Source organism: Notechis scutatus, chromosome 9, assembly GCF_049901735.1.
Source record: "Notechis scutatus isolate UNSWTSFEM ecotype Mainland chromosome 9, rNotScu1.2, whole genome shotgun sequence".
NCBI lineage: Eukaryota > Metazoa > Chordata > Lepidosauria > Squamata > Elapidae > Notechis > Notechis scutatus.
In genome coordinates this window covers 16,378,941-16,449,531 of record NC_142017.1, presented here as the reverse complement: position 1 = coordinate 16,449,531, position 70,591 = coordinate 16,378,941, and the positions used below count along the sequence as shown (strand labels likewise).

The following is a 70,591-nucleotide window of genomic DNA, read 5'->3' as shown; positions in this document are numbered from 1 at the left end:
CGGACGGCAGGCGGGATTATGGGGTGAGTGCGGGGAGGCAGGCGGGCGGGCGGGCGAGCGAGCGGGCTCCTGAGCGGGTGCAGAGGACCAGCAGCCCCAGCTTCCCTGCCTAGTCTGGCTCCCGGAGCTCGGAGGCTCCAGAACCCGGGCCGCCAAGGTAACGGTCATCCCGGCCGCGCGCGGAGCTCCTTCCACGGAAAGGAGCCCGGGACGAGATGCTCCTGAGCAGGGGAAGAGTGCCGCCAAGGGGACAGCGGCGGCCCTGACTCTGCCCGGCATGGCTTCAGGGGAAAGCCGAGACGAAAAGCTGCCGGAAGCTCCTGAGCAGGTGCAGAGGGCCTTTCCTACAGCAGGGGGAAGTTAAAGAGCAACAGAGCGGTCAAGGCCTGGAACTCACTCCCTGACTCTGTTGTCACATCCTCAAACAACCCCCCCCACCACCAAAAAAAATCAAACCTTTAACCTTAAACTGTTTACCTCTCTCCATTCCTAAAAGGTCTGTAAGGGGGCATAAGCACACCAGCCTGTCTACTATCCATCTCCTACTGTTCCCATTTATTTGTTATGCATATACTTATACCTGTTTATACTTACATGGTTATATGTTATGTTCATACTTGTTTTCTCATACATGCTTGACAAAGTAAAGTAAAAAATAAAGTAAAAAGTAAAGTAAAAAGTAAAGTAAAAAGTAAAGTAAAAAGTAAAGTAAAAAGTAAAGTAAAGTAAAACTAAAACTAAACTAGAGGCCCAGAGTTCAAAGGCAAGGGTCTGGCCACCTATGGCAAAAATGAAAGAGGGGGTTGTAGCCCTCCATATTTTCTGCCCCTGGTGCTCTCAAGCTTCAGTGGACCTCTGTAGGCTTCCCCAGTGCAAACTAGCAGGACCATAAATTCAAGGAGTTGCCATTTGTACCCAACATCCTATAAGGTATATAGGATGTTGAAGCAAGGTAGATATTTGGAGGGTCAAAGAGGGACTGAGCCCCTTACCTCCATAAAGGCCCCGTTGAACTGAGAGGGCAAAAGAGAGAGCCAGTTGGGTCAGGTGATTAAAGCTAGAAAGCTGGAGAGTTACTTGTAAAAAATAAATAAAAATAAAGAATAGAGTAACAGAGTTGGAAGGCACCACTTCAGACTATCTTGTTTTTAAAACTTCCCGTGTTGGAGCATTCACAACTTCTGGAGGCAGGTTGTTCCACTGGTTAATGGTTCTCCCTGTCAGGAAATTCCTCCTTAGTTCTAGGTTGCTTCTCTCCTTCATTAGTTTCCACCCATTTGCTTCTTGTCCTGCCCTCAGGTGCTTTGGAGAATAGCTTGGCTCCCTCTTCTTTGGGGCAGCCCCTGAGATATTGGAACACTGCATTCATGTCACCCCAATAAAGACGGAATACAAAGAAAGAAAGAAAGCAAGCAAACACTGGGAAGAATGCTAAGCTAGCAGGAAAAATGAGGAAGGAGAAACAAAACAAGAAATTGAACTAGATCCAACCACTTCAAAGCTTTGGGCTTGTGTGAATATCCTTGTTGTCTCTTGAGAATCAATCCACATTCACATCCACACTGAAAGGGGGTGTGGAAGATTTGACTTTTTATCATATTCAGTGTGTGTGTGTGTGTGTGTGTGTGTGTGTGTGTGTATGAAGAGTGTGAATAGAATAGAATTCTTTATTGGCCAAGTGTAATTGCACACACGAGGAATTTGTCTTCGGTGCATAAGCTCTCTGTACATAAAATATATAAGTGATAAATCATGATCATAGTCACCATAAATACATTCATCATGAATCATGAGATACAACACTTAGTGATAGTCATAGGATACTAAATAAGCAATCAACATAAATCATACTAGGAAAATGATATAAATTGTAAAGATACAAGCAACAAAGTTATTATAGTCATAAATAGAATGTCAGGATTCTGGCAGTTACCCCAATTAAATTATGAGTCTCGAGCCAATCTTCCAAAACTTCAAAGGGAGTTAACATTGGGAGTTAACATGTCCGGCATTGCCTGGGTGTAGCCGACGCTGAGACACATCATTCATTGACCCTGGTTTTCCCCTGGGTGTATCATAATTCATTTTCTCCAATGAGACACATCCATAGCCAAAAGTCATCAAATATGTTCTCCAGTTAGATTTTTGCATGGCAGAAACTTCAGTCACCTAGTTACTATCTCTGAAAAACTATGTATGGAATGCACTTTTGATTTCCAAACTGCCACACTGCTCTTTCAAACCCCTTTCCCCCCTGCCTTCGGTTGGCAACTCTAAAAAGACCATAGAAATATTTTATGAGTTGACATAGAAAAGGAAATAGATAATAGGAAGGATGAGAAGAATAATAGTAACGTAGTCTTAGTAAATAGTTTGACAGTGTTGTGGGAATGAGTTGTTTAGCAGAGTGATGGCATAGGGGAAAACACTATCCTTGTGTCTAGTTGTTCTGGCGTGCAATGCCCTATTAAAGTCCCTTTGAGAGTAGTAGCTGAAACAATTTATGTCCAGGATGTGAGGGGTCTGTAGTTATTTTCACACCCCTCTATAAAGATAAACTCTACTAAGTGCATTTTTCTTGAGATGAAACACAAGAGTAGCAGCCTGTGTTAAATAAACACTATTTAACACAGGAATGAGCTTATAAGGCTATTAAGTTGGAGTAAACCATTCCTGGCAAATGTTAACAGACTATTCTATGCATGACTGCATCAAAGAAACCCAGTCAATCAAAACACCAAACATTTATTTTCTTTTACACTCGTTGGGAGTTCATTTATGCTGATGTAAAATCCATCATCATCCACCTGTAGGCAGAAAGCGCGCAACCAGCCGTGACAGCAACTGTTATGAATTCCTCTGGACCGAACCAAAGCGAAATCAACTCCGACAAAGCCGCGACCAAGCCGGGAAATGTGGAAACGGAGACTCGCTGTGTCTACCCCAACGAGAGGCGGGAGAGGAAGCAGATTTACACCCTTCTGAGCATCAGCAATAGTGTAAACGAGCAAGAGGAAAGGCCCTTGGAGGGTGCGAATGGAACGGGATGGGAGGAAGCAGTGAGTAAACCAACTCTTGCTCATTAACAGTATTTTTTTTAAAAAAATGTGCAAAAATAATGTACAAAACAGGTAGTCCTTGACTTAAAATTCATTTAGTGGCCGTTCAAAGTTATAATAAGGGACGTGGTGCCTCAGTGGCTAAGACGTTGAGCTTGTCGATCAGAAATGTCTGCAGTTCGGTGGTTCGAATCCCTAGCGCCGCATAATGGAGTGAGCTCCCATTACTTGTTCCAGCTTCTGCCAACCTAGCAATTCGAAAGCATATAAAAATGCAAGTAGAAAAATAGGGACCACATTGGTGGGAAGGTAAACAGCGTTCTGTGTACCTTTGGCGTTTAGTCCTGCCAGCCACATGACCTTGGAGACGTCTTCGGATGGTGCTGGCTCTTTGGCTTTGTAACGGAGATGAGCACTGCCCCCTAGAGCCGGAAACAACTATTACGTATGTGTGAGGGGAACCTTTACCTTTTACAATGGCAGTGAAGAAAGCGACTTCTGACAGTTTTTCACACTTAATTCCCAATGATCAAAGTTTGGACACCAGGCTGGCTCGCATTTATGATGGTTGCAGTGTCCCGGGGTCATATAATCACCTTTTGTTACCTTTTGACAAGCAAAGTCAATGAGGAAGCCAGATTCACTTGGCTTCAACTGTGTTTAGTAATTAAACTGTGATTGATTCACTTAACAACTGAGCCAAGAAAGTCGTAAAACGGGGCAAAACTCACATAAGAACCGTATTGCTTAACAGCAATATATTTTGGTCTCAATTAATGGTTGTAAATTCAGGAGGACCTGTAGTCTTATCAGTATAAGCCACCAATCTTTTTAATTGTTTCGCTTGTTAACTTACCCAGGGATTCTCAACCTTGGCGACTTGCTGGGCTAGGCAATTCTGAGAGTTGAAGCCCTACATATTTTAAAGTTGCTAAGTTGAGAAACGCTGCCTTCACTTAATATCATATCATCCCCATGTGCCTATGGCTTATCTGCTCCAGAATAAATAATAAGTAGGCATCTGTTAAAATTGTTGAGTGGGCCCCCCCCCCCCCCCCCCCCCCCCCCCCCCCCGAGACTATAAGGAAGGCCATGTAGCTCCTGGCGAGGGGCTTTGAACCTTAAGGGAACTTAAGTACAGAAAGAGCAGCCAGAGGATTGGCTTATGGGACAGCTGAGCTGGAAGAAGCAAAAGAGACTCTTGGAAGGAGAAAGGTGTCGTCCGCTGGTTGACGTTAGATTGACAGGATTTTGCAAGTGTGAAAGTACCATTTTCTTTCTTTCTTTCTTTTCTTTCTTTTTCTTTCTTTTTCTTTCTTTCTTTCTTTCTTTCTTTCTTTCTTTCTTTCTTTCTTTCTTTCTTTCCTTCTTTCCTTCTTTCCTTTCTTTCTTTCTTTCTTTCTTTCTTTCTTCCTTCCTTCTTCCTTCCTTCCTTCCTTCCTTCCTTCCTTCCTTCTTCCTTTCTTTTCTTTCTTTCTTTCTTTCTTTCTTTCTTTCTTTCTTTCTTTCATTTCTTTTCCTTCCTTCCTTCCTTCCTTCCTTCCTTCCTCCCCCTCCCTCCCTCCCTCCCTCCCTTTCCTTTTCTTATTCTACCCAATAGAAAAATTTATTTCTCCAAAAACATCCTTTAGAGATAAAAGAGAACAGAAAACCATGATGACTCATAAGTACGCCATTTTTATTGATCTGCAGTCTCAGTAGGAGTCGAGTACAGTTTGAGAGAAAATTGTCCCTTTATGGGACTGCAAGGAGAGGCTGCGATTCATAAAACAAACCATCAAGCCTTTTTTAGTAATTAAAAATCTTTCCTTCTTGTTCTGTGACAAGTTCCTTTCCTTTCCTTTCCTTTCCCTTTCCCTTCTCTTCCCCCCCCTCTCTCCATCCCTCCACTTCCAATCTTCTTTAGCCCAAGAAATGAGGGAGGACCCCTTCTCCACCCCGTATCCAGCTGTGGGCTATGCTATCTCTTATCTGACACTTTCTTTGGCATCTCTTCTCCTAGCCTTCCAAGGTTTTTCTTATAGACCATTCGTCTATACCTTGCGTACAATATATTAAATAGGTTTTCTGTCCTTTACATATAGCTAGGACCTTATGACAGCTATTCTGTGTCTAGCCATAACTTTAGCGTAACCGGTGATGCGTAATTAAAATTATGCTCTCCTCCCCCGTCTATAGTTTCTGACTGCAAAATCTGTAGTCTTACAAATATGATCTTGCAAAAAACATTACACCATTAACTAAAAGGTTTGCTTCCAGATGCCCTTACTTCAGAAGGGTGAACATAGAGATAGCCGTTTCTTGCTTATAGAATATTATTTCCAAGGACATGTGTCTTGACATGCATTCTGAAAACTCCCCCCCCCACTCCAAATACATACATCAGGACTGTTCCAATGGGCTTGTAATGAACGACGTAAGTTTATCCTTGGCTATGGCTAGAAGTGTCTTTTGTGGAGGCAGCACTTTTTAAAATTCTTTTTGATATGGGCTCTTTCTAATCTTCACCAGTGGCTTCACCCATTGAAAAGTGGGATAAAAATATTCTAAATAAAACTAGCAATAGCACTTAAGACTTATATACCGCTTCACAGTGCTTTTACAGCCCTCTCTAAGCGGTTTTACAGAGTCAGCCTCTTGCCCCCAACAATTTGGCTCCTCATTTTACCCACCTTGGAAGGATGGAAAGGCTGAGTCAACCTTGAGCCTGGTGAGATTTGAACTGCCAAATTGCAGGCAGCCGGCAGTCAGCAGAAGTAGCTTGCATTACTACACTCTAACCACTAACCTCTAACGGCTAAGAAACTAAGAAAGAAATAAAAACTATAAACAGAAGCAGTCTGCAATCTTTATATTATAGTGCAGCAGACGCCAACTTTTGGGGTACCAGGGACCGGTTCCAGGGAGAGATTTTTCTGTGGATCGGAGGGGGAGTGGTTTTGCATGCTAACTGCATCCCACAGATGGGGCTTCGCTTGTTTGCATGGACCGGTTTCTGGCATGCTGTGACCCGATTCCCAGTCCACGGACCAGGGGTTTGCCCCCCCGTTTTAGAGGACAATTTCAGATTCTTCCTGCAAGGGAGGCAAACAAATTGATGGCGATCCAGCAAAAATCAAGATGGTTGAGTAAGGTGTCTGGCATAGGCTTTTTTTAGGGCATTTTCCAAGGACACCGTGCTTCCCTTCCTCGCAGGAGGGGCCTCAAAGTTTTGGTGCAAGAGGTTCTGCGTGGTTTTAAGCAGAAAGAGGGAGAACAAAAGCCACGAGAGGCCTATTTTGGAGGCAGCGTTAAAGCCTGTGATTCATTCCAGAGCTGCCAAATGGGTCGCTTAAATGCTTCACTGGATAAAGAGAAGTGCTTTTGAATGGCCTGAAAATGTCATTCTTGCCGCGTCGTTCCAGATAAAGACTCTTGTTTTTTTCCACACTCAGCTTGAATTTTAAACTTGCATAAGGAGTCCTCGACTTATAACTGAGCCCAAAAATTCTGGGGCTCCTTGAGATATTGGCTGAGTTTTGGGCCCCATTTTGAGCCCTTCCTTGCCACTGTTTGTTAAGGGGATCACTGCAGGGGTTAAGTTAGTACCATGGTTGTTAAGTGAATCTGGTTTCCCCATTGACTTTGCCTGTCGGAAGGTGGCAAAAGGGGATCACATGACCCCAGGACAGAGCAACCGTCGTAAACGTGAGTCAGTTGCCCAACATCTGAATTCTGATCTCGTAAACCACGGGGCTGCTGCAATGGTTTTCAAGTGTGAAGAGCAGTCAGAAGTTCCTTTTGTTTTGTGCTATTGTATCTTGGAATGGTCACTAAATGAACAGTTTATAAGTCGAGGACGACCTGTAAGTGCTTTCACTAGAATCTATATATATAAAAGCGAAATGCCACTCACACATTATCACAAAAGCTCCAGAACCGTAAAGCCTACAAGCTGGATATTTGGCACGTATGTTCCTCTTGGCTTCCAGGTGCTCACTAAGAAAGGATTTTTCCAAATGACCATCAGAGCAGGAGTATTTCGTATATTATTTTGCACACGCTCTGATGCTAAGGAGTTCTTCTCCCCTTCCCCACCTGAAAAGAAATCTCTTCTAAATGCAAAACACAAGGAGAGGAGTTTCAGTTTCAGTTTCAGAGCACCAAGCAGCTTTAGCACAGAACAGTTGAGCTAAGCTACGCCCAGGCTCCTTGCTGTCTCCTTCTTGCTCACACAGCAAATACTGTTTCAGTTTCCAAACATCCCTCATCCCTCTCTCACACACTGACAGGACGCTAGCCAAATACATACTGACGGATGCTGGTAGGCAGAGGCAGAATTTCCCCCCCCCCTTATTTTCCTCCCCAAAAACTATGCCCGACCACATCGTTTCATAACGAAGCATGGGTGTCGAGTTAAGTGTCTAATAATGTCATCCTTTAAAAGGGAGGTTTCATTCAGGACATGCCATTTCCTCGTGGGGTTTGACCTCGCCCCGTCCCCAGGCCTTTCTGCTGAATTCTGTTTTTCCTCCTTTCGTGTTTTTCAGGTCCAAAGCTGGAGCAAAACAGCCCCATTTGCTTACCTCCAACTACAAAAGAGAACCCGAAAGTCCAAGACAAGTGAGTCCGTCAATAGATGCCTCTACTGCTTAGATTTGACGCCAGGTGTGGAACCGGAGCCCCAAAACATGGTCCAAGTCAAATCTGATTTCAAACTCAACCCAAGCGCTGCCTCGGGCGGCTCTCCAGAAAAACAACAGACTTTGCTTTATTCCAGTTCAGTCACAACAACTACTACTGCTGCCGCTACTCCTCCTCCTGCAACAGACGAGCCGAAGAGAGAAACGGATTATAGCAAATTGCACTCTATTGAAATGTCCCAAGGAGAAAAGAAAAGAATGGCCTTAAGAGAAGCCCAAGCTTCCCTGAGTGAAAAAAAGTTATTTCTCCTAAAAGAGAATCTGCTGTTCCCAGCGGAAAAGAAACCGGTGCCGATCAAGGAATATAACATCCTGTCACCGGGAAAGCCCCAAAGTTTAGCAACTGTCAAGACCAAAGAGATAAGGAGCCACGAGCCTCTTCTGTGGAATCGGTCTGGCACTGAGATCACTGCTAAGTCATCCTTGGTCCTGCCACCCTTGAAGGACACAGCGCTCAAACACAGCCTGGATAACTCCGCAAAGAAAAGTAAGGTAGTCAATTCCCAGGCCAGTGAGAAAACCTTCCATGCTTTTGCAGAGACGGTTTCCTGCCCTCAGTTTTTAAAACCCAAGCAGCTCAAGTGCGAGCCGACGATAGACGCCATGTACGATGCGGTGGTGAAGGAGCAGCTAAAAATGCACGAGATAGCCTCCGCTTTTGTCCCAAGGCTTTCCAAGACTTCGCTCCTCTCCAGGCATTTGGATCGGGGCTACTGGCACTTTTTGCCAGATAGGAAAAGTTTAACCTTGAGCAGTTCGGTGCAGCTGAGAAGACACGGGCATCTCCACAGCAGCCATTCCCTGCATGCAAAAGGAAGCCACGCCAGCAAAGCCAATGAAATTAGGAGGAGTTACAATGGAGGCAAACAGGAAGGAAGCCAGGCTAAATCTCAGGACATCCCACTGCTTTCTGGATTGTTCTCTTCCTTAACGGTCAGCCGGATTGGATTAACAGCACTGCCTTCTAGGCTGACCTGACTTCTTAAACTGTAACTTAGTGTTGAGATGTTAATAGATTTGGTTGGCTCGCTCTGTGTGAGAACACATACTGAAGGTTCCCCATTAAGGAGACTGGATTGTTATTATTATCATCCATGTTCAGAGGCAACCTGTCCTTACTTCTGTAGAAAAATTAACTGGTTGCTGGTCAGTTACTCTAAAACAATGATTTCCGTGACACTTCAAATGTGTGTTGTTAAAAGTTACTGATTCTTAAGCCGGGGTGTCCAATCTTGGCAAATTTAAGATCGTGGACTTCAACTTCCCGAATTCCCCAGCCTGCATGGCCGACGGGGGAAACTTCTGGGAGTTGTAAGTCCACAGATCTTAAATGTGGCAAGGTTGGATGCTCCTGCTTTTTAAAAAGCCTTGAAGTGCTTTGCTTTCAGGAGACAGCTTATGGCAATATTTTTGTCATGGTTAAAAGTGTACTTACCTAGCTCACTGGGGGATACCCGCCAATCTCTCATGTGCAACTATAAAATGATTCAGATTATACTGTAGTCATTAGGTCATATATGTGGGGAGGACCATTGCAGGAAGAACAAGATCATATAGCTTGGTCTCTCCTTTCAAAGTCTTTGACTCAAATCTTGCCTTGTTTTAAAGTTGCATGCTTAAAAGATACTCTGGGGACAAATGCAGTTTGTACATTTAACCAGATGTACTTTATGAGCTCTGTTCATCTTGGTAGGTCACAATGTGGACCGTCCTTCACCGAAGGTAGAACAAATGCCCTCTTGTTCTCATTTAAGCCATTTTTAGATGCTGTTAAGAATTTAGTTTTGAACTTGCCTTTTGATTTTAAATGTTTAAACAATTTATAGATAAGTCAATGTGCAAAGAAAATATTTACTTGTTTGGGGTTTTTGTCTTTTTTTTTTAGTTTGTATGTAATTTTGACTTCCATATTGTTTAGGACTTTTCTTACCGTGCCAAATTAGATATCTTACACCTTTGTTTTGCTGTCTAGATAACTTCAATAAATTCTTTTTCTGAATGCATTCTGACAGCATGTTCCTCGGTATTTCAGTTCAAGATATTTTCCTGTCAACAGCTACCATAATTGTCTTACATGTAACCTGATGTAGTTTGAATAAGAGGAAGGTAACAATAGTTCTGAGCATCAAATTGCAAGAGATTCTAATTTCATTCTAAAATCTTGATTTGGTGAATCTGTTTACATTCAGTCAGTTGTCAGAAAGCCTTCCAAGTAATTCTTAGATAGATTTTGCCAAGAAAGTCCTTTTCTTGGTTTCAAAGAAATATATTCCTGGAAACATCCACTTGGAGGGCTTATATCCAAATAATATGAAGTTAGTTGTGTGGTTATATCCCAAGAAAATATAGAAAACATGCAGGCTTGGTTGATAAAATGTGTCAAATATTCTAGGAACTGCTGCAACGCTTCCTATTTATCTCCACGAACAGTAAGATCTTACATCAGACTAGGAAAATCCAGGCCTGTCCCTTGTTTATTACAAAACAGGCCATAACAATCCCAAGAGTGAGATAATCTATACTTACAAATGAAGTTTATATTCATTACAGTGGGTATGAGAATGGCATCACTATCAATTTTGGAGGTGTGGAAGATCAGAAATTATAACTGAACTGATATAATGGATAAGAAAAATAAAATAGGAGCTGATGTCCAGAAAAAGAAAAAAAAAATGGTTTTGTTTAACACATATAATAAAGTCAAATCAGGGAACCATGCTTAACAGTTTATAGTTTGTTTTTATCAAAAGTAAAAAAATATCATTAAGGATCTGACAAAAAGAATATTTAAAGTGGAACTTAGTCTTAGATAAAAGCATGTTTAGGATTAGCTTAGATGTCCCATTTCTTTGGGAGAGATTTAAGATGATAGTTTTCTACTGTCTTGTTTGCTGTAAAACTTCACTCAGTTTGACTTGTTCCTAACTAAACACACATCTACTATGACTTTGGGGTTAGTGGGAACTATAGGTATTTAACACTGTTTGAGAGCCAGTTTACTGTATAGTGGTTAAGGCATCAGGCTAGAAACTGGGAGAACATGAGATCTAGTAAGTGAGATTTGGCCAATCACTTCCTCTCAGCCCTAGGAAAGAGGCAATGGGCAATCACTTCTGAAAAACCTTGCCAAGAAAAACTGCAGGGACTTCTTCATGTAGCTTCTGAGAATGATTGTTGACATAATTGTTGAATGGAATAAACAAACAAACATTGTTCAATTGAAACCCCAATTAATCTTTTTCTGCTCTCCAAAAAGAACTGTTACAATTTATGTTACTACAGAACTAATTAGGTTTTAAAATAAAATATTTAAAATCTACATATATAGTACATAGCAAACATTTTACTTTTAGCCTTCTCTCTCTCACACACACACACGAAGTTTTTAATTCTGCTAAAATTAACTAGTTTTTTTACACAGCAATAGCACTTAGATTTATATACCACTTCATAGATTTTTATAGCCCTCTTTAAATGGTTTACAGAGTCAGCTTATTGCCCCCAACAATCTGGGACTTCAGAAGGATGGAAGGCTGAGTCAACCCTGAGCCCTGTCAGGATCAAACGCCACGTTGTGGGCAGAGTTAGCCTGCAATACTGCAGTCTAACCACTGTGCCATCATGACTTCTAATATAGCAAATGAGTTTCTATTGGCTGTTTTTTTAAGGAATCTGTAGGCATGCAAAAAGGGGGAAAACCTGAAGTATGCAGAATAGCAAAATTCAGGGTTCTTCTTTAGATATATTAACAAATTTGAAACTACCGTGGATGGAAACCAGTTATGTAAAGAGGAGCACTTGTTTTCCCTGACAACCTTCCCACGCTAAGTAGAGGGAAAAAAAGAAACAAACAGGTTTCAGTATTTGATGTAAATAAACAGACCAGCACTAAATTATGAAATGTCCATATAAATCTGTAGTAAGGTCTGGAACACAGTTTTCAGAAGGCGAGAAAATCCTTGTACACAAAAAGATATATTTTAAATGCACTGTTGACCACCCAAATGACTCACGTAAGGCCTTTCTTAGCGTACTTAATTTTGGGTGCGCACTAAGAGATCCTTATTAATGTCCCAGTTCCTTGAGATCCATTAACTTAATAGAAAGCGTCAGTTTAACAGAAGAGGTTGCAATAAATCAAGTAAAATCTTTGTGGCACGGGGGAAGTGTCTTAAGACACTGTGTCAAAGGTTGAAAATGTCTCCAATCTAAAGTTTACCCAAATTCACCAAACTGAGGTCTAGAAAAGTCATAGTTTTGGTATAGCCACAAAGGTTCTTTGCACTAATAAAAAGAAGGCTCCATCTTTTTCCTTCCCCCACTAGGAACCAAGCTGGGAAAGAGTTACTCCTTTCATATGCTGTAAGACCCCAAAACAGCCCAAGAAGTCAAGAATAACTCAACCAACCTCACGTCTACCTCGCCAGAGCATGTCACAGTCTCTTAAGAAAAATGTGTCTCGGGGAACCAATCAACAACCAAGCCTGGATTGCAAATTTCCCGAAGGAGGACCCATCGCCAGCAGCACAAAGGCTGGGGTTTCCTGCTTCAAGCCTTACACATACATCCCAACAATGAATGCCAACCCGGAGGGAGAAAGGGTAAGAGGAAAACTAGACTCCATTCAGACGTTCCTAGGTGAGAAAAGGACTTTGCCGATAAAGGAGTATGAAATCACGTATTCTCAGCGGGCGGAACAGGAGGTCCTGAGCATGCCAAATGGGAGCCAAGGCCACCCTGCCAGCAGCTTGGACTGCATCACTTTAAACGCACTGTTAGTCCTCCAGCCGGAAACTGGGGTCATCAACCTGCACCTGGAGCCCCCTCCTAAACCTAAAGCAGTTGCGGTCAAGAGATCGGACAAGGGGCACAGCGCTTCAACTCGCGTCGTCTCTCGCAGCTATGCTGCAAAAGAAGCCAAAGAAAAGAATCAAAACAAAGTAGATATAGATCATATGGTGAAAAAGCAAATACAGAAATCATGTACCGCTCTCTGATTTGTCCATGATGCTCAAGTATTGTGTTTTGTCCTCTTTGCACGGCACAGGAAACTAAAATTACAAAGCCATTGCTTGGCTAAACCATATAGGTTCTGTTCTGACCTCGGCTTCCCCCAAAAAGCACTAAGCAGACTCTTTGTCCTGGCAAAACCCCTTTTATTAAACGAAGGTGAATTTCTTGCATTCACCTTCAGCCAAAGGCCTGGCAAACAGTCTTTCAAGGGTGCAATTAGGAGCACAGATCTTATCTAGCTTGGAGAGCTGCCAAGTAAGTATTTCCAAACGCAGTGCTGACAAGGAAGGACTCGACTCAGAGTCTCTGAGATGCACAGGCAGATCTTCACACTACTGCAACAAATGAACAAATTGCTTCCTGCAAAAGCCCCCTCCCTTTTGCTCCTCTCTTAATCCCTATGGGAGGGGCCATTCACTGTTCACCTGTGGCTTTACTCCATCATCCCTTAGTTCGAAATTGTTCTTTTCTTTCAGCAGCTCTGCACATGCGCAGGCTGGGAACCGGCTCCAGCTGCTCCCCTGCCTCACTGCTGTCCGGCTCCAAAGGCAGCTGATAACTGCCAGCCTGCCTTGGCCCCATCTCTGCCTGTGACACAGAGCCCTTGTCCGAGGCTTCCTCAGCCTTGAGGACTGGCCCACGTTCCTCCCCAACCTCCCCACTGTCCGACTCTGCTGCAAGCTCCACTAGCCACAACAAATGGGTAGAATCATTCGCAAAGGAATAATAGTTGCCCAGGGTCAATTTTAATCAGAGAATCCAAAGAGCTGTAGAACATTACATTCTTGCATTCTTGAGCATCAGAACTTTTCTGATTTTTATGTCTCTTGAGAAGTTCCCCTTTAAGAACTTAAGATTCTTCAAAACACAAGGAGTTACCGCACTGCCTCTCCCTCTATGGAAGCAGTTCGTGAAATAATGTGCCTCAGGGGCGACACGGCATGGACTTTCAAAGAATCATGAAACCTTTCAGACAATGACAATCCCCCATACAGCTTTTCTCCAGCTAACCATCAATGGATACAGTTTGGGTAATCCGGTAACTCAGTTTGGATTATACCAAATGTTGTCAAGAAACAGCCAACCTCCCATGTCTATAGCATGCTAAGAAACTCAAGACTAAATTATGGAATATAGCAGGATCAGACGTTGCTACAGATTTGTTAAGGCTCTTAAATCTACATTGATAGTGGAATTTAAGTTGTTTTGCAAGGGAGGGACACCTTAAACAGATTATATTAACTGATGCAGAATTGTGCAATTCAGTTAGGTATGGTACGGGGGGGGGGAAATAGGGGAGGGCACTTGCTTTACAATATACTATCGTTCTGAAATCTTTTGAGTCCAACAAATAAGCCATTACAGGTATTGTAGAGTAACTTTTCAACCTCAAGTGTTTTTACAAAATTGGGATCGTAGTTATACTGTTAAACCCATAAGATGGCATGTTGGAACATGTCATGCACATATTTTTTATGGTAATAGGAAGCCTTGGCATAAGAATTGCTCGACATACTGTTTTCGGTTGCTCCTTGCTCATTGTGAAAGACAACGGGGATTTCTCTAACACTTGGGGCTTATTAAAAGTTTTAAGATTTATTCCATTCCCAATATACAGATCAATGGCAGTTATATAAATGCCATATATATATATCTGCAATACTCATGACCTCACTATTATTACCTGGTAATTTTCTGCCCTACCAAATGGAAATAATGGGATTTTGAAATGCTACATTTGTAGATCATAATTTAAAACATTTAACAAATTTATTTAATTTAAACTGTACAGATTTGTAAATGCTTCTGATGCTTTTTAAAATGATTTTTGCTTAATAGATCACTAAGTCATACAATGGGATAAAAATATTTGGGTCTAGATTACATAATTAACACAATATAAAAATAGATAAGAATACAGGACAAGGTTTATGCAAGTGATCATGTACCACTGGTAAAATATCCCAAGCATTTGTGTTTTTTCCTCCTGTTTAAAGGAGGAAAATAAAGCTGGTTTACAGTGCACACTATCTTTGAAAAATAAACTAGAACATTAAACGTCTTAGTGACATTTTGGTCATTTTTATTTAAAAGAAGACCTGAATCCAAAAACATTTTTTACAGAAGAACATGATAGTTTTTCACAGACATCTCCAATCTTTATCTATCTATATCAGGGGTGATCTATATGGTTAGTACTTCCTTGTGGTATTTAAATAGCCTTATTTAATGTGATATGTTCTAGATGTATTGGGAGTGTACCTCCCCAAATATCTAGCTAACGTAAATTCCAAAGTAGTAGAACAAAACATGCTAGTGTGACTGTGATTATGTAAAACAAGAGAATCCCCATCCATATAGCCATAATTATTCTTCTAAAATATATATATTACAGGGGTGACCAACCTTGGCAACTTTTAAGAACTCTGGACCAACTCTCAGAATAGCAATAGCATTTAGACTTATATACCACTCCACAGTGCTTTACAGCCCTCTCTAAGCTGTTTACAAGTCAGCATATTGTCCCCAACAATCTGGGCCCTCATTTTCCCGACCTTGGAAGGATAGAAGGCTGAGTCAGAATTGAGCTGGCAAGAATTGAACTGCCGAACTGTTGGCAGCTGGCAGTCAGCAGAATTAGCCTGCAGTATTCATTCTAACCACTGTGCCACCATGACTCTTAATTCCCATGGCATGGCTAGATGTGAAATTCTGGGAGTTGAAGTCCACGGGTCTTAAAGTTGCTTTGGTTGGACACTCCTGATCTATTATATTTGCACAGAATTCATTCCCACCCCAAATCCGATGGGCACTTAATCCCCCAAAACTATTTAAAAGTGACTGGTGAACAGGTGCACAGATGTTCTCCTTCCCCACATGGTTTCTCTTTTTAGTTCCAGCGCTGTTGTTTTTATAGAAACATACAGAACAAACAAAAACAAGTACTAGAAAATAACAATTGCTTTTTCAAGAAAGGCAGGAAAACTTTGGTAGTTAAGACAGAAACATTTTTATTTCTTGGGGAAATGTGCATTTGATGACCTACAAGTGGGCCCCCTTCTCAGTCAGTTTCATTAAGGGCCACTTAACGTATTTGCAATGTTTTGCAATGTATACTGCATGTAGACCTCCAAATGCACAGCAAATGTTCAGATTAAATTTTTTTAATTAGGGAAGAGTGTCAAGATGAAGCTCTGCACTTGTTCATTGGGCCAGAAGCAGTAAAATGTCAGGCCTTTGTGTGAATGTTTGTTTCCTCTTTGCAATTCATCTTTAGTTGCCTTCAGGTGAGTGTGCCTGTTTTGAGGTACCAACCCCGCCCAAGTTCCAGAAGCTTGTGCAATTTTTTAACAGCTGCAACAGTTAACAACCCTATCTGATCTTCAGGAAACTGACCACAAAGTTGAAGCGGAAAAGTAAAACTTTTTTCCTAAGCCCAAAGGAAAACGAGCCCCAAACTTGGCAGAAAGGAAGCAGCATTGAAAATAAATAAATAAACGCAGTAACCTCCTACCAACAGTCAGCAAGAGCTCAAAACTCTCCATAAAAGGAAGAAGCCACAATTTTTATTTTCAATTTTGCTATCACCTTCTCCTTTCCTCCATTTCTGTGTGATGAAGCCAGTGTTTTCTTATGCCCCTCCCTCTCAAAAAAAATAAATACTGGCTGATAGTATAAATTCCACTTCCTGGTGAATAAACCTGGTAGATCCATCATTTCTCAGGCAATTAACAATGGACGGGAATGCACAGTTCACAGGCATTGCACAACAGGGTGTCTGATTAGACTGTAATTTCAGATTCCAGAGGGGTGCTCCCAGTGTGTAAATCTTCCGCCCTCTAAATAACTCCCTGTCTATGGAAAGCTAGTTGTTAAACTCGTTTTCCAACAAACCAGCTTTCTAAATTGACGGTGCTTGTATAGAGATGCATTCAGACGTGAACATCAGCAAAGCCTCCGCACTACTTCCTCCAGAGCTCAATCTGCTTATTCAGACTCTCATCCTAGTCAATTTTCATAAAACCAGAGGACTAAAGGAGGAGGTTCAATTGAATATGCCTTACAGGTCAGTTCAGAATCAAAACAGAGGGTATAGCTGATCCTTACAACTGGCTTACTTACTGGTGGAGGCAGATGGGGTAATAAGACGACCTCATTCCTGTCTCGTCCATCTCTTAACTCTTTCAGTTGTGGTTTTCTTACAGTTTTTAATAACATTTTAATTTGTGTAGCTCTAATGTTTTAATTTTATTTTACCTCTTTTATAACTTGGGAAACACCCGGAGTCACTTTGTAGGAGAGATGGACGGCATAAACATTTAATTAATAAATAAACAAATAAATAAATGATAATAAATCTCTTCTGGCAACTTTTCAAACCAACGAAAAGACCCCATTGGCCCTTTCAGAATGGACACATCAGTAATGAATTTCATCCTACATCTTGCAGTAAATTAGAATTAGAATAGAGTTGGAAGGAACCTTGGAGGTCTTCTAGTCCAGCCCCTACTTAAGCAGGAGAACCTATACAATCTTGGACAAGTGACTGTCCAGTCTCTTCTTAAAAACCTCCAGTGATGGAGCGCCCACAATTTCTGGAGGCAAGCTGTTCTACTGGCTAATTGTCCTCACTGTTATGAAGTTTCTCTTTAATTCCAGGTTGCTTCTCTCTTTCAAATGATTTCTTTCAAAGGACTCCTCTGAACAATACCACAGCATTGTTTTTCTCACGCTGAAATATTATGTAAAGTTACTTTCTACCAGTTAGGATGCTGGTTTTTATTCCTTGTTCACTTCACTTCTCCAACTCTTTCCAAAAACTGCTTTCCCCAACTTTCAATCGTGGCAGAGGCATTATCTTCACCTCCTATCTTTTATCCATCTCTTGCCCTGCAATGTTTTAAATATAACTGTGGAGTATATGTCTTCAGATGCTTAAAACATATGAGACAGTCCTCTGGCAAAGGAACATGTAGACACCCTTCCTGTGAGAAAGGAAGCACCAAAATTTCTCAGGCAAATATTTCACATGTAGTTGCTTGCAACTGTTATTTGTTATGGTCTTATGTGGAGAGCAACTTGTAAGACTGCATTCATGTTTAATGAGCAACTTGTAGGACTGCATTCATGCTTTAATGTCTAAAGGTGAAATTAAAGTTTTGGCCCTCATTCATTCTGATGCTGCATTGAAACAGGACTAGATCCTTTCAAATGTAAATTTAGGAACTGATAAAAGGTGTGTATTACATGGAATGTATGTGTATTGAACCAAGTGTGCAAACAAAACCATTGTAATACGGGTATATCAATAGGAAAGAAATACACCTTTTATCTCAAAATTGTAACTAGGATTAATATAATCATCAATAGGCATTTCAAACAATATTGAAGAGACAGATGTAGCTTGTTTTTGTCAACAATATATTGAATGCAAATTGTTTTCTTTTAAGGGCTTGGTAGTTTGATTGAAAAACAGCTCAGAAAAAGGGAGAATTACCTGTGATATCAAAACTTTAGGACAAGTGACTTGTAGTTGCAGACATTTATCTTTCTAAAACTATCCTGATAATATACCATTAAGCCATTAAGTTAATAATGCCTGGATTTTACTAAATGCCTATACCGCCATCATGATTTTTTTTTAAAAAAATCTGGATATTTCTCACCGGCAGATGGCTAGAAATGATCCCACAACTACAAAATTAAAGGCTGAAACAGAAGTTAAGATACCAAACTCTCCTCGATAAACTCTTATTAGTCACACGTTAGGATGATGTTCTTGCATAAGATATCCCCTATTTGAGCTATGTAAAGTGATGGAAGAGATCCATTTTTGGAACAAACTCAGCAGCTCTTCCTAGTACCCTTATATAAGAGGTACCTATATTGATAATGTATGATCTCCAAAGCTTACTCAACTCCCTTCAGTTCTAACCAGCAGGGCTAAAAGCAACAGCTAATAAAAACTATATAGACACAGATTTCAAGTCTAGCGCAATGAACACATAAGAATGAAACTTTCCCTTTCCCCCAACTTTAAGGATAAACACATGGGTTGATTGACACAGCAGTTGGAAAGGATCCACGAGGGCACAGAAGGCAATAACCTTGGTCAGTACCAGAAAAAAAAAAGTTTATTTCTATAAATAGTTCCTTAAAACCACCATGAAGGAACAGCTTATACATCAAAATGACTTCCACTGAATCGGTGCTGCTACTTTTAAATAACAGGATAGCTATTTGAGCAAAACCTTTGTTAATGCACTTAGATGAATGCATAAACTTTTGGCTATATTGAAACACAGACGCATTAGGCAGATCCAGGGAGGCTGTGAGGACTTCTATCAAATGCACAGCAAGGGCACTGCATTTTGAATTCTAGCTACTGGGCTATATACTTCTGTAAGCAGACTGCACTGGCTTGTAGGCCTTGTTTAGAAATGTTCTTGTACACCCTAAATGTTCACCCAAATCTACAGTAAAAACATAGATGCTTCTTCCTTGTGAAATACGAAACTATACCGACACTTCCTTGTGTAGGCAATTACTCTTTGATAAAAGCAACTTGTATGGCATACTATGTGTACACACACAAATAGACAGTGTTTACAGACTGATGCCGTCACTGATGCATTTTGACAAAATCTATGTCTCATTTGATTCCTTCATTTCCCACCACATGTAAAAAACATCCTTTGGAGGGTGAGCCACAGAGTTCTAAATTAAAGTACACCGGCTATTTACCAAGCTGCCATTCTTTTACCTGAAATAATTAGATAAGGAATTCAACAGCCAAGAACCCTCTTCCAAGGCTGTCAAAGAGATAAGCAATCTTACTAACTACGGAAACATTAGAGAGAATAAGGCCTTAAGAAATTTAATGAAATATTTCTCTTTAATAAAATCTTGATCCTAAACTAAACTTTGTGCAGACTCCCAACGGAAACACACTAAGCAGTTCTTTTCATGTTGCCTAATTATTGGAAGAGCTAGAATCAATAAAACCATACCCTTTCGGCTTCTGGAAAACTACAATGGTGCTCAAAGAATCCAGTGCCCAACAGAAAAACCAAAAAATTTACTCACCCTCACCAATGTACTCCAATATTGAGATCTTTGATAAAGATGACTGTAAGTCACCTGGTCTTTGATAGACTGTCCTCCTGCAGTATCTGTAGATGTACCAAATGACTTGGTTGAACTGTAAACCTGTTCTTGGCTTTCTAAACAATTGTCTTAAATCAGTGTTCTGGAAGCAGCTATTTTAATATTAGCTGACATATCTGTCTCTAGAAACAGTGTGGAGATTTCTAAACAGTGGAAACAATTACATCCAGCAGAAATAAGGGTGAACAAGAAACAATCTTGGACAACCCAGAAGATTATGCTTAAACCAGAAACTTTGAAGACTTGTTAAATTCAAAATGCATTTTGAAAAGGAATTTTGCAGCTTGTCTTTAGGTGATTCCTTTTCCATTTCTGCATTTGTTCCTCTGCTTATTTTCTGTACTTGGTAGAAGTTTTGGAACTATTGAGTTCAGCTCCAAAACTGTGATATCGATTGAGATTACACAGGAGTGTTTTTTTTTTTGTTTAAATCTGGCTATAAGATACTCATTGTTTTCTTAGTAGTCAGCTGCACCTACTCCAAACATAAACTGTATGGCATCTTTGTCAGCCCAGGGCCTATAAGACAATGTTATTATTCACTTCCTGACAGTGAAAAATACCCAGGCAAAAGTTAAAAGAAAATCTGGTTCATAGACTTTGTGGCTCCTTTCCTTAGAAAATTACATTTAATGACATGGGAACTGACACGGTTGCAGAACTGGTCGACTGTAACAGATCAATAGGCTGAAGACTGAATTTACAGGCTGGAGACTCTTAACAGATAAGCTTCTGAACAGGGACAACACCGGTTTACGCAGAAAAACAAGAAAAAGGAAAAGTTATAGTGTTAAAACTTGGAGGTATTATATTTACTCAGAGACGTCCTATTGTTAATTCTCAAAGAATGCAGCTTTAGCATCAGTGTGAAAGTCAGTCAGCAGACATGATTGAAACTGATGTGCGGAGAACTGTGGATTTGTGAACATACATTCAGGATAGCAGAGAGGCAAGCAGCAGATGGCTTATAGTGTCCAAATGTAACGTACACCTGTAACCATATGCAACAGAGTTTAAATTAGTCACAATACACAACAGTGAAAGTACTCTGCAATCTGACAAGATCTGTCAACCAAGGCTTTATAGTCAATTACCCTCAGCTAGAGCTAACTCCAGCAGAGTTTTCTTTCCCCCCACCACTTAACCCTCAAAGTGCTATACGGTGTGGGAACGGCACACTCAGCAGCTTGCTTTGTTGGAGCCCTGAAGCAAAGAGCACAATTCCGCACAGGTTTGGGTCTCTACGGAACTGAACTGTGACTCCATCGTATTCCAGGCCAAGTCAGCCAAAAGGAAATCATCCATAACGGTCTGAGTCTCGTTGCTGGTGAGAAATAAACTGCCCAGAGTATCAAGACAGCTGTCTATGGTCTGTGTCTCAGCACTGTTCAGCTGGACTTTGCTGTCTGACATATGATCGGAGATCACGCTGTCAGGACACCTCATTTCTGTCTGGGTTTCTGTGTTGGAAGAGTCTGCACTCACCAGAAAAGCAGAGGGCTTCAAAATGTTCCCCAGAGGCAGGTAGGGAGTGTCCAGGAAGAAATTTAAGTCTGTCTGGGTCTGTGTATCGAACATTTCTAAGCCTAAGAAATTAGAATTGCCTCGAGAGGTATAGGATTGGGAAGCGTGGTCTGAAAATAAATCTGTCTGGGTTTCAATGTCTAAGGACTCCAAGGCCGGTACGGAGTTCAAGTTGCCCAATTCGGCCTCTTCGGTTTGAGTTTGGATATTGGAGGCCGTAAAGAATTCCTCAATGTCAAAATCTATTCCAGCGTTCTGGGTAGAGACGGTGCTTAAGGGAAGGCCAGGGTGGCCCGTGGAGTTATTTGAAAAAATGGTTTCCAGGTCATTCAGTAGCTCCATGGTTTGCGTCTGATTGTCTGTCATAATTTGCTGGGGAAGAATACCGTTTGTTGGTGAGTTGAAGCTGATCATTGAATGCTCACACTTTGTATCCGGGCTCAAAGTTTTGCAGTTTCCTTGAGGTAGCATATTTTGATCCAGGTTGGTTGCCATCAAGGGACCACCAGGAGGACTCATGGGGTTGGAATCGGGAAACGAGGAATGGACGCTGTTGAAAAGACTGCCGCACGTGACAGCCTGGTCCATGTGCACGTTCCCGTCGAGACCTTTTTGTGACTTGCTGGTCTGAGTCTCCCGAGAAATCCCGCAGGGTTGAAAGCAAGCTTGAGCGAGCACATCAGTCTGAGCAGCTATGGAGGAAGTCAGCTTGGAGCTGGGCAACAGGGTTTGTGTCTCTACGCTAACCGGAAGCAACGCCTGGGAGCTGAAAGTCAGGTCTGTCTGAGAACAAGAGGACACCGAGGAATCGGGAGGCCAAGCTGCAGAAGGCGCAAAGTTCTGGGAAAAGTACGACAGGTCAGTTTGAACATTGGTGGAACTGATTCCGTTTTTATAGCACAGAGCTTCTAGATCCTGGACTGGATTATGGGGGGCGGCTTTGCCTAAATTCACCTGGATGCCTGTACTCACTGGCTTAGTACCATTGGCAGTTTTGGTTCTGGAAAGGGCTGGTGGGGGTTTCAATGCAAGGGCTTCAGTCTCCACGGCGGGTATCATAATTCCGACTGGCACAGACATTAAGTGAACAGTACTCATCACAGAACCCTTCTCATCCACAGTCACCACAACGGGCTTCACAGAAGAGTTCGGCGCTGGCACCAAGATAGGCAACTGAGTCAGCTGCATGACAGGGAGCTTAACCAAACCCACTTTCGGCTTAGGCAAGAGAAACTTTGGGGCATTTTTGGGCTGTGCTTGCGTTGGCTGAACACAATAAAAGTGGCTGGGATCTTCAGAGGAAGCGGTCGACTTGATCTCAGAGGCCTCCAAATCCTCAGCACTGGCACATCTGCTGTGGATGTTGGCGGACGTCCTGTCCGTTGCTTTTTCTTCCAGTGGGCAGGTAGACAGGGAAATTTCGGTTTTCCTTTTCTTGCTAGGCGGATCCCTGTAAACATTAATAAATCATTAGAAATGTGGCAGCACAGTCTCCCCACTGCTCCCAATTCGAGAAAAGAACTTCAAGAAAATGAAAGCATATAGTCCCATGATGACAATCCTATGGCACGCGTGCTACAAGTGACACGTAGAGCCATTTGTGCTGGCACGCGAGCCGCAGGCAAACTTACCTCACTGCGCAGGCACACGCCTCACAGCTGATTATTTTTTTCCTGGTTGGTTTGAGGCCTTTTTCAACTTCCCAGAGTCTTGGAAAAAGTCTCTGAAAGTCTTCTCAGGCCTAATTATAGGCCTGTTTCATCACTTCCTGTAATACCGGAAGTGATGAAACAGGCCTATAATTCGGGCTGAGAAGCCTTGCAGAGGCTTTTTCCAAGCCTCTGGGAAGTCGAAAAAGGCCTCAAACCAACAGAAAAATCAGCTGTGAGGTGCAGTGAAGGTAAGGGGGGGTTGCGCACGAATGCGCATGGGGAGGGAGCGCATGCATTGCATTCTGGATGCTGGCACACGAGTGCGGGCGCACTGGCAATTTTTGGCACAGGAGCCCAAAAAGGTTAGCCACCACTGATATAGTCCATTGCTTTAATAGTATGCGGAATGAACTTAGGACACAGAGAGAAAAGCCACAGTCACAGGGACGTCTCAGAAAGGATCCTCCTTAGTTTCTTGGTTGGTGACAGGGGAGAAATGAACTTTCAGACGTGCCAGATTCTGTTAATGTAACCTTACAATGAAGTATAAGAGGTTCATCTGGGTATGTTTCCTGTCTAGATTATCTCACAAGGTTGACATCAATCTTGCAAGTCCGAAAGTACAGGCAGTTCTCCACTTACCTCAACTGAACTAAAATTTTATGTTGCTAAGTGAGACAGTTGTTAAGTTAGTTTTGCCCCATTTTACGACCTTTCATGTCACAGCAGTTTAAGTGGATCGCTGCAGTTGTTAAGTTAGAAACACGGTTGTTAAGTGAATCTGGCTTCATTGACTTTGCTTGTCCGAAGGTGTCTGAAGGTAATCATGTTGCCAGGACACTGCAACCATTATAAATATGAGCCAGTTGCGAAGTAGTTGAATTTTGGTTGTGTGACCATGGGGATGCTGCAACAGTCATAAATATGAAAAACGGTTGTCAGTCACTTTTTTCAGGGCTGTTGTAACTTCAGTCACTAAATGAATGGTTGTAAGTTGAGGACTACCTGTACCTTTCCCCCCCATCACATTCACAGTTCAAGAAACCAGGAGGATTTCTTTCTATTTGCCACGGCCACATTCCTTTTATAGCTAAATTTCATCTTTCTGGCTGCCTCCTGAATTCCTTTCCACATACCATGACAATCACTGCCTGAGGTTAAAGCACACTGACAAAGAACAGAAGCACGAAAGGTTTCCATTATAAAAATCATTGCCAACTCATGACTCTTATCTCTAAAACGAAATGGGAAGGGGTTGAGATTAAGCATTATGCAATGGAGAAAGCACCAACTCATCCTTTTGTTCATGCTGATTGGCAGAGAAATAAAGCAATTCCTCCTACTCAAAAATGTGACTCGATAGTTGAATGAATAAACACGGCATTTTATTCATTCAATTTTATTTCTGTCTTTGGTTATGACCTTTTTTTACTACCCATCTCATATCCAATGACTCTGGGCCATTACATACTCATCATTTAAGAAATGAACTGCAGACCAGGAACATTAATGTAATACAATGTTTGTGCTGTGCTCTTCAACCCCATGTTCTCATTCATGCAACGTTCAAAAGCCCACGCTGCTAACTATTTGGATGAAATAAAGCAATGGCCGCATTTGCACTTCTAGGACATAGGAGAACAACACACAGCATTGAGAGCATTAGAAAATTTAAATATTTTGCTGGTGGCAGCCTATCTGATAAGGGACGCATGGATGTAAAACCAAGAAAAATACACAGTTATGAGCAATAATGAAACCAAGAGCAGAGAAGAGGAGCCCTTGCTGGCAGTTATCAACACCAAAACTCTCCCCTAACTTCTAACCCCTTCAAATTAATATGTACACGTGAAGGAGATATTTGGAAAATACTGCCATACCTGTGTTCAACCGGGATCTCATGTTGTGTCCGATAAATATGAGATAACAATGCTGTCCTACTAGCATAGGGACACCCACAGGTACACTGGAAAGTCTTGCCACAGTCTGCAATATGGCGTTTCAAATCCCATATAGTGCCGTACGAATTGGTACATTTATCGCATTTATGCTTCTTTTCAGCATGCATTTTCATGAAGTGCTGAAACAACCAAATGTTAGAGAAATTGTAGGGATGTGGAGAAGCAACTTAGAACCAATGAGATTATCAGTCACATCATTTTTTTAGCATTCTCAAACTATTTGACTTTTTTCAGTTTTAGACTGAAATCTTTCTAAACCCTACCTGGAGGTGTTGGGGACTAAAAGTAGAGTTTACCAATCAGATGCCCCAACTTTGATTAGGCCTATTTCCTAACAGGCGTACTTGTTTACTATAGATAACTCTAATTCAGTGTTCATTTTGAATGATGCAGGACAGATACTTTAGGATTTAACAGTTTTACTTAAATGCCACTAGATAATTAAAACAGAAGAACAAAATTCTACTTGCGTTATTTAGGTTCAGGAAAACAAAGAAAAATTTGTAACTTATTTAACACAAAGTTCCCTCACTGCCACCCTGTAAGTTTAGATTTTAAAAGATGCCTCAGTTGAGAAAGTTCTCTTATTTCATGTTAATCCCACAGTAAGCACTTAATTTACAATTAGATCTTGCATTGGCATGCAGATTTGTTATACATATGAATATAATGCTTTCACATAAAAACTAATTCAGAAAAAATGCATAACTTTTTGAGATGACATTCCACCCATTGTAATTTCCATTAATTTATCTTTAAATAATGTAGTTATGTTTCATACCTGCCTTACGAGAGAAAACTGTGAAAATGGCCTTTCGGGTCCCCTAGGACAACCTTCAATTGGACAGCAGTAGTATTTCTGTGGCGTTTTTAAATCTTTCCTGATTGAAGGATATATTTTTCCATCCTGGAGTGGCACGCATTATTGAAAAGAAACACGTTTTAGAATTAAGAAGCAGATTTTGGGTTACAGGTGATCTTTGACTTACAACAGTTTCATTTACTGACCCTTTAGTCACAACAGCACTGAAAAAAATGACTGTTATGACTGTTTTTCACACTTACGAAGGAGGAATCATTAATACTATGCTTAAATCCCAACTTTGAGAAAGACAATCCCTGCAGAGGAGGGGCTTGCAGTATAAATAAGGAAGCCTAATCTGCCAAAAGTTCTGAAGATGCCTCAACAAATGTAATTTTTATGCTGCTGTTTGAAAACACATCACGTTATCGTGAACTGTATGAACATTCAAGGCATCGTCCTTTTGATCCGTGCCCAACAAAGTAATTTTGTTAAGGGAAGCCTAAAAAAAAATCAAAAATCAAAAAGCCAACAGTAGAAATAATTAATGGGACAGCCCTAAATAAATACGTTAGCAAGAAAAAGCCCTGGAGGCAGTGTCAGAAGCATAATTCCCAAGTCAACAAAGGCTTTAATTTTTTTTTCAACTGTTGCACGTTTTTGATTCTATTAATATTCTGAAGCAGCATGAAGTAATTACCAACCAGGAAAAAAACCCAAGATGTCTCCTGTTACTATCCATTATTGTCCCAGTGGCATTATTTAGCTGATTGAGACAGACTTTGTAGTGATCTACAGCAGGTGTCAAGGTGTTCCCTAAGAGTTCACTGGAGGATGATGGGAGGCAGGCAGAGAAGCAGTTGCTGGAGTTGAATCCTTTTTATTTTTGTAAATAAAAACCTCAGCAGTTAGAATACCCCCTTTTACGTATCTTATGACAACTATTCAGTTTCTAGCATGGTGAAAGTGGCCTCCCAGGAAACTCTCTGGACCTGGAAAGCTGAAGGAAGATAGATTCTCCCTGATAGATCATTGGAGAAAGAGATTTCTGAAAGAAAGCCCCAGATGTGTCTTCAAGACAACCTGTTAGAGCAGAGGTCTTCAAACTTGACAGCTTTAAGACTTGTGGACTTCCACTCCCAGAATTCCTCCTCCAGTCATGTTAGCTCAGGAATTCTGGGAGTGGAAGCCCACAAGTCTTAAATTTGCCAAGTTTGAAGACCCTTGTATCAGAAGCCAGGAAAATATCACCCAAAACAGCATTTCTTAAAGTGTGGTCCAAAGTCCACCTCAGGGATCCTCAAAATCAAAATGACTGGCCAGCCCAAGTTGAAACCATACAGATAGTCTTTGACTTACAAGAGTCCATTTAGTGACCATTTGAAGCTACAACGGCACTGAAAAAAGCGAGCCATGACTGGTTTTCACACTGCAGCATCTGCACGGTCACGCTAGCAAAATTCAGATGCTTGGCAACGGGCTCATATTTATGACGGTTGCAGTGTCCTGTGGTCAAAAGACTGGACTGTCACCTGTCTGAAATGGTATATAGGGTCTCCTGCTTGATCAGGGGGGTTGGACTAGAAGACCTCCAAGGTCCCTCCCGGCTCTGATTGATTGAACCTTCTGAGAAGCCAAGTGAGGGGGGGAGCCAGTTATTAATAAATAACTGCAGCGATTCACTAAACAACTGTGGCCGTAAAATGGAGGCAAAGCTCAGTTGGGCAACTGCCTCGCTTAGCAACAGAAGGTTTGGAACTCAGCTGTGGTCGTAAGTCGAGGGCTACCTGCATTTAAAAATCCCCCTCAGATCACCATCATAAAGAGGCCGTGAGAGGATGCATCCATTTTCATCATTAAATACAAGGAACATTAACACACAAGGACCCATACAAACATGCTGTAGGCTAAACAAATAAACAAACCCAAATAAACAGACCCATAGAAACAAAGTCTTTTTTTTGGGGGGAGGGAGGGTTAAAGGTGGGAAGGGGTGGAGAAAAAAAACGTTTTAAGACCTTGATTTGGTAGGGAAGAAAATGGGGGGGTGTCCCAAAGGAAACTGACTAGAAGCTGGGAAAGGGGTGGGTGGGGGCTCCAGTCAATAGAAGGGAGGAAGGGAAGGCGGACACCATGTGTGTGTGTGTGGGGTGGAGGTGGTAAGAGAGTCCGGGTTAGGTGGGGTCAGGGGTGTGGGGGGGTGTGTGTGTGAAGGGGCGTCTGTGACCCTCCCAAATGAGACTGACCAGAAGCTGGAAAAAGGGTGAGGGGGTGCAGGGATGTGGGGGGGAAGCTGGCAAAGACCCTCCCAAATGAAACTGACCAGAAGCTGGAAAAAGGTGGGGGGCTGAGGATGTGGGGGAGGGGAGCCTGGCAAGGAAACTGACCAGAAGCTGGGAAAGGAGTGGGTGGGTGGGGGCTCCAGTCATTAGAAGGGAGAAGGGAGCGGACCCGGGTGCGTGTTTTTGGGGGTAAGAGGCTGGGAGGTGGGGGGTGGAGTCAGGGGTGTGCAGGGGATGGGGGGGAGGGAGGCCTGGCAAAGACCCTCCCAAAAGAAACTGACCAGAAGCTGGAAAAGGTGGGGGGCTGCGTGGGGGGGGGGAGCCTGGCAAAGGAAACTGACCAGAAGCTGGGAAAGGAGTGGGTGGGTGGGGGCTCAGTCATTAGAAGGGAGGAAGGGGAGGCGGACCCGGTGCGTGTTTTGGGGGTAAGAGGCCGGGAGGGGTGGGAGGTGGAGTCAGGGTGTGCAGGGATGGGGGGTGCAGGGGAGCCTGGCAAAGACCCTCCCAAAGGAGACCCAGAAGCTGGAAAAGGTGGGGGCTGCGTGGGGGGAGGGAGCCTGGCAAAGGAAACTGACCAGAAGCTGGGAAAGGAGTGGGTGGGTGGGTGGGTGGCTCCGGGAGGAAGGGGAGGCGGACCCGAGGTGTGTTTTTTGGGGGTAAGAGGCCGGGAGGGGTGGGAGGTGGAGTCAGGGGTGTGGGGGATGGGGGTGCAGGGGGCCTGGCAAAGACCCTCCCAAAGGAGACTGACCAGAAGCTGGAAAAAGGTGGGGGGCTGCGTGGGGGGAGGATGGCAGGAAACGCCAGAAGCTGGGAAGGAGTGGGTGGGTGGGGAAGGGGAGCCTGGCAAAGAGGCCGGGGGGGTGGGAGGTGGAGTCAGGGTGTGCTGTGGGGTGACCAAGGGAAGCTGGGAAAGGGTGAGGGGGTGCAGGTGGGGGGGGGGCAAAGACCCTCCCAAAGAAACTCCAGCTGGAAAAAGGTGGGGGGCTGCGTGGGGGGGGAGCCTGGCAAAGGAAGGAGTGGGTGGGTGGGTGGGGCCCAGTCATTAGAAGGGAGGAAGGGGAGGCGGACCCGGGTGGGTGTGTGTGTGTGGCCGGTGGGGTCTTACCTGCTGCAGGCGGTGGGCCTTGCTGAGGTGCATGCTCAGCGCCGGCGGGTTGGGCAGCACCTTGCCGCAGCCGGGCACCGTGCACAAGATGTTGCTGCGGACGGCCCGAGACAGCTCCGTCACCGAGGGTGTCACCAGCTCCCGAGGGCTCGACGGCCTCTGGCGGACGTCGCGGGGTGCCGGGCGGCGGGGACGGCCGAGTCCCAGGCTCAAGCCGGGGCTCCCGCGCTGAGGCGGCCGCTGCGACTGAGGAGTCGCCGCCGCCGCCGCCGCCATCTTCCTTGCGGCCGTTTTGCCAAACCCACCGGCCGGCTACTTCCGGTGGGGGAGGGCCTCATGAATATTTAGTGACGTCATTTTTCCATATTCATCAGGGACGCGTAAGAGCCCCGCCCCCTCCGCGGACGGAGATCCCGCCCCGGCCGCACCTGCCTTGAGGTCACGTGGCCCAGACTGGATTTCAGTCTGCAATTCATTACTATTTTATCAACGAATGCAGGTTTGATGCGGCTGCCCATTTACCTAGGTCAGGGATTTCCAACTTTGGCCACATTTAAGACGTGTGGACTTCAACTCCCAGCTATGCTGGCTGAGGAATTCTGGGAGTTGAAGTCCACAGGTCTTAAAAGTGGCCAAGGTTGGACATCCCTGTAGGGTGGCTTTTCTGGTTCTTGTCGGGGAGCGGGGCGTTCGATTTTGCAGGTTTCTGAAGGCACCCTGTTCCTTTCTAACGGCTTGTAAGGCTTCTCCGAAATTGGCATGAAACGACTCACACATTATTTGAAAGTTTTGGCTTCTAAGGGTAGCCCAGTCCAGGACCCAGGCTACAAACCCCCTAGTTAAACAAAAACCAGAAACAATAGAAATACCAAATTATTTCAGGGTGAATAAGATATAAGTTAACAGACTCAATTCTTCATATATAAATGTTAAGTAAAAAAAGAAAAAAAAAACATAAGCAGGAGACAAGACTGCTGACAGGTTTATTTGTCTGCTTTTAGAAAAGTAATCATTTCCTGCAAAATTAAGTACACCTTTTGTCTTTCCAAGGACAATTATTTTAGCTATCCCTCCCTTAGATGATTCTATGCCTTTTATAAATTCCAGATTCCAAACACAGAAAGAATCCCTTGGAAATTGACAATCCTATTAATTTTAGAGCAAAAAGGGGTAATAGGATAAGCCGAAAACGTTAAATATCTCAAACTACAAACCTGCATTTTTATGACCCCATAGTCCTTATTTGGAGTAGTTAGGGTGACTACAAAGTCAACTGGAATGCAACCGCAACCAGTTTTATCTAACATGTTTTGTATATAGAATCAACCATTAATGTAACATTCAGGAAAGTATAGACACTAACATTTCAAGCCAAGCTTGATTATTCCCATTTATAGAAAATAACAAAAAACCCAGCAGTTTATAATGCATTTGACTAATTTTTCAGATGTTGCATAATTGGTTAGAGAATACACTTAATTTAGGCTTCAATTAAATTCAAATAATCTAAGAGTAAGGGGCTTGCATAAGCGCACCAACGTGCCTACCGTCCCTGTCCTATTGTTTCTCTTATTCTTTTATTTTTCTTATGTGTAGCCATTTCATGTATTCACAACTATGTATACATTTATACTTATTATCTTGTAAACAATTGGCAAATCAAATCAAATCAAATAAATAAATAAATAAATAATATAATATAATAAACCTTGGAACAATTTGATTTAGTGTAAATGTCTGCAACCACAGATTAAATTATGGTTAAGGCAAAGTGCATATAAAACTGATAAGGGGCTAATAAACCACACTTATTATCAGCAGGAATAAACTTGGAATATAGTAACAGCAATATAGTGAAACAAATTTTATAAATAGTTTATTTTTTACAAAATATGAAAATCAAAAACCTCTTAAAACAGCTACCTGCATTGTCAGAAAGAACCCTGACATATGTTAAAAGTGTTCTGCAGTATACGGCTGATATATATTCCTTTTCTGTCATGGACATCTAAGTACATATAAAGCCATACTATAAAAAATATACATGATTCACTAACATTTCATTTTAAAATTCAATTTAGTATAATTGAACATTTATCATCAATGTTTGTAGAGTGCATTTTGTGTTCCCAGCAACTTCTCCAAAACAAGCAAATAAAATAATTATATACACCAGATTAACATTTCATGTTTAATTAGACAATACCGATTGAGCATTGATAACATCTGCACTGGTGTATAAATAAGCCTACTAGAATAACCCAAGTGCTTTTTTAAAAACATGTAAGCCTGTATATTGATGTTGGCCATGGAAAAGGGCCAGTGTCTTTCCCTTAATGTCAAATACAATGCAAGCTACTCATCTTTCAAACCTGTACGTAAAGTAAATTTTATGTTCAACAGATCAGAATGGAATGATGGATTAGTAAAAGATGGATGAAAAGATTCTTCTTCTTCCTTTCTTCTTCCTTCCTTATGGATCTCCTATGGTTATTATTTTGTAAGAGGTTGACTCCCAGCATAGAATATTGTTATCCTGACTAGCAGTTAAAATGAACAGCTTTGTTGTCTATCCTTGTCTGAAAATTACATGCCGTGATTACAATTTTATAAATAAGTCTATAGGTTTATTTATCTCACATGCATCAGTTAACTAACATATTTAAAATCAAATTGTCATTTTCAGCTGTAAGAATACACAAACCTTCACTGATAATTATTTCTAAAATCTCCAAAGACAATACTGTGAATTATTCCATTTCTAAAATCTTTTTGGTATGGTTTGCTTCAGAAGAATGTGGCACGCGTATGAAGAGTTACTGGAGTTACAAGGAGTGTCTCAACCTTCCAAGTTATAAAGTTTATTTTTCTGCAAGCCATACAGTAATATGAAAGATGCAGGAAGCTTGAGAGAGAGGAGTCCATATCTGTCTCTCTTCTTCAATTTACTTGAAAGGTATTACTGGTTTGTGAAAGATCATCTTTTTTCTCTCTGATTTTAAAATAATTCCTGGCTTTTCGAGTGATGCAGGTGAGTAGTGGTGAAAGAGGAGCATCTGCTATTCCTAGTATTAAAAAAAAAGTAAAAATCAATAATATATTATCACTTACAGCTGTGTAAGTAAACCTGGAAGTTCAGGAATTTGATGTCTTTTAATAGCACTGCATAAATCCAAATATAACAGCATGACACAATGGCTTGGGATCAAAATCTATTTCAGGCAAGGCTTGGCAACATATTTTCAGCTATAATGCTCTTGATTTTTTTTAATGTCCAAAACTATGCATGAGATCTTGCATAAAAAAAGTCTCGTGAGATTTTGGCAAGATGCAAAATCAAAATGGGAGAACTCAGATACTATATCCATCCAGAATTAAAATACAATTCTGCATGCATTAAAACTGCTCATTCACATGAGAAATTTAAAAGAGGCTACTATAATGAGCAGCCTAAAAGGGACTTTTGCCTTATTAATTTATATTAGAATGAACCAACTACTACAGAATTCAAATATCTGCATTTGAATATAGTAGTGTTTATTATATCTGATGTTTAATTAGGATGACCCCAACCACCCCCACACGTTTTTAAAATACAGTTTAAATTGGTTGGCAAGGAAGAAACTCAATAGCTTGCATCATTATGGAAAGACCTATGAATCACTGGTTTTATAGCAGTTTTATTCTGTAAAAATATTATGTAATAGTGGCTTTTAGGTTCTACCATAATTGCAATACTTACCAGAAGGCCCTAGAGACTTAAGGGCTTCTAGAAGATGAGGACTAGAAAACCGAATTGTACATCTAAATGGTTCATCAGTATTCAGGATGCTTCTTTCTTCACTTTTAAACACTGTTTCAAGCTGTAATAAAAACAAACAAAATCCAGAAACTGTACATAGATCAGTGTGGTATGATTGTTAAGGTTCTGGCCTGGACCTGGGAGATTCACATTCAAATCCTCTTCCCCTTTCTAAGCCCAAACTAATTTACATGGTTGCTGTCGTGGGGATAAAATGCAGGAAAATCCCCACAGAAATAGCCTTTAAGAGATACATATAACTAACAAACAAAATATAATCAATCACATTTATGCCATAAATCCCCTAAATGTACTTCCCTTCATCTTTGGCCCAATATGGTAGAGAACCTAACATATGTTATCCCACAGCAGACTTGTGAGTTAGAATTTTAAAAAATGACCCCCAAATTACCTGTGATTTCTGACAGAATGGGAACATGAACCTTAATCTTCCTGACCTGATCTGACTCAAATATTTTAGCTGCTTCATTACAGACATTTTAAAATGTACTGGTAGTATTCTTACATAACTCTAGTCAACGTTCCCAAAAATTGCAATGTTTTTTTTTTTCAAAACAATAATTGCAAAATTAATTTGATTAACAAAAGCTCCTTGGCATCCATTCAGAGTTCATTTTCATATGCTGTAACTATTTTATTCAAGAGTAATCTTTTATTACGATATTAAATATGTCTGTAAGAAACATGCACATGAAAAATCAAAGGGTGCCCTCTTGTGGAAAAAAATATCTAGTTCTAATACACAGCCAAAAACAAGCACAATTTTAATTTAAATGCACTAATTTATTCAGCATTATTATTGATTGTATTAAAAGTCTTAAGGTGGGGATGATAGGCATATCTGTAGCAATTCACACTGGCAGCATGTAGATCAGTGTTTCTCAACCTTGGTGGCTGGGGAATTCTGGGAGTTGAAGTCCTTACATCTTCAAGCTGCCCGAGTTTGAGAAATACTGGGTGTAGATTACGGTCCATAATCTTCATTGAAAACACTTTTACCCTGCTGTGTATTGATTCAGGATGACATTCTCTCTCTTTCTTATCAATATACTAATAATATCCAACAACACATCTTTATCCTGGCTGAGCAGGAGATGCAATGGTGGTCCCATCCTGGTTACTGGAGGCAGTTAGAAGCTGGATAGGTTGAAATAGGCTTAGATCAATCATACCAACACAATGTGGTGTTCAGCAGCTGAGTGAATCCAGGGATAAATCTTCATCATTTGAGAGGGGATTGCTGCTTCTGTTTGAACAGCAAGTGGAGGTTGTGACCCTGAAGGCCTTTGCATAATCAGTTGTTATGTGCCAACCATGTCCATTGGACTGTTTGGTTATTGTTACATTACCTGAGTTTTGTTTTAATCTTTTGGCATTAATACTGGCTCAGAGCTTCTGGAAATCAATTTAATTAAGAATAGAAAATTAGAATAATCATGGAATCTGCAGAATATAAGTATAAAGAGGACAAAATAAACACTGTGTCAACTAAAAAATACTTCTTTGGTCTTTTTAGTTGCCAACAGAAAGGGAGTGGGGAAAGTAGTGCATTCCTCAAATGCTTCAGATAATTGCTAGGCAGCCAAAGCTGTTGGCGCACAAGATTATTACTGGAGAGCATGATTGATGACTCTTGGCTATGGATGTGTTCCATTGGAGACTATACATCCAGGGGGTGGGGGGGAAGACCAGGGTCAAGGGGGAAATGAATGATGTATCTTAGGGTTGGCTGCACCCAGGTAACGCCGATATGGTCACTCCCAATAAATCATTTTTTTTTACTCTGAGAGATGTGGAGACTTATGATTTGAACGGGGGTGGATTTGTCGGAGTCCTGACACACTCAAATGTCTATGTAAAGTAGAAATTAACCTTGTATTGTGCGTGTTCTAACTTTGGCTGAGGACCATTGCCAAAAGTTTCCTGATTAACTTTGTGAATTCTCTCCTTTTCATGTTTATCTTCGAGAATTATTCTTGGATCAACTGGAAAAAAATGTTAAAAACACATCAATGTATTGAAAGCATGCGTAGCACAAACTGCAAGATTGTTCTACATTCCCTTTCCCCCCAAATGCCAAAATGTTAAGAAATCAGTCCATGGGATAACTGAGCCTCCCTCTGCTAGACATCATAAAGCAGATGCTCAGTGGGGCCGAGGGCACTTCCATAGGGATGGCTGTGCACTGACCAGGGTCGATCTCCAATTTAAATAAACCATTTTGATTGAAAACAAAATAACAAGTTAGCTTAAATACCATTTTCCAGGGCACTGTTTTTTTCTTGTAGAGGTTGAGGGAGGTATGTCTGAAAGGTCTAAAAAGGAAATAAGGAACAAAAAAATAATATCAAAATGTTAAGTTGGTACATTTTCTTGTATAAGTGATGTTTAGAAATATTAAAACTCTGTGAGTAGCAATTTTTTTAAAAAAAGGAAACATTAGTGCAGAAATACATTAATCTCTGTACCTCATGACCAAATATGGAATTTCAAAATGTGCAAGACCCATACAGAGTGGCCTTACACTTATTGGTTTTGTATCTGCAAATCTATTTTTTTCTCAGTGCTCAAATCTTATTCCACTGATACGTATACTTATGAATTTACAAAAATGTTTATGCATTTAGCTGAATACCCATAGAAGCCATTGAGGACTTTTTAACTAGCAAAAGCAGGACAGAAGGTAGAAATAGGGGAGCACACATGCCTCTGTATTGCATATACATGTTGGAATTCTGTCTTCAAGAATAACATGTGAAGCGTACATATGGTGTGCTAGTTAAAACTAAAAATGAACTTGGAATAATAACAGTATGGACATTTAATGTATTGTTACATTACTGATTGAGAGTTGAAGGATTTTTCAAAAAGCAAAAGGTGACACATTAGTTCAATCCACAGGGTTAAATTTATCTTGTTGAGAGCCTATCCAGCTTTGTAGAATTGTAATGTGATCTCTGAAGAAGTCACATTCACCACATTGGGATGCTTAGAAAAAGGCCTAAAACAAAACAAAACAAAACACAACCCCAACTTCGGCTTAGAAGAGAGAAGCTCACCTGGGAAAATCTTTTAAACAAAATAACTTTAAGAGAGTTTAAGCAATGGCTTCGGAGACCCATTTCATGGATGTCTTTGTAACAGGTAGCAGCCAACAGAGCCTTCAAATGAAAATGGAGGCAATCTTTAATTGAAACTGAAATGTGTTGTTCTTCCCATCTCCCCATTTTACCGTTATTATATTTAAGCATGCATACATTATACATTAGTTCAGGAAACCAACATATCAATTGATCCTTGTTATATCAAAAAAATGACCTTGAAAGAAAATCAAGATAAATAATTAAATGCAAAATATATTTACCTGAAAGAGCAAAGTGTTATTTCTCCTAACCTTAGAATTGGTTATAAAGACATAAGGGGTTTGTGAATGGTAAACTACGTAGGTTGGCTTGTATTGATTAGGCCTTGTATACTGTGTTCCCCATGCAATTCGAATCCACACTGCATTGTCTTCATATTCTTTAAAGCTGATTGTTGCCTGATGTAAAAAGAAAGGAAAAAATTCTGGTGGCTTGTTTAAACCATAGTAAAATATTGCAAAAATAAATAACTTTCTCACATATGCATTACAGACAAAACAAACACAACATCCTAACTTACACAGAAGACAAAGCCATATTGGCTTTGCTTTTAGTTTAAAATAATATATGCACTCCTGTTTATGGCTTATGCAATTGTTTAAGAAATGCTAAGCCCATTTATTAACTATTGCACAGTTATCATGAAGTTACATTATTTTTAAAATATCAGTTCTATTAGGTCACATATAGAATGATATATACTACATTTCATAGCTTCTGATTGTTACAATCAAGTTCATTTTAGTTTGTTGACCTATTCCTTACAGTTCAGATGATAAGGATCACTTCTAAATAAAAATGAATGTCCTTTTAATGTCAAATTGTTTTACATTGAAATGATTTAGTAGAATAGGCTAAGTATAATCTCTTGGAATTAGAGAGTAAATATTTTCATGATTATTCTTACATTTTTCAAAACAGATAGCAGAGTGCATTTAAATTTCTTTTTGAAAGTTGTCCAGTTAAAAATGACCGCATCTTCATCATCTGCAAATAATAAAATCATTTAACACAATATATCTTATACAAAATAATGTAAAATGTTACTTTTACACTGAAGGCTGCAATTTTCCATTACTTTTAACAATGACAAAGGTGATTCAAGTCTATTCATGTTTACACAAATCAACTTTCACCAACCTGATGATTTCTAGATATTTTTGGACTACTGCATATTTCTGATGGGCCTCCAAAACTGTCAGTACATCAGGAGGTTGCCAAGCAGAAAACTGCTGATGGATGACATAACTAATATTTCAATCTTTGAAGTATCACACAACAGCTAATTTTGTTTTAGAACAAGAAGACTGCCACACTGAAATTGCATTAATATGAAGGGAACTGCCACACAAGCTTCTTTTATTCTTTGGCCATGAAATTAAATATAAGTTTCTAGGCAGTTTTATTGATAGGAAAAAAAAATCTGATTTACAGTGGAGTATTTTTAACTCAATGTTTTGGCGAATGCACTGCTTTTTGTGCTATGCATATGATGGAGCTAAGTGCTAACTGGATTTAGATACTGCTGATTTTCTTGTGTTTAGTGATTAATCTATTAAAAAAATGAATCAAATTAGGTAATTTATATTGAAATATGTCAACTATTTTTAGAATAAAGGTAAGTTGTGGGTTCCTACCTTCTCTAGTCATTTGGTAAACAATCCAATTCTTTTTGTCTTGATAGATGTAGTTGTCTAAAAAAAATTACAAACTGAGTGGCTTCTACTTTAATAATATAGTAAGTTAATAAAAACTCCATAAATATCATGACAAAGCCCTTCCCCTATAAAATGAATTTCAGGAATATCAGTATTACTATTTTTTACATTTAACTAATTTTTACATTAATTGGAGTTAATCTCTATTCTTTACACATTGTCTTTGAAGATATAAACAGTCCATACCTCCTTATAAATAAGTTTTGGTAACATCCAACAGAACACTAAAGTATGTGTTTTCAAGTCGTGAAATTGTTAGAGGTGGTGCTATTTTTTGAAAAAGCTAACAAGCTGAAAATCAAAATCAAATCCAAGGGAATTATTTCCTTAGTTAGCTAAAAATTCAGATTTAGAGTATGAACCATATAAAATGTGGGCATCAAATCCAACGTAATCCTGACTATTATTATGTGGGAATAAGCAAACCTCATTGTATTATCTCTGAATAAATAAATGATGCAATTAGAACAATTCCTCTTATCTATTAAGAATTTGGATTTTAATTTGCAGTAACAATTTGTTTTGGGAATTGTTTATTTGATTAATTTAATTATCAACAATGGATTGGAAGAGTCCATTCCATCTTCTACTAAAACATTTACTTTAACAATGGAATATTATGCAGTGAAAACAAGAATAATCTTCTATTCTTAAAAAAGTTAAACTGCTTTTAAAAGTGTATCACAGAAAGGATACAAATCAGTCCCATCAAATGAACTTAGTTTATAATATAATTGATTTAGACTAAAGAAAAAAAGGCTGTTTTCTCTTTCTCTCTCTTTAAATAAAAGACTACTTACAAATTAAGTCCAACTGTGCTGCATCTTTGATAGTTGCCTGGTTCTCCTTTAAGACAAAGCGTAACTTATGTACAATATTACAATTGTATGTAATATAATATTGTTGAGATTGGAACAATATTGAGTATTATAAGGCATTAAACCAGTTAAATATATAGTAGGGGAATGTCATTTAAATTGTCTCAATCTAATTAATTTTTGAGTGAAATTAATCAGAATTGTATTAGACATTATGTGAATGACACTGAAATAATGTATACTTACAATCTCTGTTGCAAAATAATGGAATCCATTCATTGCAATTAGTCCTTAAAAATGAGATTCTGTTTTACATATTTTATGGACTTCAAGATTGTTAGATATCATTAACTGTCTACTTCAGGAAAGTTTGTTTTCATTCACTCAGTCAGTTCAGAATTTAGTTGAGTTTATTATTTTTTATGGGAAATAATTTATACAAAAAGGTCACTACCGATAAATGTGTCCAACTAGTATATTTTTAAAAATTGTTAGCTACCCTGCTCACCAGAATAAAGTATAAGCTAAATAACTTAGATTGACTTTGCAGAAATATCAGGCTAAAATAAAGTTAACAATATTGTTCAGTGTCTCTTATGAACATATTATTAAGAGCAGTTGTAAACATATGCAATTCTGTGTTTTCCAGACAATTCATCTTTATCACATATTATTTGTTATAATGTGTGTGTGTGTGTGTATTCAAAGATATGACATAAAAACATTTGCACTTTGCTCTTACCTCACAAAGTTCAACAACTGCTTCAGATATTTTTTCCTTGAAATTATGAATTTTTAAAGATTGAAGTTGAGTCTCAGACAGAAACCCCCATGAAGTCAGCATTTTCGATGTTTCTGAACGTGGTATTCGCAGCACAGTTCTTCTAATATATTCTGCTACTGTTTCATCCATGATGAAGACCCTCCAAAAATAGGATAGGGATTTTGTTCAAAGAATTGCAACACAGTGCAGATAGCGGACAATGAAAATAGAAACAAGGGTTCTTAACAAAGTCTTGTACTGTATGGACTTTCAGACAGCTCATCCTAAAATGATCTACAAGGCAACTTAAAGACACACATGTATCAAAAGCAAGAGCAGTGAACACTAACAAAAGACATCTATGCTGTTATAAACATTATAGTACAGTATGTACATTTCTACTTACACTACAGAAAGCAATTATGCAACTTGAGTAATTCTAAGATATTGATAGACAGTAAGTTTTACTGGTATAATAAAGTGAGCACAATCAATTTCAGTTTGGGGATTAAATTTTTTTTTTACAAAGTTTATTTCTTTTAAAGTTTGGAAAAGGAATTGTAGTATTTCTCTCCTAAACTTATTTCTAAAGAGAGCAGTGGCACAGCTGGCAACTCAAGGCGGTTTATAGAATATAAAACCACATTTAAAACAATAAAACTAATAAAAAGAATCAAATTAATATAGTATAATAAAACCACCCCCATCCCAGCGACAGCAGACTTTCACTTAAGCATAATTATTGTAAAAAAAAAAAAAGTATGTTACATCCATACTTATACTTGTTTTCTTATACATGCTTGACAAACGAAAATAAAATAAAATTAAAAAATTTCCACATCTTTCTCCCAGAGAAAGTCACCCCACGTAGAAAGAGGCAAGCCGCCATCGCGGCTTCAGCCTTTCTCGCAACAAGCAGCGGCCGACCTCGCAGGGTCGTTGCGAGGACGAGAAGAAACTCCCCCACCCTCACCCGAAATGTACGGGAGGGGGAATTAGACGCTAGCCATTTCGGGATTGGTGGTAGTCCTCCTTCCCGTTGCTGCGACTCACTTCGACGGGGGATCCTGCCCGTCGCTGTTCCTCAGCCGCCTCTTCGGGGCCATTTTGCGGTCGCCTTCTTTCTCCTCAGGACATTTGCCGCCCGAACGCCCATTCGAACCACCCAATCATCGCCTTCAGACTGAAAGGTCCCTCCTTTTCAAATTGCCCAATCTGCCGCCTCCTCCTCCTCCTCCGCGCCCAATCAGCCAATCCCGACGCGACTCCTCCCCAAGCCGGCGACATTCTGTGCTTGGGTGACGCTTTGGAAGGCTCCACCTCCGTCGTTGCGCCCGGTTGGAGGGGGCGGGGGGAGAGGAGTACACCTCGGCCTGTGACGAAAGGTGAACTAAGAATACCTTCCGGATGGATGAGCGTTCGCTTCCGGGTTACGCACTTCCTGGTAAGCTATTTTAACTTTCTATTTCAGCGTTAGGTAAATTTTTTACTAGTTGTTAAATAAGAGATAAAAAGCCGAGAGTGCAAGTTCAATTGAGGGAGGTAAATATGAGGGAGAAGGAAAATAGTAATGATTTATATGTCTCTATATATAAAACTTCATATAAAAGGAAGTTATATAACTGAATTATATGTGTGGGCGTCGAATCTATTTGAATAAATGTTCTAAAAAATTTCCCTTGTTTCTCCAAAGTTTTGCATTATGACTCCCATCACCCCCAGTCATAATCAAGTTAGGGATTTGGGGATTTGTAGTCCAGGATTCCTGGAGAGCATCAGGTTGCTTATCCTCCAAATATATATTAGGGGATGCAGAGTTTAACAGGAAAAAAAGGTGAAGATCCCTTTATAACTTCATTGATTAAGGTGAAAAAGAAAAGTTTTGTGTAGAGCGAATGGCCTCCCAGCAAGATAAAGAGATTTCTTTTCAAATAGAATAGAATAGAATAGAATAGAATAGAATAGAATAGAATAGAATAATAGAATAGAATTCTTTATTGGCCAAGTGTGATTGGATACACAAGGAATTTGTCTTGGTGCATACATTCTCAGTGTACTTAGATTAGATTATAATTTAATTTAATTTTTTATTGGCCAAGTGTGGTTGGACACAGAAGGAATTTGTCTTGGTGTAAATACTCTCAGTGTACATAAAAGAAAAGATACATTCGTCAAGAGTCAAGAATCATAAGGTACAACACTTAATAATAGTTGTAGGGGTACAAATAAGCAATCAAATCATACTAGGAAACAGTCTATACATTGTTAGGATACAAGCAACAAAGTTACAGTCATACAGTTAAGTGGGAGGGGATGGGTGATAAGGAGTGATGAGAAGATTAATAGTAATATTAGTGCGGACTTTGTAATAGTTGAACAGTGTTGAGGGAATTATTTGTTTAGCAGAGTGATGGCATTTGGGAAGAAAACTGTCCTTGTTCTAGTTGTTCTGGTGTGCAGTGCTCTATAGCATCGTTTTGAGGGTAGGAGTTGAAACAGTTTATGTCCAGGATGTGAGGGGTCTGTAGATATTTTCACAGCCCTCTTTTTTGCAGTATACAGGTGCTCAATGGAAGGCAGGTTGGTAGTAATTGTTTTTTTCTGCAGTCCTAATTACTCTCTGAAGTCTGTGTCTGTCTTGTTGGGTTGCAGAACCAAACCAGACAGTTATAGAGGTGCAGATGACAGACTCAATCATTCCTCTGTAGAACTGGATCAGCAGCTCCTTGGGCAGTTTGAGCTTTCTGAGTTGGCGCAGAAAGAACATTCTTTGTTGTGCTTTTTTGATGACTAGTGCTATTTAAAATGATCACAGTCACTCCTAAAAAAGAAATGATGGAGCTAAGTGCTAACTGGATTTAGATACTGCTGATTTTCTTGCGTTTAGTGATTAATCTATTAAAAAAATGAATCAAATTAGGTAATTGGACATATTTGTCATTGAACCTTTGTGGACCCCATTGCATGCCCTTCAGCCATCAGTATTAAATAATACTAGGGAGTAAATTTTTAAATAAGTGTAGCCTTTATGGGTTTTCTTCTCTTAAGTAAGATATTATTCTCCTTTCCTCTGTCTTGGGTGATCACTTTGCTATATTTTCAGACAATCATATCTAGATGTCGGACGCTTAGGCAGATTTTGAGAGCTAGACCCTAACGGGTCTTCAAACTTGACAGCTTTAGACTTGTGGACTTCAACTCCCAGAATTCCTCCTCCAGTCATGTTAACTCAGGAATTCTGGGAGAGTTGAAGTCTACAAGTCTTAAACTTACCAAGTTTGAAGACTCTTGCTCTAAAATTTCAATAATCTATTCTTCCAGCAGCGAAATAAGTTTAAAAGCAGTCTTCTGTTCTCTGAGATTGTGACCCATTTGTATATTTTGAAAGCTGAACTAGTAGAACAATTGTTTTGAGTTTTAAATATTTGTTCTGGGAATGTATTGTTATTATACTGTAGAAGGCATCCTTGAAATGAAAGGTGGGAATATAAATCAGTCAACTGAAGATACTGTATATAAAATTGCAGAACAAAGCACATGGGCATTTATATTCGTCTGTTTTAGTAATATTAAGACTGATGTATCTTTCAGGCAGCAGATTAACATCATTGAGAATAAAGTTGGGTTGAAGGAACTTTAAATTTGCTTTACCAACACAGATGGATTTGCAATGCAATCCTATTCATATTTACTCAGAAGGGAAAATTATTTTTCATAATATATACAGTTGGTCCTTGACTAGTGATAGCAATGGAGGCCAGTTTCCATCGTAAGACATGATGATTATAAGTCAAGACACCCAAGTGACTGATCCAATTTTACAATCTTTTTTAGTGGCAGAATGCCATGGTTGTTACGCGAGTCAATGCATTTCAATGGTGTTTTTGCTGGAATGTTGTGAATTGCATCACGTAACAATGGCATGCTGTAAGCGGTTGTACAGGAGAGCCAGTTGCCAAGCACATATGGCCATTGAGGGGATACCTTTTGGTTTCTATTGTAATTTGAAGGGTCACTAAGTAACTGGTCATTAAGTGAGGACCCCTACATGCTTTGCTTATAGCTAATCCTGAACTTGATCCTGCAGTCCTTAGGTAGATTTTAGAAAGAGCCTGACCACATTGTGAAGAGCCACTATCACTCCATTTAAAAAGTCTGGGAATAGGATGATTTGGCTCTGTATGTTAGATTCCTAAGGCAGCGCCATTTCCTCAGTTCTTAATAAGTTAAGAAAAGCAGCTTTTGATTTCAAATTTCTGAGTAGATTTCTTCATTTTCATTATTGATATACAACTTTGTAGCCGAAATATTGAATCCTAAAAGTAGTGTTTGTCACCAAATACATTAGAATAAAAGTACTTTATTACTGTGCTTTTATTGATATACAACTTTGTAGCCGAAATATTCAATCCTAAAAGTAGTGTTTGTCACCAAATACATTAGAATAAAAGCACTCTTTATTACTGTGCTTTTTCTATTTTAATTCTTTTGTTTGTGCAAATGTAGAAATAGATTTCATGCATCATTTGAATCATATTAGTGTTTTGTTATATCTCAGTTGTGAATTAGAAAGACATTTTTTTCTCTAAGATGCTTACTACTAATATAGCTTGAAGGAATCATATATTCCAGGAAAAAAGCCTGATTACTCTGTGCAGCATGCTGTAGGGAAGCATCTGTGAAGGTGTCATTTTTGTCACAGAATTTAGGCCATAAATAGTCTTACGTTATAGCTGAACATAAAGTTTTTAATATGGTACCACTTTGTAAGGGATCAAATAATCTTGACAAAAAATGTGTATATGCATAAAACAGGACAACTGGCATTTTAAGCTGCTTATTCAAGTGGAATTATTATTTTTACACCGTTTATATATTAATACTTACAAGAAAAGGGCAATGGATAGTCTGTTTTGCTTGCTGCCTCGCCACCTTGTGGCTATTTGTATATTAATTTGTTAGTGGCGTAAAAGGAAATGAATGCTCAGTCACGTTAAAAAAAAAAACAACCTTCCAGTCCAGGTGTGATGACAATAAGAAAAAAATGAATAAGCACAGAAATAATTTTCTTCCCAGAGAATGGCTATAACTTGTTTCTTGCTCACAGGAACTCCTTTTACTGGGGAAATGATTTCCTCAGCCCTAAAAGCAGAAGGAAGACTCTTGCCAGTTGGCTCAAAAGCAGCTCGAATGCTCCCAACGTGATCTACTGCAGGTGCTGTAATTTTAACAGCCCTAATCCATAGATGTAGGAGACATGTTGGGAAATGCTCTTCCTATTTCCCCAAAGCTGCTCTTAATGGACAGCAGGACCTTTCGGCTTCAGAGCTAAACAGAACTGAGCATGGTTCGTAGCTGGACAGGAAATTATCAGAAAATTTCAAGGTTACAGACTAGACTGGAAGTAAATAAAAAAAAAATCAGAAGAATACAATGGCAATCCTCTTCTGTACTGTTGGAAAGAAAATTGAACAGATAAATTTATGTCATCACTAGGAATTAAGCTCTGTGCTCCGCTCCCACTCCTCCCAATCAAGGATTGTATTATCCTAGCTAAGATTTGCTTTGTATTTCAGGCAGGGGCCCCATTTTTAAATGAAAGCTCAGGGCTGCATCCAGCTGCCATTTTTTTAAAAAAATATGCCGGTGGGACCGCTTTCAAGAACATTGCAGACAGGGGTTACATTCACACACACACACACACACAACACACACACACACACACATCCTTGCAGGCTGCAAAGCATCAGCTTGGAATTGAAACCAAAGCATGGCTCAACCCTACAATGATATGATTGTTTATCAAGGTAATCCTGCATTAGGTTGGTTCAACATCAGAGTATGGGGAGAAACGAAGTATCTTGAAACCCTCCACTGTTGGCTACCATCCGTTTTAAGTTTTCCAAGTCTACCTTTTTGTTCTTTCAAGCCAGGACGACAGTGGAACTTGGCATTGGGAAATAGAGCAGCTCAATAGTTGAGCGTAAATCAAGGCATCATTTCCTTATTTAACTCATTATAATCCCTTGATAAGACCACACTTGGAATACTGCATCTAGTTGTGGTTACTACGATACAGAAAAGATGTTGAGACTCTAGAAAGAGTGCAGAGAAGAGCAGTAAAGATGATTAGGGGGCAGGAGGCCAAAACATGCAAAGAATAGTTTCAGGAATTGGGTATGACTAATCTAGAGAAAAGAAGAACCAGGGAAGACATGATAGCAGTGTTCCAATATTTGAGGGGGTGCCACAATGAAGAGGGGCTCAACCTATTTTCCAAAGCATCAGAAGGTCAGGAAAGGAAACCAAGGATGGAAACTAATAAAGGATAGAATCAACGTAGACATAAAGAGAAATTTCCTGACCAATTAATCAGTGAAAAAACTTGCCTTCAGAAGTTGTGGATGCTCCATCACTGGAGATTTTTAAGAAGAGATTGGACAACCATTTGTCTGAAATGCTATAGGGTCTCCTGCTTGAGCAGGGGGTTGGACTAGAAGACCTCCAAGGTCCCTTCCAACTCTGTTATTCTATTCTGTTATGATGTCTCTATAAGCAAGGGAAGGATGCAGTTGTCCATGCTAGAAGCTTCAATCCTATATGGACTGTAGGAAGTTATTTTACAACGTTCAGGCTCATCAGACAAACTAGTTCAGACGACTCTATTTTTTAAAAAATATTTTATTTTTAAAAAACAAAAATACAAATCTCTATTCACATTAACAGTGTTTGTGTCGTTATTAATACATGCCTCTCCTTTTATACATAAACATCAGTTCTTATTTCTATCCCCCACCCATTTGTACCACCTATCCCAAACCACATAATAGTCCGAATCAACTTTGCCTCTAAATTCCATTGTGAATTTATCTAGTTCCACACAATCCATTGTTTTTTGTGTCAAGTCTTCTTCAGATGGTATCTTTTCCTTCTTCCATCCCTGTGCGAAGGCTATTCTCGCCGCAGTTATGATATGTATAATGATGTATCGGATGACCTTGCTCAATTTTTCCTTAATTATTCCTAATAAGAATATTTCCAGTTCAAGTTCTAATTTGTGCTCTGTAATTTCTAATAACCATCTTTGTACCCTCATCCAATATTTTTTAACCTCTGGACACTGCCACCACATATGGAAGAATGTTCCTTCTTTATGTTTACACTTCCAACATTCTGCTTTTGTGTTTGGATACATTTTGGCCAATCTTGCTGGTGCTAGATACCACCTACAAAACATTTTATATTGATTTTCTTTAAATGCTGTTGACAATGTCAATTTACAGTTATCAATCCACATTTTTCCCAATCCTCTAAATTTATATTATGCCCTACAATTTTTGCCCAGGCAATCATTGATCCCTTTACTATTTCCTAGTTCAGACGACTCTAATCAGGGATCAATTTTGGGTTGTTAAAAGATTTCCACACTTTGTTTAGAACTGGATCTACTTGCCTACAAGGAAAGGAAGATCTGTGCTGGGAGAACATCTTGAGTGAGGAGACTAGAAAAGATGAAAGGGAACAATACCACACAAAATGCCAGCTTGTGAATTGATTTGTCTCCATGATAGCAGCTCTTTTATGAGAGCATCTATGACATGCTTTCCAAACTCAAGACAGGTTCACCAAACCAAACAGGTTTTCTATTCTCAGATTAGAGGCAGAACCAAGAAGCCTGGGTTATATTTGCTTCCTGGTTTTTTGTTTTTGTTTTTGAAAGTGAAGGAAAACAAGTCAATTTCCATGTAGATTCAGCTACCCTTGAATCAAATAATAAGGAAAACTCTTAAGTTTAGCTTTGAGTTATTTATGAGTTTGACTAACTCATTTAATAATCCTGCAATCCATCAACAAGGAACAAGCACATACAATCGTTTGTTTTCCAGTAAATCATTTAATTGACATCTTGGCCAGTTGCTCATCAGAGGTGTGCCAAACTTGCAAACATACTAGAGGAGCCGTTTAAGAAATGGAATTTCTCCTTATCACTTTCCCCATAGTAATAGATTTACAACTTCATCATGTAAGCTTACTAACTTATTTCTCTGTGCTCTTATTTATCCAGGGGTTGCGCTATTTTTGTGTTTAGGTGCTGCATAACTACAGTTCCGTGTTACTGATATCTATCCCGCCAACATCACATTTTTTTCTGAACAGTTTTTATTCATAAATTTTGCTTCCAAACGTGCAGGAGCAGCATGCAACTCTGTACATGCCTTTTACATGGACACGTGGACACACACAACCTCAAATGGAGACTGCAATCTGTGGAGTCATCTAATAGGGGTTGGCATACAGGAATTATTAGGAAAGGATAGCAATAGCAATAGCACTTAGACTTATATACCACTTCTCAGTGCTTTACAACCCTCTCTAAGCGGTTTACAGAGTTAGCCTATTGCCCCCAACAATCTGGGTCTTCTTTTTACCGACCTCAGAAGGATGGAAGGTGGAGTCAACCTTGAGCCCCATCAGGATCGAACTCATGACAGTGGGCAGTGAATTAGCCTGCAATACTGCCCCTTAACCACTGCACCACCATGGTTCTAAAGCAGGGGTGTCCAACCTTGGGAACTTTAAGACTTGTGGACTTCAACTCCCAGAGTTCCTCAGCCAGCAAAGCTGGCTGAGGAACTCTGGGAGTTGAAGTCCACAAGTCTTAAAGTTCCCAAGGTTGGACACCCCTGTTCTAAAGGGTGCTTTAGACTTTACTTGAGCTTAGCATCTTTTTACTCTTCATTTTAAAGGAGCCCATTTTGTGCGTGAAGAAAATGCCACTGCTTTAAATAAATCCATTCCTTAGCATTAGAGAACTTTAAAGTAGTCCCATTTTTTCAGCTTCACAGGTAGCCTGGGTGAGGTTGGGCTTCTAGAATAAATAACAGAGTGGGGTTCTGCTCGCCCAAGTCCAAAGCATTTTTCAGAATAATTTTTGAAATGTGCAGAATGAGTTCTCTTTAATACAAAATTGCAGACCTTGTAGTCCCATCACTTGGTCCCAGCCTTTTTTTTCCCTTTTCTTTTTCTTGCCAAGACTGGATTAGAGGATATAAAAAGGAATAAAGAGCCAGTATGGTATAGTATAGATGCTTAAGGCATCAGGCTAGAAAGCAGGCGACTGCGAGTTTCAGTCCCACCTTAGGCACAAAAGCTGGCTAGGTGACTTTGGCTTAGTCACCAGTGGGCTGTGAGATCTAGTCCCACCTTAGGCATGAAAGTCAACTCGATGATTTTGAGCCAATCACCAGGAGCTGGTAAGTTCTAGTTCCACCTTAGGCAAGAAAAAAAAATCAGCTGGATAACTCTGGCTAAAGGTGAGATAAAAATTACACAAACAAACAAACAAACAAACAAACAACCTTCCAGATATTCCTTGCCATTTTCCATCCTAGCTGAGGCTGATGGGAGTTGAAACGTGTATATCTTCCCCTCCTTCCGCCTCCCTCCTCTTTTCTCAAGCCTCAGTTATTAATCTAATGTGATTTAATCCTGGGACCCTAAATATTGCCTATTGGCTTTGTGACATTTCCTAACAGGAGAACTGTATCATGGGTACTGCAGATCTCACAGGTAAATGCTAATGTTGACATTTTTCAGGCATAAAGGCCCATCGGTCGCTTGTTTGATTTGTTCTTACCTGAAGTCCCTGAAAAGTGAGTATTTCCTGTAAAACGGTTGGCTGTAAAGTTTGTTATTTATCTGGTGGCATGAGCCGAGTTGATCTTTAGGTCCTGTGACTGTTATTTATCCCTGAGAACAAATTTAGATCTGCCTGTTTTCAGGATTTTTTTAGTAACTAATAATGGGAATAGCAGCCAAGGTTAGCCAACAATAAAATTATAATGAGGGAGAACAAAGCTTGCAATGTGGAATAACAATTTATCAGTTTTTACATTTTTATGAGCTTGTAACTAGCTATAGTACAAAATAGTAAAATAGCACAGGAAGACATTAATACAATTGCACACCACAACCTAGTTTAAGATAACGTATAGAACTTCAGCCATCTGAATGACTTATGTCATTTAAAACAATCATTGGAATCTGTAAGTAACTCTTAAACCAGCTTCTCAAAGAGCATTAGAAAACATACTTTTAGCTATAATGGGTTCAGTTGATTTGTTTTATCTGCATTTCATTAGTCACAGAGCCCACTCAGTTAAAATAAGCTATTTCCCCTCCCTCAAAAATTCATATATTTCTGCCAAGTTGGGGGGGGGGGGGGTTTAATTATTCTCACTGTCAGGGAATTTCTCCTTAATTCTAGGTTGGATCTCTCCTTGATTAGTTTCCATCCATTGCTACTTGTCCTGCCTTCAGGTGCTTTGGAGAATATGTTGACTCCCTCTTCTTTGTGGTAGATCCTTAAATATTGGAAGACTGTTTACCTTAAATATTGGAAGACTGTTTATCAAGTTTATCAAGCTAGACTTGGAATCTTTATGGATCCCTCTAAGTTTGTAAGATTACAAGTAAATCTGGCACTAAGGACACAGGTTCCCCAACCTTATTCTGTTTTTTTTCTAGCTGTATTCTGTTCTAGGTAGTTCAAATATCTCAAGGGACCCAGTCTACAATAGCGAAACTTACTGGAAGGCATGGGCTTTGCTTTATGTGGTCTTTAAAAGAAGAATATCAGGACCTTGGACAGGTCATGCCATACTATATACTGAAGTGGTTAATGCGGGCTGGAACTTATCCAGAAAGAACTGTTGTTTCAGCAAATTTTTGAGACTTTCCAGAAAGTTGGCTGGATTAGGTCACCCTTTAAATCAATCCCATTTGAAAAGCTTGTCTGTATTTCCTGAATGACTATAAGCCAGTTCTTCCATTGCTTTGGAGTCAACTGAGGAGTACCCTTCATACGCCAGGAAGCTGGTAGAATGTGTTGTCGGGTCAAGGTCAACTTCATGCACAAATGCTTTGCAGCTGTGTCTTTGTTCCAATAATATTGCTCTCCCTCAACAAATGTGTTCAGAATAAGATGGCATGACATTAAGCACAATTTATATCATAATATTGACAGGAGGAAAAGCCTAAGGTTTTTTTCTTTTCTTTTGGATGAGCGGTTCTTAACTCATGATGCATCCGAACTTGTCACCTCACCTACATACTGAAGAGTGTAATATTCTCATCCGTCAACTTCAAAAGTGCCACAAGGAGGTAAGACTGAGAGAGAAATCCAGGATGCTACACTATCTCCACTGATAAGAGCCTTACCTTGTGATCCTGTTCTTAGACAAGATTGACTTTTGTTGGTAATACCATGCTACAGATAATTTTTCCTAGAGAGTTCTGCCTGCATCTTGCTCCCTCAAGAGCACACACCATGTTGCTAGGAATATTTTTACAACAGGGTTTGTTGTTTACACATTGCCTCCAGAATGCCTAGATGCTAAGCTGGTTCCCTTGTGCAAGGAAAATGAATGTGGGGTGGAGGGTTATTAAGTAGGTCTATAAAATCAGACCTGGTCAAGCGGTTAAGGCACCAGGCTAGAAAGCAGGAGACGGTGAGTTCTAGTCCTGCCTTAGTCATGAAAGCTTGCTGGGTCATTTTCAGCCAATCCCTAGGAGGCAGCGAGTTCTAGTTCCACCTCAACCATGAAAGCCAGGTGGCTCCCTGGGACAGTGACTCTGTCTCAGCCGAACTCACCTCAGTTGTTGTGGGAAAAATTGGAAGAAGAAGGTATGTTGGATATGTTCCCCACCTTATTTCTAAAAATAATAAAGGCGGATGCAAATAAAGTAAATAAAAAGGGAAGCTTGGCATATAAATTACGAAAGGAAAAAAAAAAAGATTCCCCCCCCCCGAACTATGAGACACCATATTAATGGATAATGTGGCCATGAAAAACCATTTCATCATGTTATCCTAACTTGTATAAAGCAAGTGATATCTCTGTGGAGAAAATAGATGAACCTCTAAAGAAACAAAAGCTATCGAGGATTACCAAGGAGCAGAGAGAGATTATGAATAGACCTGTAGCAACAGAGGAAGTTTCTGAAGCTGTAAAAAAGATTAAACCAGGAAAAGTGCTGGGACACAGATAGATGATCAGATTCTTACTATAAATGTTTTGAGGGGGGGAAAATGACCAGGCTTGCTAAACAATTAATTGTCTTTCTGCCATAATCATCACAAGAAATTTGACAACTCCTCAAGAAATCTTTACTGAGCTGCCAGCTGAGAGGGAACAAGTGAGCCCCTTGTCCAATCTTGGCTGGTTATGAGTCAGAAGTTATTAATTCAATGTCATATAAAAAGGGCATTGCAGGAGAAGACACAAAACTGCTTCTATTTCTCTTAAGGGGCATGGCCAAAATTGTTCTTGGACTGGAACATTGAGAAATCTTTCTTCTGAAAGGGAGTGGGGGAAATGCCTTTTGGTAATTCAAAACTGTTATTCTCAATACTGTCTTGTGTGGCAATAGAGGATTATAACCTTTATGTGTATATGTGTGTAAGTGTGTTTGTGGAACACACTGCCTGTGTTTAGAGACAGTTATATCTACTTTTAGTTTTTCTTCTCAGATTTAAATACAGCTAATTTCTTCCTTCCTTCCTTCCTTCCTTCCTTCCTTCCTTCCTTCCTTCCTTCCTTCCTTCCTTCCTTCCTTCCTTCCTTCCTTCCTTCCTTCCTTCCTTCCTTCCCTGTCCCTCTCATTCACCTCTTTCTTTTCTCTTTCTCTTCTCCCCTGTATCCTTCCTTCCTTTTTCTTTTCTTTCTTCCCTCCTTCCTTCCCCATATATTAAAATACTGAAATATAAAGAAAGTAGAAAAAAGAACAAAATAACTAATTTAAAGTTTGAAAACAGCAAAAAAAAAAAAGTAAAATACTTTTTAATGTTACAGTCTCCCCTTCTTTGTATCCCCAGCCAATACAGAGTTTAAATTAGATGTGTCCAACCCATAGCCCAAAGGCTGTATGTGACTCTGGATAGTTACTACTGCGGCCCCATAGTATAAAGTTACTAAACATTTAATATTTTTATTACTTTTATACTGTATACAAATAAAAATATTTAAAGAATAAAGGAAGTTTATAGTTTATGTATATTAACTATGTATTTTATATGTGGCCCAAGGCAATTCGTCTTCACTCAGTGAAGCCCAGCCAAGCCAAAAGGTTGCACAATCATGGTTTATAGTTGAACTTTGCTTCAATCTTAGTTAAGAGAGTTGAGATATAGAGAATTGGGAGATAGCATTTTTTTCAGTCTTTGAGTCCTAGTAGTATGACTCTTACTCTCTTGTAGCTCCTTAGAGATTTCCAAATGATGAGAGTAATGTCTTCTTTTTCCTTTCTGCCTGTTAATAAGCTCCAAATTTTCAAATACGGTAAAGCTGTCACTAAAGAGATCTGTTTTCACGTGCCTGTTGTAGCAATGGCCATTGTCTCACTTGCATGTCTCAGTGATTGCAGCTTTTCTCTTTCAGCAATGAGATGCTTCTTCCTCTTCCTAATTATGCCTTACTCAATAATTAAGAGCTTTTCCACTCCTCCCCCAAGCTTGGGATGATTTCATCTGTGGGAACATCCTTGCCTGTCCCTGATTGCAAGAGAACCCTTCTCTGTATTAATATTCATGCAGAATCACAATCATTTTGTGCATTGGAGACTAGGTACCTTTAGGTACAAAATTAGCCATACTTATACCTGACCAGGATAGTGGTTTATGTTGCTCCTCGTTTCATAGTATTTTGAAACAAAACAGCTTTGGTTAAAGAGAGAAAGACTACCTGTGATATCACATTGACAACAATATATTAACATTATACATGCCAATTCATATGCTGTGGGTGTTGGTATGTAGATGATAGATAGATAGATAGATAGATAGATGATAGATAGATAGATAGATAGATAGATAGATAGATAGATAGATAGATACCTTATGATTCTTGACGAATGTATCTTTTCTTTTATGTATACTGAGAGTATTTGCACCAAGACAAATTCCTTGTGTGTCCAACCACACTTGGCCAATAAAGAATTCTATTCTATTCTATTCTATTCTATTCTATTCTATTCTATTCTATTCTAGATATAGATATAGATATAGATATAGATATAGATATAGATATAGATATAGATATATAGAGATGGATAGATGGAGATAGATAGATAGATAGATAGATAGATAGATAGATAGATAGATAGATATAGAGATAGATGATAGACAGAGAGATAGGTAGATAAATAGATATAGATAAATAGGCAAATAAACAGACATAGATACATAGAGATAGACGTATATAAATACAGATCAATAGACAGAGATAGACAGATATAGATAAACAGACAGACAGACAAGGGACCAACAGACAGACACCCATGAAGGTAGTATTTTAATTATTTAGGGTTTTCTGAAAAAAAGTGAATATCTGTGATTAAAAAGAAATTGCTTCCTTTGTAAATTTGTACTCCTTTGTATGTAAATTCCCCCGCTTACAACTTCTTTATTGCTTGAACAGTGTGGCTTTTTATTGTGGTTGTAAACAAAGATTTGTCCCAGACCTTTAGCAGGAAGTCACATGAGGTGAGGTACCCTTGTGAAGTCCTTGAAGCGTTGATTTCGTTCTCAACGGAACTGAGCTTAGAGTCTTAAGAGCCCTTTGTTTTCTCCGGGTGGAAAGACAAATGCAGCCTCAAAAAAATTCCTTTGGGTTGCTGTATAAATTCTTCCAATAACTTTCCTCCCCACTGACAGTTATAACCAATGTTAGAAGAACCAAGGGCAATTTTCTTTCTAACCATCTTTGGGATCAGTTTTAGGAATGGCTGGTCCAGCAAGACCCATAGCATCTCATTATCTTAATATACTATACGCCCAGAACCGGGGTTTTGAAAAAGGATGTTGTTGTTAGTTGCAAAGTCGTGTCCAACCCATCACAACCCCATGGACAATGTTCCTCCAGGGCTTCCTGTCCTCTATCATCTTCTGGAGTCCATTTAAGCTCACACCAACTGCTTCAGTGACTCCATCCAGCCACCTCCTTCTCTGCTGTCCCCTTCTTTTTCCCTCAATCTTTCCCAGTATTAGGCTCTTCTCCAGTGAGTCCTTCCTTCTCATTAGGTGACCAAAGTATTTGAGTTTCATCTTCAGGATCTGGCTTTCTGAAGAGCAGTCAAGGTTGATCTCCTCTAGGACTGACCAGTTGGATCGCTTTGCAGTCCAAAGGACTCGCAGGAGTCTCTTCCAGCACCAGAGTTCAAAGGCCTCCATTCTTTGGTGCTCAGCCTTCCTTACGGTCCAACTTTCACAACCATACATTGCAACTGAGAAAACCATAGCCTTGACTCTGCACACTTTTGATGGCAGGGTGATGTCTCTGCTTTTTAGTGTGCTGTCTAGATTTGCCATAGCTTTCCTCCCCAGGAGCAAGCGTCTTTTAATTTCTTGGCTGCAGTTCCCATCTGCGGTGACCTTGGAGCCCAGGAAAATAAAATCTGTCACTACCTCAATCTTTCTCCTATCTATTTGCCAGGAATTGAGAGGAATTGAAAAGGATAGTATGCTTGAAATATTATATGCAATTTACCTTCCTCGGCACTTGTGAAAATATTTTTGGAAGGGTCCAGGGAGAAGAGAGGAGGAAAATATTCTTCCTTTGTCCTTCCTTTTGTAAATAAAAGTTTTTATCCTCTGCATACTTCCCATTCTCAACAAGAATGCTTTGCTTTGGGCTTTTGTGTTCTTGGTACCAGTGGTGCTTAGGGCTGGTTGAAACCAACAAAAACTTCTGTTTCCATGAATTGTGCTTTCCATTGTGATAATGCATGCATAAATGTTAGCCTATCCAGACTGAAGGCAATAGAATTGCCAACTGCTTCCTGTCTTTTCAATAACTTCTGTCTTTTGTACCAAACAAAGAATTCAAACATAACTTCAGAAACTCCCAAATTCTCACTGATATTTTTTATAAAGCAAATTCTTGTATTGCATTGGCTAAAAATAGCTATTTAGTCAAATGCTCTTTGACTGGAGGGTGGATAGGCAATATTTTAAAAAAACCAAAATCCTTCCTGAGCCTCTGGAATTATTTATTCAGTTGTCGATCCTGGATTAAACATCTTTATCAGCTATGTTTCAAATTACGATGCGAGGAAAAGAGTCTTTATGCTGTAGAACAGGAGTTGCATTTCTCCCGGATTTTGCAAGATTTACCACTTGCAGGTACATTACAGTTTTTTATTCTCCCCAAATCTGACAAAACCATCTCGACATTTTGTTTGACTTAAAAATGACCAAATAATGCCTATTATTTATTTGTCTTGGGTTGGATATTTTCTCCAGCTTACCTGGAGTAGATCCATTTCCAGCTCAGTATAATGTGAGAAACTATCACCTGAGGAAATATTTTGAGCTCCAGCAGGAATTCACCTCAGTCTAAAAACAGCATATTTACAAATTTCACGTGCCCCTTCCAGTTAGTTACAGGTGTACTGAAAGGAAATTATACAGCTAATTATTAGATCCATGCCAAGATTCGGATTTGAAGGGCAATATTAAAGGTGAATGTAATTTTTGTTTTGACTGATTTTGCCCAGACTGTTCTTCATTTTGATGTTTTTAATGGTGTATTGGAATTTGTAAGTTGCCCAGAACCTTTTGGAATGAGGTGGGTAATAATTTTAGTAGTAGTAAATACTATAATAAAATTAGTAGTGGTGATAGTAGTAATATACTATAATATACTATAATACTATGCTATAATTTTGTTCAGTTGCTAAGTGATGTCCAAGTCTTTGCAATGCCACAGTACACCAGACTCCCCGTCCTCCACATACAATAATAAAATGTAATATAGTAATAGTACTATATTATAGCACTATTATATTATATTATATTATATTATTTTATATTATTTTATATTATATTATATTATATTATATTATATTATATTATATTATAATATAATATAATATAATATAATATAATATAATATAGTAATAATACTATAATAAAATATTATATGGTATAATAATAACAATACCTTAATAAAATATGTAAAGGATATGGAAGGAAAAGCCAGTAAAAACCACACACGAAGCTGGTTAAGATCAGACATATTAAAGAAAGAAATTGAAGGCTTTAGTAGCTCAAGAACAAGCTTTGCCAGCTAATGTCACCAAAGCGAAAATTCAACATATAACAAACAACAATGGATTCAAAAATTTTTATTACTGGTTCTGTGGGCATGGCTTGGTGAGTATAGCAGGGGAAGGATACTGCAAAATTTTCATTCTCTCCCCACCCCACTAACCTGCTTTCCAGCTCCGTTCTCCTGTGCAGGGCAACCAAAGAAGACCCAACCGATCAGCTGGGACTCAATGGGAGGCGGAGAAGAGATGGGGGCAGGCCAGTCAGAGGTGGTATTTGCTGGTTCTCCAAACAACTCAAAATTTCTGCTACTGGTTCTCCAGAACTGGTCAGAACCGGCTGAAGACCACCTCTGAATTGCCACCGTTGTAGAGAATTGGATGAAACAAGTGACCTTTTAATTTAGCAACTATTATTTTCTTGGAAGAAAATTTTTTAAAAATCCAAAAATACATATTTTGTAAATAATGTTGGATGTTGATTTTGCAATGTCTTTGCTTCTCTTGTTGATTGATAACGGAATACTTTAATTTAAAAGGTTCACTGTTGGCATGGGGGAAGTAATACTGGAGATTGTAGAATATTATTTTGGATTTTTTCCCCCTTTTTAACAACATCAAAGTGATTGTTTTTCTTGTTCTTTTTCCCTTCCAGCATTCCTTCTTGAAATTTTTTGGCCATTGCAATGATTTTGACAGAGAAATGAGGAAATGCCTAAGGAAAGAGGTAAGGCAACTGTTAAAAATTTGGGAACAGGGTTATTGATAATCTCGTCAGCTTGTCAGTTTACTAAACCCAGCATCCAAGTGTATCTACTGGGGCCAGGTGTTATCATATGTTGTCACCCAAATGATGCAAATTGTGTAATTATTTGGCACAGCAGCATCATGACAAAGTATAAAATTTTAGCTTGTGCCAGACAACTGAGCTGATGTCGGTTAGATCACTCAGACTTTCAGATTTTATCATTTTTCAGTTGCTATCCAGTAGGAATAGGGATCCTGGGGAATTCTTGTCCGCTGGAGAGCTGACAGCCTGGGTTCGAGACCCTAGCTTGGTGCAATGGGGTGAGCTCCTATTCCTTGCCTCAGCTCCTGTCTACCTAGCACTTTGAAAGCGTGCAAATGCAAGAAGATGAATAGGTACCACTTTGACTGGAAGGTAACAGCATTCTGTGCAACCTTTGGCAAAGAGCAGTGATAATTGTCTTTGGACAACGCTGGCTCCCTTGGCCAAGAAATGGGAATGAGCATCGTGCCCTAGAGTTGAACATGACTGATAAACTTTTACCTACAAAGTCCAGAGGAGAAATTGATTAAAAATTATATAATTATTTGTTGGATTATAAGATGGAAGAGGAGAGGATTAAAGAAACGATGATGGGGTGGGGTGGGGGAATTTTGGCTATACCATAGAATTAGAGAAATGGGAAAAAATGTGGGAAAAGAATTATAAATTGACAATGTCGGCATCATATAGAGAAAATTTGTACAAGATGTTCTGCAGGTGGCACTTACCACCTGCTAGATTAGCAAAAATGTTCCCAAACAGATCATCCAAATGTTGGAAATGCAAACAAAAGCAAGGAATACATTACCATGCATGGTGGACATGCCCTGTAGCAAGAAAATATTGGATAAGGACAAAAAAATGGATAGAAGAAATAATTAAACAGCAAATTGAATTAAGACCAAGCTTTTATCTCTTTCTCCCCTCTTCAATAGTCTAGACCAGAGCTGTCAAACTCCCGGCCCATGGGCTGGATGCATTACGCACTGGCAGCGCCCAGTTTAGCGAAGGGCAAAAAAGTCCTGATTTGTCACATGATGCTGCTGTGATGACGCCAGTTTGACACCCCTGGTCTAGACATACTTAGCTCCCTCAATGAATGAATGAATGAATGAATGAATGAATGAATGAATGAATTCTTTATTGGCCAAGTGTGATTAGACACACAAGGAATTTATCTTGGTGCATATGCTCTCATTCATTCAGCATACGATTTAGCTTCCATTTAGGCCTTTTATCATCTTTGTTGCTCTTCTCTGCACATTACACACACTATTCCATGAGCGGCATTATAAAGTGGTGTTATCACATTTCGTGATCTTGATGCAACCCAGGACTGCAGTGGCTTTTTTGGCAGCTGCAGCATATGGCTGGCTCATGTTTAAGAGGTTTCCTTTCCTTTCCAATTTCTTTCCTTTTCACTAAATGCCATATCAGTGTAATTAATTTTTTCATTATTGGGTACTAGAACTCTGTCCCATATGTATAGAGGTAGTCCTTGACTTATGACCGGCCACTTAGCAACCGTTTAAGAGACTTCTTGGGGGTGACTTACAAATTTCAGCATTTGCTTAACAAACACTGCAAAAAAAAAAAAGATTGTTAAAATCAGGTTGGCTCAGGTGGGTGGCCTGATTTATGACCATCAGGATTGATGACCACGATGGGCAGGCTGCATTACTGTCATACATCAAGGACTCCCTCTAATCATTTCTCCCTCTTTCCAAAATTTGGATCATTTGGGGAGAGGATTTGTGGGCCACCTGTGCCTAAGGCTACAATGATATAACCTCTTACCCTGCTGTTACATTTTGGTTCTCCAAACATTATACAGCAATGATTTTTAGTAATTTGGTAGCTTTACATGTTTCCTGTTTTTTGCCTCTGGCATTCTATCTGGCACACTTTTTTGCATATCTTGCAGATTTGCAGATGATACTAAGCTGGCAGGAATAGCTAACACCCAAGAGAATAGGCTCAAGATCCAGATGGATCTTGACAGACTAGAACACTGGGCCGTATCTAACAAAATGAAATTCAGTGTAGAGGAAAGTAAAGTCTTGCACTCAGGCAAGAAAAACCAAAAGTACACATATAGACTGGGTGAAACCAAGCTCAATAGCAGTAACTGGGAGAGGGATCTTGGAGTTTTAGTGGACAACCAGCTAAATATGAGCCAGCCGTGTGCAGCAGCAGCCAAAAAAGCTAATGCAATCCTAAGTTGCATTAACAGAGGCATACAATCAAGATCAAGGGAACTACTAATACCACTCTATAAAGCCTTAGTAAGACCACACCTAGAGTACTGCATCCAGTTCTGTTCACCACATTACAAAAAAGATGTTGAAACTCTAGAAAGAGTACAGAGAAGAGCAACCAGGATGATTAGAGGACTGGAGACTAAAACATACAATGAATGGTTGCAGGAACTGGGCTTGGCTAGTCTAGTAAAGTGAAGGGCCAGGGGAGACAGGAGAGCAATCTTCCAATATTTGAGGGGCTGCCACAGGGAGGAAGGGGTCAAGCTATTTTCTAAAGCTCCTATAGGCCAGACAAGGAATAATGGATGGCAACTGAACAAGGAGAGATTTAACCTGGAAACGAGGAGAAACTTTCTGACAGTGAGAACAATCAACCAATGGAACAGAAGTTGCCTTTGGAAGTTGTGGGAGCACCATCACTTGAGACCTTCAAGAAGAGACTGGACTGCCATTTGTCAGAAATGGTGTAGGGTCTCCTGCTTGGGCGGGGGGTTGGACTAGATGACCTATAAGGTCCCTTCCAACTCTGATTATCGGTTATCTGTGATACTTCAATTTGCAGTGAAGGGTCCTAGTTCTTCTGGTTTAGAAACATACGAAGTCGCTATACAGGAAGTCTTAGGGAAGCAAATGAGGCTTTGGAAAGGAGCAAATTTGTTGCCTGTTTTTTCAACGCTCAGAGCGACCTCAACTGAGTGAAACCCGGAAATCAAATAATAACCAAAGTGGAATGTTTGATCTTTCTTTGCTTGCTTATGTTTTGCCAGTTCGGGTATACGTTTTCTTTCACGTCATGTATATTCCTTTTCCTGCATGATGAGGAAAGCTTGCTGCGTTTTAAATGTTGGTGCCATGGCTTATTTGTGATTCACTTCCTGCCTTCCTTTCCTTCCAGTATGAAGCCAACCGAGCCAAGAGCCACCAACATGCAAAGGAGATGCACCGGAGGTTGAGGGAGGCTTGAGCCGAGGGTTAGAACTAGAAGCGGCTATTCAGACACAGTGAGGTCAATGGAAAAAGTACCTTTTCTACTGTCTCCAGGACACTGAAAAAGTATTTAACCTGCAGTAATAAAAATGCCTTGCAACCGGTAAATCTGGATGCTTTTCAGTTATTTGACATCAGCTAAAGAATGCCCAGGGAATCCTGTAAATCAGTTCTGAAGAAGCTTCTTGGATGAGAAGCAAAAAGTCCTTCATGGAAAAACAGAGAAAGTCCAGTTGCTTTTTGAAAAAGGACCTTTGAGGCACGGTTCAGTTAACTATAGCTCAGTCCATTATTATATGAACATTGTCAGTACATTGTATAAATCTAATTGGGTTAGTTCAGTAAAAAGGAGTTAACCAAGAGTTAGTGTGCTATAACAGCAGATGTTCTGGTTGCAAACTACGGCTTAGTAAAAATAATAATAATACTTTTTAATTTTTTTTACTATTGATAGAAACTAAGAGTTATTTATAATTTGTTCAGCAAACTATGGATGGAAGACCTTGATTAGCTTGCCGTACAACAATGTACTGATCTGACCACTGATAGATATAGAGGGTCATTTTAAGCTATAGTTGGCTTAGCCGTGGACTGTTGACAGGCCACCTTTGCCTGGTTTGTCCAGCAGCTAAAGCAAAACCAAAAAAAAATAATGAAATTGTGCTTTTGTGGTTTGTAAACTATGATTTGTGCCTGAACATGGTGTGTTCAATATAGTTCATGGCTATGGTTAAACACAATATAGAATATTACAAGAAAGTATTTTAAGTGGCAGAACCTTGATTTAATTTTTTTAATTTTATTTTAAGACTTGGGCTGTAACTAGATTCTTTTTGACAAGCTACCTGCATGATTCCAACATATTGGTCGATCGATCAGATTTATACCTCTCAGCAGCTAACAACAACATAGCCACCAACAATATAATAGAAGTGCAATAAAACAGCCACAATATAAAGTAAAAAAAGATAAAGCAATAACAGTACGATCGAGCAGGAGATTTCAATTACAATTCTATTTTTAAAAACTTATTTGGGATCAATCTGCTGTCTTGATCAACCACAATAAAAAAAAAACTTTGAGATTCTGGAAATAATACAGAGAAGAGCAGCAAGGATGATCAGGGGACCGGAGGCTAAAACATAAGAAGAATGGTTACAGGAATTGGGTATGTTTAGTCTAAAGAAAAGAAGGACTAGGGATGATATGATAGCAGTGTTCCAATATTTGAGGGGCTCCTACGAAGAGAGGGGTCAAACTTTTCTCCAAAGCACCTGAAGGCAGGACAAGAAACAACGGATGGAAACCAACCAAGGAGAGAAGCAACCAAGAACTAAGGAGATTTCCTAAAGAGAACAATCAACCAATGGAACCACTTGCCTCCAAAAATTGCAAGTGTGCCATCGCTGGAGACTTTCAAAAAGAGACCATTTATCTAAAATGGTACGGTGTCTCTTGCTCGAACAGAGGGGTGGGCTAGAAGACCTCCAAGGTCCCTTCCAATTCTGTGTTTTAGTGGGAAGATGCCATTTGAGTCTCCACCTTCCTTTTTGTCCAAATAAAACAAATTCATTTGATTTCGTAGGTCAGTTACAGAGTTCTTTGCTCTGGCAGTTTTGGATTTCTGGCCCTATTTTCCCACCTCTCTCTCTTTTGCTTCTAAAATCTAAACGTTGCTGATCACGAAAACCCCGTCATAAGGGAGCTGTGCTAAGCGATGGGGGCTTGACATGACAAATTACGATGCTTGTAATATTGTGCTCCCCCAGACGGTCGCATTAAATCGAGGCAGTGACATTTAGCGTGCAATTTGCTGTTCTCCTATCGGGGAGCCGTTGGGAGAGGCCCGCAGCTTGTGACTCCGTTTGAAATGGAAAAAAAAATCACAATGAGGTAAGTCCTCCACCTACGGCTGCAACTGAGCCCAAACTGTATGTTGTCAAGTGAGAAATGGATTAAGGGAGTTTTTGCTCCGTTTTACGACTTTTTTTCCTTGCTTGCCTTGTTTAAGGGAATCCCAGCAGGTGTTAAATCAGCAACATGGTTAAGTGAATCGGGCTTCCCTGTTGACTTTGCTTGTCAGAAGGTCGCAAACGGGTGGGATTCAAATTTTTTAACAACCAGTTCTGTGGGGCATGGCAAGGTGGGCATGGCCATGTGACTGGGTGGGTGTGGCTTTTTTGGGGGGGCAGCAACCCCGCGTTTTTTGTCTTCTGGGCCTCAGGAAAGTCTCCTGGGGGGCTTTTTTTGCTCCCAGAAGACTTCTCTAGGACCCAGGAAGGCAAAAAACGGAGCCGGGGGGGGCACGCATCACCCCTCATGCTCCATTTTGGGGCCTCCTGGGCCTCAGGGGAGCCTGCTGGGGCGGCGTTTATGCTCTCAGAAGATGTCATGCCCTTCTTAAAGTCGGACTCTGAGGGAGAGGCGGAACAGCCGACAGGGAGTGGAGATGTGGCTCCGGAGGTTGTGGAGGAGGCTGGGGAAGGACAGAGGCTGGCTGGGCAGTCAGAGGAAGAACCAGGCCCAACCCCTCTGCATCCTAGACCACCCAGGGAGGAACAGAGAAGGAAACAACTTAGCTTACGAGAGAGGAAGCGGCCATGATCCCCCTCATTGGTGGCAGCTGGGGAGAATAGTATATAAGAGAGATGATTACAGTGTTGCCAGAAACAAAGCGTGTTTTATTTTGGGCTGAAGTTGTCTTGGTTGGCACCCTTCCAACAGACTGTGCCTTGTTATCTCCTTGAATTTGGTAAATACTTCTCTTGTTCCGTTGTGGAAATTTCATCATTGTAGTTTGTTTGGTTTTTTTATTTCCCCTCTATCTGCTCATTAAGTTCGGACTGTATTGTTTTCTTTTGAAGACTATTTTTGAGTACGTTTTATCTACAACTGAGAATTATTGAACAGCGGGGCCAAGTTGGAGGCATTAAAGGACATTTATTTACGTTTTGGATTTTGTTACGTTTGTGTTACACTTCGGGTCATCACAGAAGTCTTCCCAGGGGTCCAGGAAGGCAAAAAAAAATGGAGCCGGGTGGGGGGCCAGCCTCCTGGGCAAAGCAGTAAGACACTGAGGGGGATAGAAAAATTGACCATCGCTACTTGCACTTATCGGATATCCGTTCAAAGCATAACCAGCCAGGGCAATTCCGACGAACTGCAGTGCACCTTGTTGGTTGGGAAAGATGTCATTGTGGCACCCTCACACCTTAAGGTCAACAATATCAGCCAGATTTCGGCAGAGATTACCTGGCTCCCCACGAACAGCAACTATAGTCACATCGTCTTCCTCAACGAAGAGGAATTCGACATCGTCCGAGTTGCCACCTACAAGTATCAGTTTTTCAAATTGAAACCCAGCATGGCCTGCAAGGTCAAAGTTTTGGCCAAGCCCTATCAGATGCCCTGGCAGCTGCCTTTAGAGCAACGCTAGAAAAAGGAAGGTTTTGTAGAATTTTTGACCTTGCCAGCAGATGGGCCTTGAGTCTCACAAAGACCCCACAGTCGTCGTCCTCCTCCTCCTCCTCCTCCTACTACTACTACTACTACTACTACTACTACTACTCCTTCGTCTATCCCCTCACCTTCCCGTCCTGCTTGTCTTTCCTCCTTTCTGCCTTTTCCTTCTACTTCCATTTCTACGGCAGAAATTTCTTTTGAGAAAAGCTTGTGGAGCAATACATCTTTTGATTCAATCAGGCTTTCACTTTTGCAAACACTGTCCTACCATTGGACACATGCCTTATTAAAATGGGAGTAAGTATAACTCAAGAGTGAGATTGGGGAAACAGATGTGAACTTTGTTTATTCTTTTCCTGATTAGAATTTGTGAGAATCCACAGATTTCTTCCTGAAACAGAAAGAGCATGAGATTTTTTTTTTTAAAAAAGTGGTGTCAGAAAACAAAACTCCCATCCACCTACAGGGAGTTGAAAGGGTTTTTTTTCCCTTTTTTTGACAACCTTGAAGCTCTTGTTCATCTATATTTTGTGGGGCCGAATTAGCTTGTTCGATTTTGTTACCTGAGGAATATTGACAGTTACACCATCTTCTGTGTTGGGAACAGCTGCTGACACTTATTTAGACTGGTGGGTGGAAATTACACTAGGCTCCTGTGCAAATGCGGAGGTTGCATATCACAAGAGTTGACCAGATTTTGTTCACTAAGCCACATGGGCCAGGTGCATATGATGCACTAAAGCAGCAATGGGGCAACCTGCAGTTCTCACATCACACCCAGTTCCTTATCTTATGTGAGTGCAAAAATTGTTCTAAATTTCAGTGACAACAGGAGCAAACCTGCTGCTCCAAAGTTGACTTCTGCTTTTTCTCTGAATCCCATGTTGATTTGAAAGTACCCCAGTAGTTCCATGACCTAAATCCAAGGTATAATACTTTCCATTGCAGTTGAGGAGCACCATCTAAAGAAAGTACAAGGAGTGGTACAGTGACCTACAGTTATAAGCCAAGGACAACCTGTGCGTAAGTTGTGTGTCAACTCATAAAATATTTCTGTGGTCTTTTAGAGTTGCCAACAGAAAGGGAGGGGGAAGCAGTGGGCAGCTTGCATTCCATAAATGTTTTCAAAGATAGTTTCTAGATGACCGAAGTTTCTGCTGTGGAAATTTCTAACTGGAGAGCATGATTGATGACTCTGGGCTATGGATGTGTCCCATTGGAGAATATGAATTACGATACACCCAAGGGGTGGGGGGAAAACCAGGGTCAAGGGTGACAATGAATGATGTTTCTCAGAATCAGCTACACCCAGGCAATGCGGCATCTTTTAACTCCCAATAAATCCTTTTGGGGTTTAGCTAGAAACTCATGATTTAAATGGGGTTAAGTGTCGTAATCCTGACATTGTGATCTTAGAATCCAGAGTTGAGTCCTTCTCTGAGTCAGCACCTGCTCTATGGGACAGCCTCAGTCTGAAAACGATGGGCAGTTTAGAAAGAGGAAATATAAATAAAGGAAATACATAAAATAAGGATGACTCCAATCCTATTAGCTTTTTATGTAGCATTCAAGGTTGTGTGGACTTTGGGCTGGATGATTAGATGAGTGCTGATGATAATCTTGGTTAATGTTGCTTGGAATGAAGTGGGTTGTCTTTGTGGCCTTCAGCATTAAGGCTGTTGTTAAACCGTTGTAGCTTTTAACACTTGCACACCTCTCGAAATTGCTTTTATGGGAAGGGCAGCCACATAAATTGGTTCAATGAATAAAAATAGATATTTTTTTTTCCAGAGCGGTGACTTGGCCGATCCTTATTCAGAAAGGCAATGCAGAATCTTATACTTTTCAGGAAGCTTCCCACCTTGCAATGCTTTTAAATGTCATATGAGCCACTTCCTAATCTGACAATACTGGCTTCAATGTGGTTAGTATTGGGAAGACCCATTGAGATTCTTATCTCGCCATTAAAGTATCTTAATCTACCTCCTGTTCTGAAGATATAAATTGAAAGGAAACAGGTGTATGGCCCTGTTTCAATTGTTTATTGACAAATTCTTGTTCAGACTGAAGTTGCTCACTCTTCCTTAAACTTCAACCTGGAAGCTTATTGAGTAGATTGAAGGCAGACCTATTTTCTGGGCAGAAGAACACGCCAAAGAGAAAGTTTGCTCCAATAGTTAAAAGGGACCGTGCTCCAATTGTCACTCCATGTAATCGCTAAAAGAGAACAGATGAGGAACACAGGATCTAGAGACATTCTAGCATTCATCCTCTGCCTTCTATTTTTTCCCAAAAATTCTTTTTTTTAGATAAGTTTTATTGTACATTTTTCCTTAATATACATAACCGTTATATGTCTTTATGTACTGGTTACATCATCTCTCTTTTTTTCCATCATGTTATACATCCTAATTAAGTCTATCATACAATATACTCCCTCCATCATGTTATACATCCAGTTTGTCACTATTATTTACTTATTTCTACCATATTGCGCTATTACATTTCTCACTGTATGTACTTCATACTATATTCTTGTACAGTTCAATAATACAATAATGCAGTTTCTTACATTGTTTATTCTATTGCTGTAGATATGTATGTTGTTAATCTTCTTTCCTTATTTAACACTAATCTCTGCTTCTATTATATTATGCACCCAAATTATCTCTATTATCTTCTACCATGATATATTATTACAATCTTCACTTTATTTTCTCCTCCAAAATTCTTAACATCGACCATCTATTGCTGATTGCCAGGAAAAACAATTATTACATGCTCTTCCGAAGAGAACTTGGGATATCCTTGTTGACTTAATAAGGAACCGAGGTCTCCTCTTCCTTACTCCCCTGCCTATTAAATTCATAAAAAGGAGAAAGTCTACTGGGGTTCACTTACACTTCTTGTCGCTTGGGTTTTAGCTTGATCTAATTAGGGAGGGGCAGAGCTCCAGAGAAAACCTGGTTGGTTTATAATTGGAGCATTTCTCCAAGACGATTGTTCTTTGAAACAGTGTACAGAGGCTCAAGCTTCTGAGGACTCAGATAAATAGGCACATAAACACGTCCCGCAAACCATGTTGTCTGCATTCATGCAACACACCCAAGCAAAATACACTGTACATTTATTTGTATTTATTTGCTTAAATATATGGGCTGCCCATTGTGCTTTGGTGAACTTTGCATGGTGTACAAAATTAGAAGGTAAAGGTAACGATAAAGGTTCTTTTACTCGCACATATGTGCCAGTTGTTTCTGGCTCTAGGGGGCGGTGCTCATCTCCGTTACATAGCCGAAGAGCCAGCACTGTCTGAAGACGTCTCTGTGGTCATGTGGCCAGCATGACTAAACACCGAAGGTGCACGGAACGCTGTTACCTTCCCACCAAAGTGGTCCCTATTTTTCTACTTGCATTTTTACATGCTTTCGATCTGCTAGGTTGGCAGAAGCTGGGACAAGTAACGGGAGCTCACTCTGTTATGCGGCGCTAGGGATTCGAACTGCCGAACTACCGAAATTTCTGATTGACAAGCTCAGCGTCTTAGCCACTGAGCCACTGTGCCTTGAAGGCTAATGACATTAAATTTTATCTAGTTAATTGAACCATAAAATTAGAGTTTTGAAAGAGGTATTGAGGCCATCAAGACCATTAAAGTTAGCTAATATATGGCTACCTGTCTTTTACTTGAAGACATCCAGTACTGGGGAAATCCTGAGATCATCGATTCTATTATTGAACTGGTTTTACTGTCAGATATTTTGGTGGTTCTGCCTACCCATTATTTGAGTCCACTATTCTGTATCCTACAGCAGTGATCCCCAACCTTTCGGGACGCCGCGGCCCGGTACCGGCATCAGCTGGGTGCCGCGTCCGGCACTACCGGGCATCTAACTGGGCGCCGCCATCTTTTTGACGAAAAAGTGCTTCTGGTGACCTAACGGTGCTAATTTTTTTTTTTTCACAAAAAGATGGCGGGCGCCTAGTGCTTGGGTGAGCTTTTTCGGTAGAAATGGCTTACCCCAGAAAGCTGCACCGAGCGCTAAGCGCCGCCATCTTTTTTGATGAAAAGTGCTTCTGGTGAGCTTTCTACGAAAAGCTCGCCAGAATTTACACTTTTTAAAAAGATGGCGGCGCCTACAGCAACCAGCGGCCCGGTAAGGCTTGTTCCGTGGACGGCGGGTTGGGGACCGCTGTCCTACAGTATGGAAAACAGGTCTGGACTTTTTTTTCTGAGTGATAACCTTTCAGGTCAATAAAGATTCTCAGCCATCCAGGTTATAGTGGTCCCACGGTGCTTTTTCAAGAGGCAACTGGACTTTTTGGTTTTTCTTTGAAGATGTTTCGCTTCTTATCCAAGAAGTTTCTTCAGGTTTGAAGGATCTTTCCATTCTTTCAAATATGCTATCATACCTACTTTAGTCATCTTTTCTCAAGACTAAACTTCAAACTTGTTCCGTAAGGTTTAATGTCTATGGACATTCTCAGTCATCCAGGTCATGGTTGTCCCCAGGTGCTTTCTTCCCCCACTCAAGGGGCAACTGGACTTTCTTTGTTTTCCTTGAAGATGTTTTGCTTCTCATCCAAGAAGCATTTTTAGTTTAGAACTGAAGAAGCTTCTTAGATGAGAAGTAAAATGTTTTCAAGGAAAAACAAAGAGAGTCCAGTTGCCTCTTGAAAAAGCACTTTGGGGGCATCTGTAAGGCTTGGTTTCCAGTTCAGTGATAGATGTATACAAACCTCTGAGATTTGTTAAAGTTCCTCCAAGCTCCCATGTTGAACTTTGCCACCAGTCCTATATCTCCCTGGTCACTTGCTCAGTAAGATCACTGTCTAGAAACTGTCAACCTTATATTTCTTCTATAGTATTGTACCAGTCTCTGCTAACTTTGAGGACTACATGCAAATACCTGTAAATAAAAGCAAGTTATGGGAAGCTGTTCTGACCTAGGCTTCCCCAAAAAGCACTAAGCAGACTCTTTGTCCTAGCAAAACCCCTTTTATTAAACGAATGTGAATTTCTTGCATTCACCTTCAGCCAAAGGCCTGGCAAACAGTCTTTCAAGGGTGCAATTAGGAGCACAGACCTTATCTAGCTTGGAGAGCTGCCAAGTAAGTATTTCCAAACGCAGTGCTGACAAGGAAGGACTCGGCACAGAGCCTCTGAGATGCACAGACAGATCTTCACACTGCTGCAATGAACGAACGAACGGTTTCCTGCAGAAGCCCCCTCCCACTTTGCTCCTTTTTAAATCCCTATGGGAGGGGCCATTCACTGTTCACCTGTGGCTTTACTCCCACATCGTCCCTTAATTCGTAATTGTTCTTTTCTTTTGGCAGCTCTGCACATGCGCAGGCTGGGAACCGGCTCCAGCTGCTCCCCCGCCTCACTGCTGTCCGGCTCCAAAGGCAGCTGATAACTGCCAGTCTGCCCTGGCCCCATCTCTGCCTCTGATGCAGAGCCCTCGTCCGAGCCTTCCTCAGCCTCCAGGACTGGCCCGTGTTCCTCCCCAACCTCCTCACTGTCCATCTCTGTTGCCAGCTCCACTGGCCGCTGGTGGACCACAACTGTAGCACCACATTAGGAAGTTTTTATGACTTTTCTCTTTTCATTCTGCTATCTCATTTCTTGTTTTCTTTTGTTCAATATCCTTATCTCTATCTTCCACGTACTGGTCTGCCGAGGAAAGAGAGGCAAATCTTCCCAGTAATCTAAGCTTGTAGAGGGCTTTTGAATAGGCTGAAGATTGCATTTATCCGAAAAGCTAGGAGTTGCCAACGCCTGGTTTAAGCCCTCTAAAATCTGATGGGGCCTTGTTAGGAGAGAGTCCAATGTTGGTCTTTTTCTCATATGTTCTACAAAGCAAGTGGATTGAAATATCTGTATTCTGAGCATTGACACTGGGTTCATTTCCTCCTAAAATTTGATCTTTTCATGGAAGAGCCAAAGGAACCAATGGTAGTATTTGTATACGGCATTCCATTTTCCCAGTTTGGGGAAACTAATCAATTATCTTTGGTGCTTGGAAATCAATTGAAACAGCCATCCTCTGAAATTTGAGGATTAATGGGAGGAGACATAAGGTCATCCTGTATTTTTCCCACATTGCAGCAAATGAAGTTATCCTAGATCAGCCTCGCCTGAAGCTGAGAACCTCCAGCTGTGTTGGATTATGGAAACTGGGAATTGTGGATGTTGTGGTCTATCACATTTGAAGCTGTGAATTTGGGAAAGCTGCCCTAGACAACAAACTCAGCTGAACACTGCAATATTTTAGGGACACAAGGACCTCTTAAAAAGTCACCCTGTTGGCCTTGGCCATCTTTTTGGAAAAGCATTGTAGAATGAGCAGGGAGCTTTCCGGTGCCATTTCCACGAAAAAGCCACCAGGGGGCCGAATGGCTTTCCAGTGAAAAACCTGGCACAGGAGGACTCAAAAGAGGCGCCCAGCTGGCGAACCGGGCCAGCGCGC

General features: G+C 40.2%; 4 protein-coding genes across 12 annotated transcripts in view; 2 read left to right on the top strand and 2 right to left on the bottom strand.

Moving 5' to 3' along the window:
* Nucleotides 1-9,742, top strand: part of C9H16orf46 (chromosome 9 C16orf46 homolog) — a 10,138-nt gene extending 396 nt beyond the window's left edge. Inside the window, exons 1-3 of one of the 2 annotated variants that reach the window (XM_026672004.2) lie at nucleotides 1-23; nucleotides 2,814-3,059; nucleotides 7,589-9,742. The exon at nucleotides 1-23 is cut by the window's left edge and continues 396 nt beyond it. In XM_026672004.2, coding sequence (XP_026527789.2) covers nucleotides 1-23; nucleotides 2,814-3,059; nucleotides 7,589-8,719 — 1,400 coding nt within the window. In that variant the 3' untranslated portion in view covers nucleotides 8,720-9,742. Of the gene's footprint in view, nucleotides 24-45; nucleotides 329-2,813; nucleotides 3,060-7,588 lie in introns of those variants that run through there. The other variant, XM_087971646.1, reaches the window with a different exon arrangement.
* A 9,117-nt stretch (nucleotides 9,743-18,859) lies between these two features.
* ATMIN (ATM interactor) lies at nucleotides 18,860-29,632 on the bottom strand. Its single transcript, XM_087971644.1, has 4 exons — nucleotides 29,248-29,632; nucleotides 25,840-25,965; nucleotides 24,978-25,177; nucleotides 18,860-22,895 (listed from the first exon to the last, which is right to left on the bottom strand). The coding sequence occupies exons 1-4, from the start codon at nucleotides 29,521-29,523 to the stop codon at nucleotides 21,101-21,103; spliced, it is 2,397 nt and encodes a 798-aa protein (XP_087827770.1). The 5' UTR covers nucleotides 29,524-29,632; the 3' UTR covers nucleotides 18,860-21,100.
* Nucleotides 29,633-31,098: 1,466 nt separating this feature from the next.
* On the bottom strand, nucleotides 31,099-40,699 carry CENPN (centromere protein N). 3 transcript variants are annotated; one of them, XM_026672061.2, is made up of 11 exons: nucleotides 40,566-40,699; nucleotides 39,492-39,672; nucleotides 38,732-38,777; nucleotides 37,851-37,907; nucleotides 37,121-37,200; nucleotides 36,435-36,611; nucleotides 36,130-36,231; nucleotides 35,328-35,385; nucleotides 34,943-35,055; nucleotides 32,990-33,110; nucleotides 31,099-32,312 (listed from the first exon to the last, which is right to left on the bottom strand). In XM_026672061.2, the coding sequence occupies exons 1-11, from the start codon at nucleotides 40,616-40,618 to the stop codon at nucleotides 32,188-32,190; spliced, it is 1,113 nt and encodes a 370-aa protein (XP_026527846.1). In that variant the 5' UTR covers nucleotides 40,619-40,699; the 3' UTR covers nucleotides 31,099-32,187. The 3 variants fall into 3 exon arrangements, with proteins under 3 accessions (XP_026527846.1, XP_026527847.1, XP_087827764.1); XM_026672062.2 differs by having other exon boundaries at nucleotides 35,328-35,376; nucleotides 40,566-40,683; XM_087971638.1 differs by lacking the exon at nucleotides 40,566-40,699 and adding an exon at nucleotides 40,375-40,496.
* Nucleotides 40,700-40,851: 152 nt separating this feature from the next.
* Nucleotides 40,852-60,764, top strand: CMC2 (C-X9-C motif containing 2). 6 transcript variants are annotated; one of them, XM_087971637.1, is made up of 6 exons: nucleotides 40,914-40,956; nucleotides 49,110-49,165; nucleotides 49,780-49,832; nucleotides 50,539-50,675; nucleotides 57,274-57,345; nucleotides 60,565-60,764. In XM_087971637.1, exons 4-6 carry the CDS (start codon nucleotides 50,592-50,594, stop codon nucleotides 60,631-60,633), a joined length of 225 nt encoding a protein of 74 aa, XP_087827763.1. In that variant the 5' UTR covers nucleotides 40,914-40,956; nucleotides 49,110-49,165; nucleotides 49,780-49,832; nucleotides 50,539-50,591; the 3' UTR covers nucleotides 60,634-60,764. The 6 variants fall into 6 exon arrangements, with proteins under 6 accessions (XP_026527851.1, XP_087827761.1, XP_087827760.1 ...); XM_087971636.1 differs by having other exon boundaries at nucleotides 40,926-40,956; nucleotides 50,579-50,675; XM_087971634.1 differs by lacking the exon at nucleotides 49,780-49,832 and having other exon boundaries at nucleotides 40,885-40,956; nucleotides 50,579-50,675.
* Nucleotides 60,765-70,591: the final 9,827 nt, after the last annotated feature.

Coding starts and splice junctions, on each gene's coding strand:
- ATMIN (XM_087971644.1), bottom strand. CDS start 29,523: ATGGCGGCGGCGGCGGCGGCGACTCCTCAGTCGCAGCGGCCGCCTCAG. Junction 25,966..29,247: donor AGGCCCACCGCCTGCAGCAG/GTAAGACCCCAC, acceptor GTGCCACTCCAG/GATGGAAAAATATATCCTTC. Junction 25,178..25,839: donor AGTTTTCTCTCGTAAGGCAG/GTATGAAACATA, acceptor TGGTTGTTTCAG/CACTTCATGAAAATGCATGC.
- CENPN (XM_026672061.2), bottom strand. CDS start 40,618: ATGGCCCCGAAGAGGCGGCTGAGGAACAGCGACGGGCAGGATCCCCCG. Junction 37,908..38,731: donor AGCACAGTTGGACTTAATTT/GTAAGTAGTCTT, acceptor AATTTTTTTTAG/ACAACTACATCTATCAAGAC. Junction 36,612..37,120: donor TGCTATCTGTTTTGAAAAAT/GTAAGAATAATC, acceptor TTTTTACATCAG/GCAACAATCAGCTTTAAAGA.
- CMC2 (XM_026672066.2), top strand. CDS start 50,592: ATGATGCATCCGAACTTGTCACCTCACCTACATACTGAAGAGTGTAAT. Junction 50,676..57,273: donor TTCAAAAGTGCCACAAGGAG/GTAAGACTGAGA, acceptor TTTCCCTTCCAG/CATTCCTTCTTGAAATTTTT. Junction 57,346..60,564: donor GGAAATGCCTAAGGAAAGAG/GTAAGGCAACTG, acceptor CTTTCCTTCCAG/TATGAAGCCAACCGAGCCAA.